This window comes from Siphateles boraxobius, unplaced genomic scaffold, assembly GCF_051911475.1.
Source record: "Siphateles boraxobius isolate OS27281-9 unplaced genomic scaffold, OSU_SipBor_1 6, whole genome shotgun sequence".
NCBI lineage: Eukaryota > Metazoa > Chordata > Actinopteri > Cypriniformes > Leuciscidae > Siphateles > Siphateles boraxobius.
The window spans coordinates 22985060-23047500 of NW_027509186.1; the positions used below are offsets into that span (position 1 = coordinate 22985060).

At 39.1% G+C, this 62441-nt stretch overlaps 5 protein-coding genes across 10 annotated transcripts; 3 read left to right on the forward strand and 2 right to left on the reverse strand.

The window, feature by feature from the left end:
- The first annotated feature begins 7246 nt into the window (after positions 1-7246).
- On the forward strand, positions 7247-19314 carry foxn1 (forkhead box N1). The gene is made up of 9 exons (XM_077207412.1): positions 7247-7495; positions 11588-11728; positions 12413-12736; positions 13038-13145; positions 14077-14195; positions 15056-15152; positions 15621-15828; positions 16839-17303; positions 17838-19314. Exons 2-9 carry the CDS (start codon positions 11606-11608, stop codon positions 18104-18106), a joined length of 1713 nt encoding a protein of 570 aa, XP_077063527.1. The 5' UTR covers positions 7247-7495; positions 11588-11605; the 3' UTR covers positions 18107-19314.
- Positions 19315-20314: 1000 nt separating this feature from the next.
- unc119a1 (unc-119 lipid binding chaperone a1) lies at positions 20315-29380 on the reverse strand. 2 transcript variants are annotated; one of them, XM_077208272.1, is made up of 5 exons: positions 29263-29380; positions 24333-24446; positions 24049-24148; positions 21314-21486; positions 20315-21197 (listed from the first exon to the last, which is right to left on the reverse strand). In XM_077208272.1, the coding sequence occupies exons 2-5, from the start codon at positions 24379-24381 to the stop codon at positions 21085-21087; spliced, it is 435 nt and encodes a 144-aa protein (XP_077064387.1). In that variant the 5' UTR covers positions 24382-24446; positions 29263-29380; the 3' UTR covers positions 20315-21084. The 2 variants fall into 2 exon arrangements, with proteins under 2 accessions (XP_077064387.1, XP_077064386.1); XM_077208271.1 differs by lacking the exon at positions 29263-29380 and adding an exon at positions 29089-29220.
- On the forward strand, positions 28813-37515 carry cryba1a (crystallin, beta A1a). Of its 3 annotated transcripts, XM_077208276.1 has the most exons (8): positions 28813-29588; positions 30242-30385; positions 30711-30887; positions 34918-34984; positions 35089-35207; positions 35796-35937; positions 36033-36175; positions 37078-37515. In XM_077208276.1, exons 4-8 carry the CDS (start codon positions 34946-34948, stop codon positions 37223-37225), a joined length of 591 nt encoding a protein of 196 aa, XP_077064391.1. In that variant the 5' UTR covers positions 28813-29588; positions 30242-30385; positions 30711-30887; positions 34918-34945; the 3' UTR covers positions 37226-37515. The 3 variants fall into 3 exon arrangements, with proteins under 3 accessions (XP_077064391.1, XP_077064390.1, XP_077064388.1); XM_077208275.1 differs by lacking the exons at positions 28813-29588; positions 30242-30385; positions 30711-30887 and adding an exon at positions 33701-34313; XM_077208273.1 differs by lacking the exons at positions 28813-29588; positions 30242-30385; positions 30711-30887 and adding an exon at positions 33703-34304.
- Positions 30765-34375, reverse strand: crybb1l3 (crystallin, beta B1, like 3). Of its 2 annotated transcripts, none has more exons than XM_077208270.1 (6): positions 33931-34375; positions 32218-32291; positions 31983-32101; positions 31291-31423; positions 31042-31184; positions 30765-30930 (listed from the first exon to the last, which is right to left on the reverse strand). In XM_077208270.1, exons 2-6 carry the CDS (start codon positions 32281-32283, stop codon positions 30765-30767), a joined length of 627 nt encoding a protein of 208 aa, XP_077064385.1. In that variant the 5' UTR covers positions 32284-32291; positions 33931-34375. The 2 variants fall into 2 exon arrangements, with proteins under 2 accessions (XP_077064385.1, XP_077064384.1); XM_077208269.1 differs by lacking the exon at positions 33931-34375 and adding an exon at positions 32686-32765.
- Positions 37516-38204: 689 nt separating the features above from the next.
- On the forward strand, positions 38205-40832 carry dhrs13a.3 (dehydrogenase/reductase (SDR family) member 13a, duplicate 3). Of its 2 annotated transcripts, none has more exons than XM_077208277.1 (5): positions 38205-38512; positions 38634-38752; positions 38838-38961; positions 39039-39365; positions 39457-40832. In XM_077208277.1, the coding sequence occupies exons 1-5, from the start codon at positions 38386-38388 to the stop codon at positions 39714-39716; spliced, it is 957 nt and encodes a 318-aa protein (XP_077064392.1). In that variant the 5' UTR covers positions 38205-38385; the 3' UTR covers positions 39717-40832. The 2 variants fall into 2 exon arrangements, with proteins under 2 accessions (XP_077064392.1, XP_077064393.1); XM_077208278.1 differs by having other exon boundaries at positions 38379-38512; positions 38614-38752.
- The last annotated feature ends 21609 nt before the right edge of the window (positions 40833-62441 follow it).

Below are 62441 nucleotides of genomic sequence, written 5' to 3' on the forward strand. Positions count from 1 at the left end.
ATTTCAGAAAAGAAATATACATTTAATATTATTTAAAGTTTAAGAATCTGTCTATCTATCTATCTATCTATCTATCTATCTATCTATCTATCTATCTATCTATCTATCTATCTATCTATCTATCTATCTATCTATCTATCTATCTATCTATCTATCTATCTATCTATCTATCTATCTATCTATCTATCTATCTATCTATCTATCTAACTAACCAACCTGCCTCACATGCTGTACCAGGTTTATATTGTAACATTTGATTTTGACGCTACACCCTAAATTAAACATACAAAACTAGTTTAGGTACATTAAACAAATTTTGAAAATTTTATCAAAATAAGTCCTAATCCACCATTAACATACAAATGCTTTGGTGAATATGCCTTCTGAATCAAAACATAAAAAAACCCTTGACCTGCCAGTAATAATAAATAAATCATTTTTAATATCTCAATATTTATTTAACATACAATCTGCCTTTCTGTCAAATTGTGTAATCAATAGTGTGTCTCCCCCTGGTTTAGCCCTTTGCTCCACCCATGCTGTCAGTTTGTCACACAGTGGGAAAATAGCTCTGTAAGTTTGCCAGAGGCATTCTCATTTTAGTCGCTGTCTTTCAACCTTTTACCTTTATAAATACAAGCATTGTTTTTAACCAAAGATGTGTTTTTGACTTGAGAGATTTTTGTGTGATTTCCTCATGCATGTGCAAGAATTGGCAAATTTGGATGTGAAAGCCCAAAACAGTATAGAATAAAGTAATGAACACCATATATTTCCAGCACTGTAAATCTTTAGGGTTGTGCATTTTATTTACAATCTATTGTTGAACCCACTCCATTTATGAGTGTAGCGGGTTTGTTTGTGTATGCCACTTATCTTTGTACCCTTTGACAGAAAATATTATTAAATATGGCCCTAAAGGCATTCTAGGTGACTGTGGTCATTCCTGTTAGACACCTTCTTGCACTTTTTCCCATCTCACTTTCTGGTGACTTCAGTTTGGAACATACATATAGAAATGTATAGAAAGGTACTTCCAGAGCAGAAGTACCTCCAGCTCTCAATAGGGATGAGCCTGAACGTGTGTTATGCTGCCAGCACTGACGGCACAACTGCACTCACCAGCACACATACCCCGAGGGCCCGAATGATGAGTGAGAACTACATTATGAATCAAATGTGTCTTCACATATCTAAATATATATAGCTATATACGTAGCACCAGGACAGGCTGTAATTATTAAGTATATAATGTCTAATACGTTGGAGCTTGGTTTAATGTCATGCTTATAGCACCATCTGCTCCAGGTTGTTTGGATTTACCTGACTCAAAATTGTGGATTTCTTCTGAATGGCCTACATGTTAACAGAAATCTTGTAATTATTGTCAAAGACATCAATATAATAATAATAATAATAAAAAATCAATAAGTTAGTAAATAATTTAATAAAATTATAATATGTTACATGTTAACATCCATTAGTTAACGTTGGTTAATGCAACTAACAATGGTCAATATATATGTTATAGTATTTATTAATCTGTTAACGTTAGTTAAAGCTGCAGTAGGGAGTTTTGAGAAAATGTTGACTTAGCCTGAAAATTTGAACAAGCACAACTTACAGGTCCAACCCCCTTGCTCTCTGCTGCGCTACAGCCCTCCCTCCACAGCTCCTCCCCCACAGCGGAGCCTGCCGTGAACGCGCAGGCTAGTAAGCAGGACCACCGATGACGGCGGATTATAAACAGTTATGGAACATTCACTAATAGGGACGAAACATCAACAATATGCTTTACATTGACTATGGCCTGCCCATACTTTGACTACAAACTTGGTCCTAAAATCATTAGGTATTTTGCAATACATGTAACTTTATAGCGTTGCACTCTCTCTATAAGTTATAAATAGCTAGTAAGATAACGTTAAAGGATTAGTTCTCTTTAAAAAAAACTTTTGCTGATAATTTACTCACCCCCATGTCATCCAAGATGTCCATGTCTTTCTTTCTTCAGTCGAAAAGAAATTAAGGTTTTTGATGAAAACATTCCAGGCTTTTTCTCCATATAATGGACTTCATTAGGACACAAACGTTTCAAGGACCAAATGACAGTTTCAGTTCTGCTTCAAATGGCTTTAAACGATACCAGACGATGAATAAGGGTCTTATCTAGCGAAACGATCGGTCATTTCAAAAATAAATAAAAAACTTTAAGTTTTATAAGCACAAATGCTCGCCTTGCTCTGTTCTGTGATGCACGTTCGTGATCCTGTTCGAACTCGTTCATCAAAATGAACAAATCTTTTTTCGAGTCATTTCGTTCATTGAATGAACGAAATGACTCCGAAAAAGACTCGTTCAAAATGAACAAATCTTTTTTCGAGTCATTACGTTCGTTGAATGAACGAAATGACTCGAAAAAAGATTCGTTCATTTGGATGAACGAGTTCGAACAGGAGAGTCACGAACGATGGTACGCGCTCGTGCTGTGCAAGAGAGGGGTGATCAGCACGTACACGAGCATGATTGACACTGCTAAGACATTCCTCCTGGCTCTAATTGGTTGTTTCTGACCGGGAGCGGTGTATTTCTGCAAATGGCAATAGGACCACAGGGAGGAGCCAGAGGAGCTTGATTTTTTCACAGATTATCCGTCTCATATTCTACTGTCTGGACATAATAACAGTTTTAACAAATATTTGTTTACAAAAGGTACCTACTGGAGCTTTAATACAACTTCCTTTTTAGTTCATGTTAGCTCAGTTTCATTAGCATAAATATTATTTACAGATGCAGCTTTTTATTTTAATAATAGGCTATTAGAAAATGTTGAAATTAACATCAACTTAGGCCCTGTTTACACCTGGTATTAAAGGTGCATTGTGTAATATTTAGGAGGATCTGTTGACGGAAATGCAATATCATGCACATTGAAATGTGCCGACATGTTTCTACAGTAGCCCTAAACGGACAAACGTGTTTCATCTTGTTCTTCATGCAAAGAAGCTAGCTAAAGTCGGCGAATAAAACACTGACACAATGATGAACAAGTAACGTCTCTCGATTACATATGTAACCCTCGTTCCCTGAAGGAGGGAACGGAGAAGTAGTCTGACGTACTATACTGATTAGGATCACACTTAGGGAGCCTGTCATCTTTGAGTGTTGATAAAACGAGCCAGTGCACATTGGCGTGCGTCATTTGCATCTCGCGATACGCCCCGCAGCGCGGGTATAAATACGGAAGCGGATGCACGCACCATTTGTTTTTCACTGAGGAGCCGAGTGGAGCCCGGAGTCAGCGGTGGTCCAGCAATAGTGGCGACGGGACTACGTCTCCGTTCCCTCCTTCAGGGAGCGAGGGTTACATAAGTAACCGAGACGTTTGCTTTTAGTCCGGTCACGTTCAACGTAGTCGGATGTCCCATACTAATTGGGATCCCAATTAAAACGGCACTTAGTGCTGCTACCTGCCAGTGCCTAGCAAAAGCCTCCTTTGGGCCAGCCCAAAGCGTTTCTGCATTAGCATCTTGAACGGAAGCTTGTAAAGGGCCCGATTCAAGTCTCGCAGGTCCAAGATTGGACGTAACCCACCGCCTTTCTTGGGTACAATGAAGTACGGGCTCTATCGCATCCTTTGCCAGTAGGACTGCGATCTCCACGTGCAAGACAGCACCGAAGTGTAACGAACACTGCTGAACTTGGGCGGGCGCCGGCCAAACTGAATCGTATAGCTGAGTCTGATGGTGCGGAAGAGCCAGCTGGACCGGTTGGGAAGTACTTTTACAGGCTTCCACGAACTGGGCCAGGGGGACCAGAGACATCACAGACGTACCCGGTGTAGGGTATGGACCAATCAGACACATACTAATTATTCATTATATACAAAGGTTTATGAAACTCCTCACACAGCCCAAATGAACAAACACAAGGGCAGAAACAGTGTCATGTTACAGGGCATGACAAGGAGATTTTATGACCTCCGAGGAATGTGGCCACATACTCAAGAGAGAGACTATGAAACAGAAACCCTCTTTAAAACAGACTTTGCTGCATTAATCATAGACTAACTGATCTATAAATGAACATGCATAAAACTGTGAAAGAAACAGTGTAAATGGTTTACTGTCTCGTGTACTATTAGGTATATATTATGGTATGTATCCTGGTATACAACAAACTAACGATCAATGTAACCTCACCTGTATAATGCCTCCTACCTAACTAATCCTCATTTAATGACTCACACTTTGATGTACATCACCTTCTTCTAGAATGCAGTGTGGATGTGTTATAGCTATTTTAGCATTAATGAAGGTATAATCTTCCTAGGGACAAAGATCCATAAATCAACTAAGAGCCACTTTCCCTCTCAGACATGTCCCCTTTCTGATTGGTCGAGTTCAACCCTTAGGGGAGGATCTTCTCCAGGCCTTATTAGAGACAGTCCACATGTGACCTCCCTCTCTTAGTTTTTCATCCAGCCGCAACACTGTTCTGGTGAGACTGGGGAGCCCCCTCCCCCTCCACGGGGGCCCCAGGGCCCAGCAGGCCTCAATCCAACCAGATATGGGCTCAGGCAGGAGAGAGATGACTCTCTCACAAAGAACCAAGGACAATCTCAAGAGTTTTGGAACAAAGACTCCAACCAACCACGACTCCAATCACCCATCCTTCCGACTTCCTCACTTCTCCTGGGTGCTCGGCGTGGCCTCAACAGAGTCCCAGGCCTTCACCAAACCAGTCATGCGTTCCTGGAGAAACAGAACGCTCAACCAACTTCCACTTGACACTGCCGGAACCATCAACGACTTCAATTTTCAACAACTTCAAGAATTGTTCCCATTACAAATGCAAGTATTCAATTCAATGAAATGTGAAAATGAAATTCTGATGGTTCTTCTCATAGACCCTCTTCCGGTTTCCAATTTCATCCTATCACTAACCTATTTATGTATTCATGTGTGTATGTTGTTTAGTTTATTTATATTCATATAAATATCTATATTTAGTTAATAGAACTTGTACATAATATGTATTTGGTTCTGTTTTGTTTGCAAAACAAGTCACTTTACGATCACGGTTTTTGCTACTGGCTCAAAGTACTGTACAGGCGAAGAAATAATTATTCTTCGGTGGCCATGGAAGATACCCTTTTCTTAGAATAAATTAATAATCAAAAGAGTTCGTTGGAAGAACTGATTAATTGATGGTAATATTAATTCAGCCACATCAAGTTAATCCAATTAACTGACCCGAATATTTATAATTAATAATAACAAGATATTATTGATTATTAATATTTCCAGAAAGCTGAGTTCCAAATCTCGCACGGCGATGTGCATTGGCTTGTTTTATCAATACTCGAAGATTACAGGCTCCCTAAGCGTGATTCCAAACAGTACAGTACGTCCGACTATGTCGAACGTGACCAAACTGAAAGGGAACAATATTATTCACAATAACATATAGATTTACTGAATAATTAAGTTAACCTAATTTCTTAATTTATCTTTGTAAAGAAACCTCATTGCTTAACTGGCTTCTCTCTGCTGTCTCAGACGACATATTTTACTACCGGCCATGCACCGTAACTTCTGTTGGTTGCAATTTACAACCTTACTACTAGATGTCGCTAAAAATTACACAGTGCACCTTTAAGATGCGTTTTGGTCAATCGGATCACAAGTAGACGAGGCAGACACATACCTATTTACACCTGGTGTTTTAATCCGTCTCTATTGTCCACTTTCGGCCACTTCTGTCCTGATGTCTTTGAGTAGTATTTTAGAAGTATTAGTACTAGAAGTATTTTTCATTGTTAATAGTTAACAAATGATAACAAATGGAACCTTATTAAAAAGTGTTACCATACAAGCAAACAAAACTAAAACAAATGAAAACAAAACAAACAAAACTTTAAAGCAAATAAAACTAAATACAAACAAACAAACAAAACACGTTGTGATTACTGTGTATTCTTTTTTGTTGTTGTATAGGTGGACTATAGGCACTGTTAACCTAATGAACCTAACTTATCTGGACTGATCCAACAACCTGGAAACCACATTCTCTCAGTAAAGTGATAACTGCGCAGTTTACACAACATCATAAGTTCTCTTATAATATAGCCAAGTTTCTTCTGTGTCTATGGGATGCGTTACGTCAATAGCAAATTTAACCCACATGATCAATGATGTCGACGGAGATAACGTGAGCATCATTTTTGACATAACATTTTTGCCTTGATGACATATCTAAAAGATAGCTCAAAATACCAAGTCATAAGACGTAAAAAGAAATACACACAGTTGTAAGCCGTAAAATCTATGTGAACATCTATCACTTTCGGCTGATTTCAGTTTGGAACATACATAATAGGGAAAACGTTTAGAAAGGTTTTTCCTATCATCAGCATTTTCTTGCCCACTACAATACAATCAATTTTCAGCACACTACAAGAGGAAAGGGTATTATTTTTGTGTGTTTTCTTTGCATGAGTTGAGATGCCAAACCAGAGAGCAGGAAAAGACTCCGTCAGATATGTCTCCGTCAAATGTGCTTTGTTGTGCCATGTCCTGGGTGCCAAACTATTCACCATGATCAGTTACACCATCGCAGGGCTTAAGGCATGTTATTTCAAGCATTTCTTTGCAGAACACACAAAAACAAGACTAATCAAAGAGGGATTACTTGAAACATAATATAGTAATGTATTATTTAAACAAATACTACTGAAACATGCCATTTTCTGCATATTTAGTGCAATGTTCCATCCATCCATCCATCCATCCATCCATCCATCCATCCATCCATCCATCTATCTATCTATCTATCTATCTATCTATCTATCTATCTATCTATCTATCTAAGAAAAACATTCTATATTTCATGAATTTCTTTAAAATAAATCATTACAATCTATAGATCAAATCACATAGCATAAATAAATAGACACGAATAAAGAAACACTGCACTTGATCAAATTTTATAGTAAAACTACATGCGATAAACACAAGGACAGTTTCTACAGTCTGTCATTTTGCCGCATTCCCTCTATAGTTTTGATTGCCTTATGAACAAACCTCAAGCAGCAGTGTAGCATAAGCACTTAACTGATCGATTCCCTTTTACTATCACTATTTTTGCTTCTCTCCACCCTTCTTGTCATCTCCCATTCACATTAGAATATGATTTTAATACAGCAGCTCAGGAGGGCCATGGTTCTGCCTCCCAGGTTCACTAGGAGGGTAGGGGAAAAATTCACCTGCATTGACATTCTTTTTCCCTCCCTCCCTCGCTCTTTCTCTCTCACTCTCTACAGATATCTGTCTCAGTTGTTTTTCTTGTCAGCAGTCAGTCAGTCAGTCAGTCAGTCACTATAAAAGCAACTCAGAGAGATTTCTGAGGAGATCTACAGCCGGTTTGCAGGTATCTGTGTGGACTCTGACTGTCTTAGATTTACAACCTGGGCCTTGAAGCACCACACACAGCGGTAAGTGTTTTTTTTTTTTTTTTACGTTTTTTTTACTTAATATGCACTCCAAAGTCATCTCTGCAAGCTATCATTTTTCTGCTCTGGTACATACTAGGATCAACATTGTGATAAGGTTTCATTGACAGCAAAATAACATGCTGGAAGAGATAGATCTGAGCTAAGAAGACCAAAATTAAAGGCGTACACATTTGTACACATCTGTGGGATCTTACTTTTCATTTACACAGATACTATTGTACAACTGTATCCCTTTTGGCACCAATAAATAAGGCATCAAGAAATTTCCCTCAGGCTCCTTGTTAGGCTTGTCTCCACCTGGATGAAATCTCCGCTGAAATTCATAAGAGAAGAAGAGAGGGATACAGGAGAGAGAGAGAACGAGGAAGAGGGCAGGACAAGGCAGGTGCAGCAGGGTCGTTTCCCTCTGGGTGCTGAAGTTCGGCTAAGCGCCCATTCTCTCCGGGTTATGATTATGGATGGGTCTGATATAACATTTAAAATATGTTCTCATTATGATCCCAGCTGCCAGTGACCCAAGTGTGTGTAGCAGTGCAAACACGTGTGCACATGAGTGTATTGGAAAACCTGTTGCAGCAGGTCTGTCCCCCTGTGGGTGTGTGGCTTCCATAGGTTGGCTGGGGGCCAAATGGACTGAGCCTTTTACAAATTCCCAGTTAAAATCTCAGAGCTGAGATTTATTTTACAAGGCGCAAGCTATTAGATGCGATTCATTATTTAATAAGTTTACAAATGTATGATCACAGATATGGTTTCCAGCTGTGATCTAGCAACCTTGTCATACATTCCTTGAGTATTAATTGATTTTTTTTTAAATCCTCATCAAAATAATGCTGATGGTTTTATTTCTGTCTAATTTATTTGAACTCATTTGGACAGTCGTTATTCACTGATCAGATATGAATGCTATGTGGAAAAAGATACTGACACATTTTAGTTATATAATTAATGATAATCGTGTATTTATTGTCATATTTAATGTTCATATTTATATTTAATATACATTTTATACAAACATTTTTAAATATTCAATGTTTTATTTATATTTATTAGGGTATGCTGTTAATAACTTAACAAGTATTTCTGTCAGGTGCAGGGTTTAGTATATGCTTTCTAATTTCATCACATCAATCACATTTTATCAATGTTTACAATACACACTATTAAACCGATTTTCAGAAACCTTCATTAAGATTTGCAAACGCACGTTCAAAGTTCCTGGCTCCAATGTTTTCATCTCTAGGATTTCCATTAATGCTGGACAGTGATCTTAAAACTCTAGTGTGCATTATACATGACAATCCTGTCATTATTTACTCACCCTCATGTCATTCAAAACCTTTATGATTTTCTTTCCCCTGGGGAACATAAAAGTTAGTCAGAATGTTGACACTGCTTATTACCACATAATGAAAATACATGGTGACCAGGGGCTGTCAAATTTCAAAATACCCAATCTTGCCCTTTAAAATCTCTGCTTTTTTGTGGCTTTTTCTTCATATTATGTGGCTTCAAAGACTTAGAATGAGTGCACTAGAACTACTTTGGACTTGTACTAATTTTATGGACCTTTGAAAAATAATAATAATAATAATAATAATATTTCTGACAGCTCGTGGTCACCATTTACTTTCATTGATAAGAAAATAGCAGCATCAATGTGCCTTTAGAGAGGATTCTGCCATTTGACCACATTTAAGGAAGTAAAATCCTGTTTTTTTAAACGCTCATATGTGTTTCACTGAAGTGGAGTGAAAGTGCTATTGTAGACATACGGGAAGAAATCCTACCAATTACTTGATGGATGACAGTGTAAAGGAAGATGCACAGTCCATTTGAAATGCCACTCAAGTGTGGTGAGAGTGCACGGGTGAGGCTGTATAGACATGCAAGAGACTAGATCAAAGTGAGATAAATGTGATCATTTTGAGAGAGGAAGGAGTCTTGAAATTAAGTACTTTTACATTTATACCTGTTTTTTTTTTCATTTTTATTCTTACTCACTCCAGATTATCTTTTCAGTCACACACACACACACACACACACACACACACACACACACACACACACACACACACACACACACACACACACACACACACACACACACACACACACACACACACACACACACACACACAATCTTCTTTTTTATCTTGTATTAGAGGATTATATAGCATGGCTTACTTACCTCAGTCAGCATTCTGAACTTTGCTCGATGCTAATGGAAAATGGAACATGTTCATCATGTGAATTTTCTAGAGCTTCTCAATATATCATATAAAAATAAATTGTGCATTAACTTAAATAGCACGCAACCTGATCAACTATTATTAAATATAACCTTAAAGAACACACTTTTTTTTAAACACTTGCTTTAAGCATTATTTGGTTGAGCCAAAAGTAGTAGTAAAGCTCTTTATGCAGAACGACCTGGGTCCATGCAGGAATAAATTAATTTGCCCTTTTTAAATAAATCAAGTAAAATTGTAGCTCTATCCAAGTGGATGTATTAACAGGAGCAGGATCTCATTTGGTTCCATTTTATTTAGTGATTTCACTGACTTGATTAAACTGACCCTCAAAGCAGTGACATTTAATCTTGAATCTAATCATGCAGTAACTACTTCCTATTGGCTAAACACTCCTAAATAAGACTCACATGACAAACATTTTAAAACCATCAGTTTTATTTTTTATAAATCACATTTTTGCTGTTTAAGATTTGTATGTATCCATTTTTCACACTATATTCAGAATATACATTTATGCATTAAGAAATTGTATTTCTTTTTAATCTTTGTTCAGAACATACTGTATAATTTGTAATATAATTGCTTTAAATTAAAACTTTTTTTAACTTACCTGTATCTTATCTTAAGCATTCTGCTAAGAAAAAATTGTCCACTACAATGTTCAAAACAGTCAGTTTAGCAATGCACAACATGTGCTGCACAGCAACACAACAATATCAATTACCCATATGAGGCTGGACTGCAGATGACCAATCAGAATCAAGTATTCCAAAGAGCTGATTAAAAGTTTTGAAATACAAAATGTAGTTATATGATTGTTTACAGTAAAACGGACTTAAAAAAACATATACTTTTAAAATTATATGTAGCATAAAATCCGGTTATCATGCCTCATTTGCTTAATCGTTTATACACATATGCACCCAATAACCTTTTTGTGTATGCTCAGCTGTTTTCTCTCAAGAGTGGAAATGGCTTGTATCTCGACCGAAACAGGTCAAAGGATCAGTTTAAAAGTCACAGTGATGAACCATAAAGGCCAGCTCAACTTCCTCTCCAGTACTGAATTACACTCTATGTTTCAGATGGAGCAAAACTCCCCCATCTCCATTTCATGTCACTAACACACTTCTGCTTCTCCTTCATGGTTTGTTGGTGATTTTAATGAGGTTTTGGTTCAAACAGCACTGTCTGCTGACAGTAAATGAGAGTAGCCTGAATTTCCAGGAATACCAGATATTTATGTGGCCTTATGTTTTACCTGTTTATGATCAGATAGCAGCCAAGGCAATGATACAGCATTTTGGAACTTTTTCACTTCAACAGGGAACATGGTCCATCAATGTTATGGAAAATGCTTACTAGACAGTTGGAAAGGGATTTTCAATACTGGCAGTTATACAGTTACGACCCGTAAGACTTTAGGTTTCCCAAAAAGGCCAAATAGCTAGAGAGACGGATTGTTTGGAGACATGAACAATACTTTTATGGCATAATGTCTGAGGACAAAAAAGACTTGAGGTTGATTTTTATTGTAGCCTATGTATGTACATGCTTGAAAACAAGTCTTTGTGTGCCCCCGATTTAGCAAGGGTCGAGTTGACAAGCATGATAGCATTATATGCCACATAATTCTTTAAAACCACGGCCCCTGACTCTTTAGTGTAAATGTTTGAGGGTACATTGTGCCGTGTTTTACATGCTTTTATTCTTACAGTAGCTTAAGGGATCACATTTGCATATTACATCTATTTGATTTATCATTCTATCTACAAATAAGGCTGAAAACCTGATGAACTGTTGTGTTCTTTTAAAGAGGCAAGTTGAAGGGACGATGTCCTCTGAGTCCCAGGGCCTGTCTTTAAGCAGCAGCAGCAGCTCACCAATTCCTTCTCCTTGTGAACTACAATCCTTTGACCCTCTTGGGTCGCAAAGCTTTCAGATGCCAGAGTCACAGGTATTAATCATTTTATTTATTAATTTTAAAATATTTGTTTTTAATCAATTTAGAAACACAGACAGACACAGACAGACAGACAGATAGACAGATAGATAGATAGATAGATAGATAGATAGATAGATAGATAGATAGATAGATAGATAGATAGATAGATAGATAGATAGATAGATAGATAGATAGATAGATAGATGATGGATGGATGATTTATACACTGTTCTGTAGTTGCCGCTTCTTAGAAACCGCTACCTGCCATCTGCTCTCATTACGACAGTGTCATAATTATTACTTTTTGATGAGGACATGAACCTCCGCACAAAACACTATTCAAGGACACAAGACCCTGGGGCAGAAATAGAAGAATTTCATCCTGCCTTTTTACCAAATCCTTCTGATTAAATATTAATTGATTATGCCCCCTAGGGAAGGCTATATGTCACATTAAATTCATTTATGGGCTCTTTAGCAGATCAAAGATCTTTACGTGCTACTGCATTTCCACTTGGAAAACTGCTTTATGTTAAAGAGTGCATTGATTAAAAAAGGAAACTGCAGCATTGCTTTACATGGAATAGCCTTGTTGCATGTATTAGGCAATTTTAGGTTCTAATCTAGGAATTTCATATTGGTGAGCTAATACGCATGTTTTATAGTGTTTTTTAATTATTTTGTTGTTCAATCTAGTGTCACCAGAGCAATGTTGGAGAGGGGTTTGCACCGTACTCCCAAAGAGAAAGGGTTCCTTACAGGCAGAAGAGTGCTATTGCCGAGCGCCTTCGTAGACACAGTATAGACGGAAGCCCGGTTGAACAAGAGTCTGGCCTGACGGAAAACTATCACTACCATCCTTACAGACGTCAATGCAGTGAAGGGGCCATCGGTGAGGTTCAAACCTTCAGTTGTCTCAGAAGACCTGGACTGGCTGGGAAACTCACCACGGCCGATGGATTGGAGGAACAATCCTCCTGGAGTCCATTAAGCACTAATGTGGAGACGACTAGCATCATGGTGAGACTTAGTGATCGTTTAAACAGAAATTTTAAGATTTCTTAAAAATGCCCATTTTTAAAGGAATTTGCACAATATTTAGTTCTCCTGGATTTCGTTTAAAAGGGCCTTCAATGTTATATATATAACCTTGAAGGCTCTTTTAAATTCTTGCCAGCATATTTAGGCCAGGGGCAAAGACATGGAAAGAAGAAGACCTGCCAGGCAGATGTGCAAGCAGATGTCCTTATTACACTTTCTAAAGAAGCATTAACATATGATATGTTAGAACTAAGTAAATCATGGTCTGCTCTTGGGACAGGGAACTCAACACCCCTACAGTGAGCCTCAGATGAGCTCTGAAGATCCTCCCGACTACACATCAGTTAACCATCAGACGTACAGTGCCATCAGTTCTCTACAACATCAGGTACTCCTGAAAGAATGTGTGATATACTGATTATATACACTACCGTTCAAAAGTTTGTTAATTTATTTTTTTATTTTTTTATTAAGTCTCATATGCTCACCAAGTTTGCATTTCTCATTTCAGGGTTATTTGTAATAGAAATCCATTGTGACATTATACAAGTATTTTGATCAATTTAATGCATCCTTAGTGAATAAAAAGATAAAATCTTACTGACCCCAAACTTTGAATGGTAGTGTATATGTAAGTTGATATGACTACTGTAGGTAAACTTTGGCATGTGTAAGAAGGTAGAAATGATCAAATGATAACAGGTATTTGGACACATGTTCAGTCAAAACATTGGCGGAAAGTTCTACTACATCCTCAGACTGACAAATAACAACGATTCACTATTGTTGAACATGGGTGTAGTATGTAATGGAAGCTTAAAAATTAAACAAGCAAAAATAATTAGTGCTGTCAAATCGATTAATCGCAAATAACAAACGTTTGTGTGTATACAGTCTATATATATATATATATATATATATATATTCAGACACACACACACACACACACACACACACACACACACACACACTAACACACACACACACACACACACACACACACACACACACACACACACACACACACACACACACACACACACACACACACACACACACACACACACACACACACACACACACACACACACACACACACAAACTAACATATATATGTATATATATATATATTATATTTACAAACTTCTGTTACATGCAATTAATCACGATTAATCGATTTGACAGCACTAAAAATAATATACTAGTTCTTTTAATTGCCAATAATTACAAAAATAGGCATTTATCCCTCTACAGTATATTGTCTTCAACACTTTTTTAAAATTAAAGAGAGTTATTTTGTGTGTATGCACTGTCTCTAGTTTTACTCTTCAAGAGGAATAGACACGGTTTCTCACTACTATAGCCAAAGCCTCTCATCACAAACATCTCAAGACAATTCTGCCCAGACACTCTACCCTAAACCCGTCTACTCTTACAGGTATGTATTTGCACCTACCTGTATTATCTAAGACATATATTCAAAAACAGATAATTTCAGAAACGTCATCTGTTCGTTCTTAATATTCTCAGGGCCTAATATATTATACAACAAGTACCATGTTTAAATTTTTGTCACTTGCTTGAGCTACCAGAATAGGCCGATATAAATCTATAAAGTGATGAATGGAATAACACATTTTTATATATTGTATTAAACGTGAATACGTCTATGAAAAATAATGTCACTGTATTGTGTATTGGCGCCAAGTGATTCATTCAGAAATGTACAACATAACTGCCATTCTATATAAAATGTTAATGTTTTAAATGTTCAACGCAACATCACACTTACAATCATGCCATTGATCTAAATATCAGCTGAGTGTAAATATGTGCAGCTTCATGTAAAAAAAAAATCATGAAAACCAATTTCCAGCATTTCAAAATTCAACAATTTTGAGTTTTAATATATTAAATGATACTAATTAACTGTAATAAATGACGAACGACAGATATTTTTTAACAAATATTTGTTAATCAAAATGTCTTATAAAACTGATTTCATCAATACAGATGTAGTTACAAATAAAAAAGTATAACTAAACTGCTGACAACTGCTAAACCACAATCAGTCATCTGTTATGAAAAGATTCAATTATTTACTATACCACATATTAATAAAATGTATGTGAATGCAGTGCACTGTCACTTTGGCAAGTGCCAGCCAAGCGCATATGTAAAAGCTTAAAAAACATGGTCACAACTAACAATACTTTCAAACAAATCAAAATAAACCAATGAATCACAACAGTCTTTTTAGTTTGATGATTTTTCGTTGTTAAATATATTTCTTTGCAGTATTCTCATCTTCCTGGCTCTGAGGAATAGCAAAACGGGCAGTCTACCAGTAAGTGAGATCTACAGCTTCATGACGGATCATTTCCCCTACTTCAAGGTAAAATACAATTCTCAGAACAATTTCTACATCTAATATACATTGATCTACAGTGAACAGTTATAGAGGAGGCCTGTTAATGAGGAATGTAACAAATACAGAATGTAAACAGATTTGTTCCTCACAATTCCTGGAAAGTGCCTGTTATGACATGATCTCTATATGCCTGATCATTTAATTCACCCTCCTCTTGGCGCTGGGATGGTAAAGGGATTTACAATGTGACATTATTTTGGCATTTGACATTATCATTAGGTAAACATGCGATTCGTACCGATCCAGTGTTGACTTCACTGAGGGAAGGGTTGTAAAAAAGAGATTTCTTTCTTTATTTAGAGAACTCACAAGTACAATCTCTGTTTTAGATTCATTGTTTTTAAGTGCACACCCTAGAATACCCTTAGCCACTGCCTAGCAAAAGTTTAGCGACCACTTCATAACCTTAGGTTTTTATTTGTGATTCCTCAGACAGCACCTGATGGCTGGAAGAATTCTGTCCGACACAACCTCTCTTTAAACAAATGCTTTGAGAAAGTAGAGAACAAGAATGGTAACTCCTCTCGAAAGGGCTGCCTGTGGGCCCTGAACCCAGTGAAGATAGAGAAGATGCAGGAGGAACTTCACAAGTGGAGACGTAAAGATCCGCTGACTGTACGGAGGAGCATGGCCCGACCAGGTGCGCAGAGGGTTCAACCCACTATTTGTTTGCCTAATCCTACCCCTCCCCCTAATCCTAACTATACCCCCATACCTAATCCTAAACCTATCCATACTGGCGATTATACGGCAGGTAATCCGGCAGGGGTCAGAATTTGGCACAACTCCGGTCCTACCTATGCGCGAACTACGCAAGGGCCCCCAAACCACCACAGATTATTTAACATGCATACAGTATATAAATGTGCATTCAAATTTAGCAAAGTCGTGTAGAAATGTATTTTTCCGAATACTTAATGATTTTTATTTATTTAATAACTGTTTTGGACTCGGACACCATGCAGTGCGGCAGAAGTGTAGGACCGGCACTGAAGGTCCCGTTGGTCTGGAAGTTAAAAGTGCAAAAAATGTCCCAGATTACCCAAATTCACATATAAAATATGATTATTGTGAATGTATTTTATGCTTATGCTAACCTGCAGTGTTCAAAATTCAAAAATGATAAAACAAATAAACATTGTATTTATAAACATTTCTGTTTTTAAGAGAGAATAATTAAAGGCATTTTATTTGAGCCGTTATATATTTATTGAAAAATTGCATGTATTTATTTAATGTTTCAATAAAATTATATCCAGTTTGGGGTACGTTTTTTTTTTTTTGAAAGAAGTCTCTTATGCTCACCAAAGCTGCATTTATTTGATCAAAAATAGAATAAAAACAGTAATATTGTGAAATATTATTTCAATTTTAAAATAACGGTTTTGTATGTAAATATATTTTAAAATGGAATTTATTACTGTGACGGCAAAATTAATTTTCAGCATCATTACTCCAGTCTTCAGTGTCACATGATCCTTCACAAATTATCCCAATACGGTTATTTTGTGCTCAAGAAACATTTATTTATTATTAACATATATATTAAAATGTGTGTGTATATATATATATATATATATATATATATATATATATATATATATATATATATATATATATTTACAGTTTCCATTATGCTCATTGTTTTAGAGGAGCTGGAACGTCTGCTCGGGCAGAGACCTGAAAAATTGAAGACTCTTGGAGCTCAATTCAGTTTACCAAGCAGCCAGACACATTCTCAGTCCTTAAGAGTTGCCATGCATCCTGCCTACGGACACCAACCTATCCATGAGACTAGTGTCCTGCACCAGAAGTCTCTCTACAGCCCTTTACCCTCTCAAACTGTCGTCCCGCCTCCCCCCTACTTACCTCCAGACACTTTAGCTTTCCCATACTACTCTCCAGTCACCCATCAGCCCAGTGCTGGGAACCCCTGCAGTCCCAGGACAGGCAGCTTGGATTCCCCCTTACCAGCACACACTCCACCAAGCTACAGCACCGCCCTGCAGGCTGGTCACAGCACTACAGCTAGCATGCAGGAACTTCTGCTGGATGGAGAAATCAGTAATGATGTTGATGCATTGAATCCCAGCCTCACAGATCTACAATTACATGGTAAGATTGAGTTTGAAAAAATTAGTCATGCTTTTACGGTGGTTGAGCACTTTTAGCTGCGTTCACGCTGTCAGTGCAGTGATTATTTGTGTAGGCTATCTCGCAACTGTTCAGATCAGATTTTTGTGTCCCGTACACAAAAATACGTACATTTCATATACATTCAATTATATTACATTAGGGACATCTCCACAATTATTATTATATATAAAAAAAACAAAGTATCCAAATCTATGCTTGATAAGTGTGAGTTTTCCACTACAGTTTTTCCACTAAGGCTGCAGGCAGGTGAGTTATTTTCAGGGTTGGAGCTAGACCAAAGACTATAAATATAGAGCGGCACTCCAGGACCAACGTTGCCTATCCCTGATTCAGTGCATCATCCGGGTATTTAAAGTGCACTTTTTCTTTTTGGAATTTTCATTGTGAACACACTACTCGCACTATACTTAAAAACCATAGAATAGTGCATACGTGCGTAAATTGGGATGCACCCCTGTCTATTGATCTATTGTTCTCTGTCTTTGTTTAAAGGGAATCTTTGGGAGGAGCTAAGGAATGACAGCCTCGCTCTGGATTCACTGGTAGTTATGGACACAACCACTTTCCTACCCCAGCTCAGTCCCACTGAAGTACGGGATAGTGTTGGGGTCTGTGAGGGTCTAGCTGAGACTGAAGGTGGGATGCAAGGCAGCGTTTCTGGGTTGTATCTCAGTGGGCTCTGCACAACCGCTTTCACCAGTACAGACAACATGTCAGGTCTCCTTTCTTCTTCAGGAAACACTCCCATTCCTCTTCTATGAGAAAGTAACCTCTGTAGCATCCCATCTCTGCATTTTCCAAAGTAGAAAAGGTTATATTTTTGAATGTCTAAAATGTCTGACTTCTAAAAATGACATTAGCTTTAATGTTTTTAATGCATAAATTCCAATCCCAATATCCAAGGCTCCCATTGTCCACAACAATATTCAAAGACCCCATGATTTTTTGAGTCATTTACTGCATGAGGGTTAAGGATACATTTTGAAAAAAAATATTTTGTACACACAATTTCTACCTGATAAAATATACTTGTCATAACTAGTGAATATGAAAATCTAAAAAATTATATTTATAAAATGTATAAAACTGCCCATGCAATTTTTTATTACTTCACATGACCACTAAGTTCTGTAAGCATTTAATGCTCAAAATCACTTTAATGTGGCCTAAATTGAACAATGTCTAATTTTTGTTTTGTTGAAGTTTGCTGAAATTCAACAATATATTAATATTGTTTGCTTTTGTACAAGTGTTGTTTTCTTCTTCAAATCTATAAAAGTGTTTCAGTTGGTAAGATTTTAATTAAACGTTCTGGTATTGATTGTTGTTTGCATCTGCCCTGGCAACCACTGGGGGGTGTAGTTGCCTCTTTTTTTGTACTGTCTTTCCACAGTAATACACATTAAAGGCACTGTAGTAAGTTAAAACAGATCTCCTGAATCGCAGGAGATTGCAGGTCTCTGCAAGTATTTTTTTGTTTGAAAAAAAAAAATTCTTCAAATGGTTCATAATTTTTGAAGTCCATCAGGTGGTATGATCTATAATCTACCAGAACTGAACCTCACAACATATAAGGCAGTTGAGTTGTAATACGCCAATATCTTATATTATTCTTATTAACTATTTGCACTACCATTCAAAAGTTTGGGGTCAGTAAGATTTTCTTTTTAAAGAAATCAATATTTTTTTATTCAACAAGGACACATTAAATTGACCAAAAGTGACAGTAAAGACAGTTCCAAAAACTTTCATTTAAAAACAAAAACAAACTTTTTTTGGAACTTCCAATTCATCAAAGAATCTGGAAAAAAAGTATCAAAAGTATGAAAGAACCATCATTAACAGTGTTAAGGGTAACGCATTACAAGTAACGTGAGTTATGTATCAGATTACTTTTGTCAAGTAACTAGTAAAGTAATGCATTACTTTTAAATTTACAATAAAGTATCCGAGTTACTTTTTCAAAAAAGTTGTGCAAGTTACTTTGTTTTCCCAATTATTGTCTGACAGTTCTGTCCCCATGTTGAGAGAAATCAGGAGTAAGAGGCAGAGGCGTTGTGTAGGCTGTGATAACATCATGCTTACTGTAGTTATAGACTAAATGTGCGCATGCATTTACTCATCTCACTTACACAAAAACCGATTGAGTGTTCCTAAAAATTAACACAAACAATGCAAACTCAGATTATTACGCAAACCAGTAATAATAAATTATGTTAAATTACACAATACACTAATCTCACTTAATTAACCAATGCCTTTGCCGCTGACTTTCGATGATCCAGTTCAACTATACGAATAAGCAAAAATGACTTCAGATAAACATCACATTTATGTTTCATTTTTGGGTATTTATTGCTGAAGTAAGAGTGCTGAACATCTCCTGTACTATTTTTCTGCAATCCAGAATGGCAGCACAGCTGAAAGGTTTGTTTGAGCTGTTCTCTCTGCTGTACAGGTGTGAAAGGGCCTTTACATCTGCCAGAATAAACCTTTTTTTGCTATGAAACAAGCATATGCAAAAGTAACGTAACATTACTTTCCATAAAAGTAACTAAATTACTTTTTAGGGAGTAAAGTAATATTGTAATGCATTACTTTTAAATGTAACTTTCCACAACACTGCTCATTAATAATAAGAAATCTTTCCTGAGCATCAATCAGCAGAATGATTTCCGAAGGATCATGTGACACTGAAAACTATAATGCTGAAAATTCAGCTTTGCCATCACAGGAATTACTATATAAAATATATTAAAATAGAAAAGTTATTTTAAACTTTTTAAATTTTTTTTAAAAACAATTACTGTTTTTACTGTATTTTTGATCAAATAAACGCAGCCTTGAGATTTTCAATAACACTGATTCCAAAATTTTGATCAGTAGTGTACGATTTAAGCATTGTTTTATCTATTACAACACTATGCAGGATTCATATGAATAAAAGCAATAAATTGAATCAAACATGATTTCAAGCACTGGAATTTTTATTTTTCTCTTTTTTTGTTAAATTCCATGAAACAATTACACATAATGGTATAACTATACTATATTATATAACTATTTCTGACAAAAGATGCTATTAAAAATATGTTTGACAATGTATATCAATATAAATAAGAGCATATTAATATAAATAACACAGATTTACATCATCATTGACCAAATTATAAATATTCAAAAAGGAAAATGAGAAAAGTTGAGGAAAATCAGGGCCTTTCAGAGAATCTAAAAGGCAGTGGGTGCAATGTCAGGGCAAAAAACACATTTCCTTGCACAGCTCCTGAAAATATTCCTTCCTTTAAAGGTTCAAACACACTGCACCTCACTCTACATGAGCCTCTTTTTTATGCATTAGAAGCCTTGAGTGATGTCACTCACTGTATGAACATTTAGTCACAAACCATTTGGCTTTGGGCTTTGAAAAATACATAAAAAACAGAGCATGCAATTAATGCACATGTGCACAGGCACACTCATGTACTCAATGAGATACACAATCATCACACACTTTAAAAGATTTGAAGGAGAAAAAAGTAGTACAGGCCCATTCTTAGAGTAACATTCTCTCTCTGTCTCACACACGCACAAATACGCACACATACAAATCCTGAGATTTTTTTTAACCAATGCACCATTACATACAAGATTAGATGCCTAGATGTCACTTTCAGTAGATGTTCCTATGCCAGTCCACTGCAACTGGATGCAGATTTCGGCAAATGGTGACAATAACTACCTACGGTCCACCGTTATAGGAATAATCTGCCTTATTGTGCATTACTAGCTTGTTGTCCACAAAGTAAAAGCTGTCGGATTGTGTCTCATATGGGTGAAGGATCATTTCACGCACTGTAGAGGGATGCAAGAAACACAATGTCACTTGTATTATGTCCTGCCACAAGATCACAAACCAATCAATAGTTATTAAGTCACATTCTGAATTCATAAAAAAGTTCATGACTTACTTATGTCTTCAGAGAGAGGTGGGAATTCATAGATGTGTTCGCAGGTATTCTTACTGCTCGGGATGCAGAAGCCAAACTCAAAGTCAAAGCTCTTCAGCAGTTGCCCACGGAAATAGTGCCGCTCAATCATACGAAAGTTGTTGATTGGAACATCGCCTACAGTGAACTCAACCCTGTGGAGGCAGGAAAGGACACATTTAAGGTTATGTAGTATGTAACAATGAAATTCCTACCATGTTCTGGATGGAGATAAAACGCATAGCGTACACAAGAAAAAGATTCAATGGGGTTCTATATACAGTAGGGTTCTAGGCTTAATTTTAAAGAACACTTTATGCCAAAAAGGTTCCATATAAGATTAAATATCTAAAATGATTGCATAATACTTTCATGTTTAAAGCGGCACTATGCAGGATTTCTGTTTTTGTCAAACAGCGATCCCTAGAGTCGCTGCAGAGTACTTGTATTTAACGTTACTATCGTAAACACCACTCACGCAGAGCGTATCTCCACTCACGGCCTCTGCACTTCATAATAATAAAGTAGCCTACCGCGTTAGGCTTACCTGAGCCTAAATGACAGATGACACCAATAAAGTGTATCATGTACGTCACATTATTTCGCAGGGCTCTCAAGTTTTGAAAACAGGCAAGAGTGACATCCAGCCGACAGATACATTTTTGTCATTGGTTGTCGCGTTAAATGCGTGACACTTGAGAGCCCTGATTTCGTAACAATGTCCGTTATGATGTTGTTAGACATGATTATTGCAATTTATCATAATAGTTTGCAAATTGCGCTCATTTACACTATTTACAACATGTAGGCTTATTTATGTCCTGATAATTATGTGAGATATTGACAACTGTTCTCATGATAATCGCAGGAATCAACTTTAACAGTGAAAGACTGAGCGAGTGGGACTCTTGTCCGGTTCCTCGTGCTGTCAGATTCTCGTTACCTTTTTCTAGACTCTTCCGACCGCGCTTTCTTCGTTTTTGTTCGCAATTTTGAAAACGCAAGGTCCGATGTTTACTCGTGTCTGACTCCTCGCTCAGTCAGTCTGCCATTTCCTCTTTCTCTGTTCCTCCGACAATGCTTTTCTAGCTTTCTGCTTCTTATATGCCAGCTTTGCCATGGGACGATAGTTGTTCTTATAGCTAGCCGTATCCTGGATTGGGGCGTGTACACGTGCAGTACCGTAAAGCAATTCGTTACCTCGCGAGACCTGATATCACACGATACTTCCTAACACTGAGGCGGCCCGCCGGCCCAAAGTTGCAAGGGTGGTTTTGCGGCTCACAGGCACCAGGGGGGTGCGAGACGACCACCATTCAACACGAAATCAGTAATATAAACATTACAATGACTCCAAAGCTGTTCGGTTAAGGTAAAAAAGTTACTTAGTTCTGCTTTAAAAGGTTTGTTCCCTTTTTTCAGTATACTTTCAAGCTGTTTAATTCATAAAATTTAATCAAAAGAAAAAATTATTTCAATCAAAATGTAGCCCTTGCTACATGATTTACATGTTTCCCCGAAGACAAAATAAGTACAATTTACTTTGATCGTCCAATTTAAGAAGTTTACACCCAACGGCCTTTAATGCATATTCTGTAAGGGGTATGCAAACTTATGAGCAGAACTGTCAATTATTTATCTGACAAATCTTCCTTTTTGTCTTATCTTTAATTATTCTGATGCTTAGGACTAGTGGTATAGTCTTTGACTGTTGTAACCCTCGTTCCCTGCTAGAGGGAACAGAGACGTTATGTCGATTGACATTAGGGGTCCCAGCTGGTAGCCCCAATCAACTCTGAGTTTTAGAAAAACAGCTAATGAAATTAGCGAGTGGAAAACTGTAATGCTGAAAATTCAGCTTTGCCATCACAGGAATTACTATATATGAAAGCCGAATAGTCCTTCATGCCTGTTGGGATGGAATGGACCGAACTTAGCACGGAGACGGTCATTAACTGCTGTTTCTCTATGTTCTTAATGGAAAAGAGTGCTTTCGGCTCATTTTCCTTTTTTTTTTTTTTTTTTTACAGCCACGACCAGTGGTTAATGCTGGGGGAACGTGCCAAGTCCAGGTGGAGAGGGATGCTGCGGAGGCCACATCCTACCCATAGGGAGGCATATGTGGAAATACCCATGTGATCTTTCCACACTTTACCAGTTTGTACTACCCAACACGCGGGAAGAAACCGGCTCCACCCGGAGATTATCGAATCTCGTGAAGGTATCGCCCAGCCCGCAGCCCTGAAGATGTCTGCTAGAGAGTGAGACCGTAAACTATCCAGCAAGAGAGATCTCTTTTCAATGCTCTTTTATCGGTGATTAGAAGAGTGATCGCTGTCTGTAACCAATCTGAAGAGCGGATACATGCTGCCATCATATATAACCGTATATATACGGAGGAGTGGCTAAGAATTTCACTTGCCAATTTTTCTAAAACTCTGAGGTACAAAGGGAACTATCCTACTTTCTTCCCTGTGACTTTCGGGTCATTTGTTCAAGTATTCATCTGTCTAACATGGACTTTTTTCACTTGGAAGGAAGTTTTAAGTTGTTGAAACGGCATGTTTTCATAGTACAATTAACCAATTTATCTCAAACTTTTATTCATTGTGATATGACTCCTTTAAAGATTAAGTCAACAGACTCAAGTGTGATTTCAGGCTAATTTTAGCTGGCTATTTAAGATCAAGTGTAATCCTGTCACTGATTGCACTTACGTGGCGCCAACCTGGCGTAGTCGGAGGAAGGCGGGGGTGAACTGGTAACGCACAAAGCGTCCGGCGTTCTGGTCAAAGTCTGTTCTGTCCTCCCCACTCTCTGTGAATTAGAAAGGGGTCGGCATTATCAAATGAGCCTTTGAAGGGCTCTTGTGCAGCGAACTGCATCTAAATGGAAATCAGGGCTTTATGGCGGAAAAAAAAAATCAAGACAACGCTCTGCATTTAAATGTGCAGCCTGTGGAGTGAGGAAGTGAATTTGAGAGGTCTGGTCCTTGTCTTACCTGTTGTAGGGGGTTTGGTGATCTCAAAAAGAACTGTGCCAGTCTCCATGTCTCGGATTTTAAACCTGGTGAAGTCAATCTTGTGTATGTTCTGCTCAGGGCCGCAAAGGTAATCTATGGAAACAAAACCCAACCGCAGCGGTTCAAGATGTGCCTCATTTATGACTCTCATTACATCAACATTTGTAAGATAATGAAATAGGAATGGAACATTAACATGGATGTGATTCTGTCCAGACTTGTCACTCACACAACATTTCAAAATATAAAGCTAACCACATTTTAACACTGGGTATGTGTGCGTGACATAGGTCACATGCATCTAGTGAGCTATCAAAGATATGCCTCAGGGCTGAGCAACGCTGAGAGACGTAACCTTGGTTGATAGACTGCAGGGACAAAAAGAGCTATTTCTGTTCTCTCTGATGTTGTATGGAAATGACACTGATGATGACCATACACATACTCGATTCATTACCTGCCTGCAGAGACTGATACTGTTTAGAAATACTGTCAGAACAATGGGAAGTATACCATCAGACAAACATTATTAAACACATTGGGCTTTCTTTTTCAACATTTTCTATTGGTTTTTAACTTAAGATTGCCATAACAGTGTGTTTGCTCATTTTGTGTAAGATGAATGACAGATGGTATGATATTTTGTCATGTTTTATAATATTATTTTCCATGTAATATTGTAATAATTTGCTTTAGTATGTATGTATGTATATATATATATATATATATATATATATATATATATATATATATATATATGTGTGTGTGAATCAATGCGTTTAATTTTAACAGGCACCATCCCCTTTGGTGTCCTTGGGCCCCAGTTTGAAAATATAATGCAATGGCATTTGTAATTTGTAAGTGTGACTTAAAAGGTGCAGTGTGTAATTTTTAGAGGCATCTAGTGGTGAGGTTGCGAATTGCAACCAGCAGAAGTTACGGTGGCCCATCGTCTGAGACAGCAGAGAGTAGCCAGTTAAGCAATGATGTTTCTTTACAAAGACAAATTAGGTTTACTTGATTATTCAGTAAAACGATATGGTATTGCAGAATATTATTGTTATTTGTTCATCACTGTGTCAGTGTTTTATTCGCTGACTTTAGCTAGCTTCTTTGCATGAAGAACAACATAGTTATGAAACGCGTTTGTCCATTTAGGGCTACTGTATAAACATGTCGGCGCATTTCAATGTAAGGGAACCCGTGGTGTATGTAGCTAGAAATGGCTCATTCTAAAGTAATTCAAACATAACGGTTAATTAAGTAAGGTCTACACCACTGAAAACATAGTTATGTATGTGATTTCTGTCAACAGATCCTCCTAAATATTACACAATGCACCTTTAACTGTCCAAATATTTTTTGGTGTTCACTATATGGGAATTTATTTGTGTCCTGGAATTGGTAAAAAGTTCGGGCCAACCACTCTTACCATGCCATTTAACATTTTCTTTTTCCTCATGCCGAAAGGAGGCATATGAGGTGCGAGGAGGAGCTGTGTCAGCCCTCTTCTACCTGGGATGGATTATACCTAAGAAGCTTACATTGTTCCCCATCACATGGAGCAGATTGGTAGATACTAAGGGGATTTAGGACAACTCTAAATTTTGAGAGGTCCCTCTCTGCTAGGATGACATTGAGATGAGTGTATTACTTCCTTCCTGGGAGACGCTGAACCATAACAGTATCCCATAAAATTCACATTTAAACATTGATCAGCGAACATAAGCAGAAGCTCAACCGAACCTGTTTGACGTGCGAGAATGAACTTCATTGGTTCTTGAGGAAGCTCAAATGTGCTGCGTAACACATGAGAGTGAACCACAGCTGATGTGTAAGTTCATTATATGTTGTTTATATGTGAATAATAGCCCTAAATTCAATCTGTTAATCATATAAAGCGATCATGTCTCTTCAGAAAATTTGGACTCAACCACTCAATTCATTAGGATTAGTTTTACGATCTCTTTATGAATTTTTGAAGTGTCAAAGTGGTAGTTGCGTAGCTGTGAATGGAGAAACAGAAATCTTTCAAATTCAATCAAAAAGATCATCATTAGTGTTCCGAAGATTTACGTTTTCAAACATGTCCCGCGGATATTGACACCTTCTCTGAGCACAAGAGCCAATTCAGAGTAGAAAACTGAAACTTGAACAGACAAGAAACGGTTACCTTGCATACTTTCCTGCGTTTTAATGCACTTGCCAATATCACAAAACATGCTTGATAGATCAACACTTTTATAGCTCTCAGTGAACTTGTTCATGGAAATGTTTTTGTTTTGTTTTAATCTGTTTACTTCACCTCATGAATTGCCACACAGTGGGACCAATCTACGTGAGGTAACACTACTGTGTGTGAGTGTGATTGCAAAAATAAAAATAGTCAAGAAAATTGAGAGGTGAAGGGAAAATACAAATGAACTAATGACATTGCATAGCCTAGTATATTTTTAGAAGTGTAAATCTCAGTAATTTCAATTTTAATTTAGGCATCATAAGTGTAATCAATTATTATATTATAATTATTATATAATTATTTAATTTATTGAGATTGTAACATTTTAATAGTAAAATATAATATAATATGCTGTTATCTAGTTTTCATAACCCTAATGTCTTGTTAGAGGAATCATAAGTGCAATCAATTATTATTAGCTTTTTATATAAAGTTATATAGCACCTGGTGTGCATCTGCTTTCCTATTTGTGAACTGTAAAAAAAGTGAAAATGTGCAATTAAGGAGTTATTTCTCTCTGATCCTTTAAGATGGACTTTTCTTGTGAAACCTAATGTAGCCAGATCGATCGTTCATATTAAGCGATAGCCTATTTGTGTGAATATCTGACAAAATGTCAAATGTGCAATTCTTTAAAAAATCTTATCAGAGCTGTGTGGCAGGGAAGTGTCAATGTAGCTTTCCAAACCACCATGGTGCCGCACTTCATTGCTTCTAATGCTGTCACCTAGCAACATATCTTTTGATACCAATCCAGAATAACCACCACCTGTTATTGTAAGGTAAACAAAAGGAACTGCTCTGTATAACAAACACAGATTATGAAAGAAACAGCATCCATTTACAAGACCACACAGGTTCATTTAGATTTATGAGGCATAATGTGCGTATCTAAACACAATAATTCATTCCAAACACTCTAAGTAAAGCGCCAAATTGAGCAGTTAATCAAAAGATTATAGGAGGATGTCATGTAACCATTTGCTAAAAAGCCAATCCACTTCCCTAATGAAATTGAAACACTTATTAACATAACTTATATTTATACTATGTATGACTTCATCCATTAACATACTCTGTGTTCTTGTTTATAACAGTAACATGAGATAAAGAGGACAAAAATGCAATTTGTAAATAATAATGAATCCGAAGAAAGCATGCTGTCCACCTTCCTCAGAATAGCAGCCTGTATCCTTAAACAAGAGCAGCTTCTATTTTTAAAGCACTAATCCAAGTGATTAGCCAGACGCCAGATTTTCTTCCATTTAGAAGAAGAGTGGCATCTGAAAGTGATATCAGCACTTCTCTCAGGCATTTCTTCTGTGCAATTGTAAATATATTTATTCAAAGAAATTTTTTAATTCACAGCTCAGAGGATCAGAATACATTGTTGATTTTTTAACCACATTCCACTCGCATTTCAGAGCTAATGACTCACAACAAGAAATGGTGGCAAACATGAGACAGTGTAGCTATTATGTCCAAGTGAAATATTCTTTATGGACTGTGAGAAGTGTAGCAGTAATGCAAAAGTCTATCAGTCAGTTTTGGCGGTGCCAGCTCCGTAAAACTGTTGTATCAGTAGAAATACATGCATTTATCTGTGTGATGCACAATGTTACACACATAAGCCTATACAGTAATTAAAGTATAAAAGCCAAAGCCTTTTTTAAGTAAACCTTCTCTTGCTGTATGATTAAGGAGGTTCAGCAAGTATATAACTTGCCTAATCTTACAAGGAAATGTAAACATTTATTAGCAGTGACCCAGTGAGTGAATAATGTATCAAAATCATCCTCTAATCCTAAAATATTTTATTCAGATTCCAGAAAGATCCTTCCTATAGCCTATATATTTAATGACTTTTCACAGACTTTTTAGAGGTGACAAATGCAAACCTTTAAAACTGGCCTTAAGTTAACTATAGCCATAGCCTACATGCTAAACAAACAACTATGATTACATATTTCGTTTATTACGTTAAAATGAAACTTAACGTTACTCAGTTTCAGTTTAAAAAAAAAAATCATATATTTCTCGATGCTCAACCCGTTCATCAGTAAACTTACTACGTCGTCATTGTAGGCTAAGCAGTACATTGAAATCCATAGTGTTTATTTACCAAGGAAGAGCCGATTGAACCTTGTATAGACAGGCTATGACAGATTGGTAGCCTATCACTGGGTTCGTTCAACCAAAAAAAGAGGACCGTGCAAAGACGTAGCCTACTCGCTAAATGAAAACGTTACATCGACGTCACATTTTAAACGATGACGCTCTATTCTAAATTAAGTTTCGTACTAGAATGTCACGGCGCGAGACTGGAAAAAAAGGAAGAAAAAAAAGGGAAAAAGAACTGCATGACTAAACGTGCCATTTCGCACTGGTAAAATATGTGCAACAGTGTGAGCTAGCAGAGCAGCTCGGCAACCGTGCGATTGTTCTCGGAAGCTTCCTGTTTGAGAGTGGTATTGATATTAACGTTACTGAACTTACTGTCTGTGATCTTCTGCAGCCCGAGTACATCATCCGGCGTTATTTCTGTGTTTTTTAACAAGTCCTCTTCAGTCGTATTTAGGACACCCGCCTCGCAGCCTTGCTTCACTTTCATGTCTAAATGCGATAAGATGCTGCTGTTGTTCGTGCACGAGTTGTGGTCTTTGCACCAACCTTTCTGGCAAGGGCCGTTGGTTTACCTCACCTCTGCTGTATTATGCGTCCTGGTTATTTAACGCAGACTCTTTACTGATACAGGAATAGCGCATTCACCTCCCCCAGCCAGTCTGTCTTCTAAGGATGTTGTGTTGCCGTATTTTAGCTACTCATTTCCTAAGGCGAGGGACTCTCGCTCTGTAATCTGCATGTTTGTCTGCAGCTGAAGGTATTAGAGCAACCAGTTCATGTAATCGAGCAAACCCCGAGAGGGATGAGCAGTTAACTAAGTGCGGAAGGAAGTGGGCAGACGGTTCACTCACTCAAGCCGCTTCTTTTTAAAAGTAAATGTCTGCTGTCTCATTTTGATCAGACTTGTTATTACGCACCGCATGGACAAAACTTGCATTTATTCCTCTTTTCTTGGAGGAAAACGGAAAATGATTAAGCATTTATCATAAGCATTGCACTTTTTAGCAATAAGTATAGCCTATAACTATATATTATGGGCCTATACACACACACACACACACACACACACACACACACACACACACACACACACACACACACACACACACACACACACACACACACACACACACACACACACACACACACACACACACACAAACAGTGTGTGTGTGTGTATAGGGCCTATATATACATAATAAATTAGGAAAAATTATACACATAATTGGAAGTGAATAGGTGCTATCTGAACCATGGCAAAAACTCTGCAAAAGATGTGCTACCAGTAGAATATAGAATACCTAATGTGTGTATCGTTTTCCCTAATGTATTATTATGCATTGTGAATTACATAAATAAAAAATAAAAATATTAAATTAAGGACATTGTACAATTATTGTGCTTTAAAATCTTTTATTTTTGTTTATTAATTTTCTAGGAAATTTGTTTTTAGATGCCAGCATCCCTGAGATATAGTGATAAAGACCTAGTGTACTATAGGATCTCCTCTTTTTTGTAAATAAAGGGGGTCTGAAATCTATCCTGGAAAGAGAAGAGGCATATTCTGTTCTCTTCTCCCATCCGGTTTGCCACGTTGAGGACTCCGTCCGTCACAATAGCAGCTGAGCATCTAGATTTTAGAAGATGTGGTGTGATGAAGCAGGAGAAGGTGAGTGCTGGAGTGCTGAATTGCACCTCCCTCTGGTTCAGTGAATATTCCTGCCAGGGTTTAGCAGCTAAATGAGAAATTGATTCAGATTAGCTTTACTGTGGATGTTCATATGGTAGATATTCTTATATAAAGCAATAAAGGCAAAGAGATAGAGAGTTTAGGTAAAGCAAAGAAATATTGATGCAAAACTATCAAACAAAACTTTTTTAAGGGGTTAGATGTAGAATGCATTTGCCATACTTAATAGTGGTCTATAGTCTATAAATAGTCTATTTCAAGCAGCTCTTTTAATTATAAAGGATTTTTTTTTTACGTTCCACAGAGTTTTCCCTGCGGGGCCTTGTTGTATCCACCTGTCCATGCCACGCGTCATTCCTTATGCCATCTCGAAGCAGCCTCTGTGATGTGTCTGCATGTCCCTCACTCTGCGCACAGACTGGATCTGGGGGTGATTGGCACCCCATTCGTTCCAGTGTTTATAGGATCCAAATTCAAACAGGTACTGATATCCACGGTAGCCAGGGTACTGGTATCCAACCCACCTACAGTAGGAACGAGCATAGCATAATGGTAATTCATGAGACAACATCAGATGCCTATAGATAATCTTCATCTTTTGTAATGGTAAATATAAGAAATGGTAAATCACTTACGTTCCACCATTTACTTGAATGCTGGCGACTCTGTCCTGGAAGCCATAACACCACAAACTTGGGATGTCCTCATCAGACACCTCCATCTTACGACCCTCAAAGTTCATGCGCTCATACACACAGATCTTATGGTCCTGGGGGTCCTACATGGAGAAAGAAACAGTTGAGACAGTTTCTATGGTCCTCCTATTATTAATTGGTTATGTTTTGTGATAAAATGGGAAATGGACTGCTATAACGTTTACCCACCATCTTGACGGGCCGGACAGACATGAGGCGATCACATCGATAGCTGTTAGACCAAGTGTCCCATCGAGGGTATTCACCCCTCTCCAGCATGAACATCTCACCAGTCATATCCTGTTGCTCAAAACCTACCCATCTGCAAGACAGTGGAGGGCAAACACACTGTAAATGGACTTTTTACATGTACATTATGTAAGAAATATTTTAAAATCCAAAAAAAAAGTAAAAAAAATTCCGTTTTATGCTATTGTCAAGAGTCAACAGATATGAAACATTTGAAAAGGATTACGGAAATAAATTGTACATTTTTAAATAATTTGGAAGATTCGCATCATGGAAAATAGGGATAAAAGATGAAAGAACATTTTTGAAAGAAGCCTCTTATGCTCACCAAGGCTGCTTTTATTTGATCAAAAATACAGTAAAAATAGTAATATTGTGAAATATTATTTAAATTTTTAAATAACTATTTTTCAGCCTTAAGTGTCATTTGATCCTCAGAAATCATTCAAATATGCTGATTTTGGAGCTCTAGAAACATTTCCTATTATTATTAATGTTGAAAAAAAATTGTGCTGCTTAATATTTTTGTAGAAACTTGAAAGTGACTTGTAATGCATCCTTGCTCAATTATAATTACTGACCCATATGCGACAAATCATATTATGCATATGATTTGTGAGATGAGTACTTACGGCCCACACTCCACTCTGATGGAGCCCACACGGTTTAGCCCCTTGTCACAAACGTTACGGCACTCTCCACTCAGCTCCATTATGTTCCCTTGGAAATTCTCGTACTCAAACAGATATATCTGATCAGAGAGATCACACAGTAAAGGCAAATAATTCAGCGAGTGCTTCTTGTACAAAACACGTGTAATGGCAAGTGAGAATCTGATAAGAGCATGATGGGAAAGGTTTGACATACTCTGTGAGAGCTCTTTCCCGTGGCATAGCGACTCCCCATACTTCCTTGTACAGCAGTGTGCGACATGGCTGAAGCTGCAAACGACAGAACAGAGAGAAGTTGAGCTTAAATGAAAGACTGAATCAAGACTAATTCTGGAATGTTACACTCAATTCTTCTTTGCCATTTATCAGAACACATTTGTAGAGAAATCATTAGCAACTTTTGAAAATCAGTCATGTGACATTTTCAAATGGTCTTTTTTAAAAAGCAACAAGCTCGGCAGTTCTATCTATCTATCTATCTATCTATCTATCTATCTATCTATCTATCTATCTATCTATCTATCTATCTATCTATCTATCTATCTATCTATCTATCTATCTATCTATCTATCTATCTATCTATCTATCTATCTATCTCAATCATAACAAACTTATTTAAAGGGTGGTCACTCTGAAATGATTGAAATGACCAATCAGATCTCACCTAAACTTTTGCAGTCAGAGGAATGGAATGTAAAAGGAGCGCTGGCAGAGGAAAAGATGTACAAGGGCTTCAGGCTTTGGGTGGGTTCTATATACATATATATATATATGGCAGCAGTACTTCTAAAGCAAAATGAGACCAGGCTATTGGATAAAAGTGATGGCCGTTTGGAGGGGTTTGGAGTGGAGGCTTATCTATGTGACCCTGCTGACTCTGCTCATTGCTTTGTTCCAGGCTACGGCTGGTTGTCTGATGTCTACCTCCATCAGCAAAAAGCGTGGCACTCCACAGCTCCTATCTCTTCACACTCTTTCACACTCTTTCACACTCTTACACACACACACACACACACACACACACACACACACACACACACACACACACACACACACACACACACACACACACACACACACACACACACACACACACACACACACACACACACACACACACACACACACACACACACACACACACTCTATAGCATGGCTAGCAATGTGCTGACCTCAGTAGACTGGCCACAGACCTCTCCATTGAGAGAAAGAGGACTTGTTGCCGTTGTGTGAAGCTTCAGCAGTTTTCTGTGTGGTTACGGTTATATATTTATGTTGTCAAGGATTTTGGAGCGTATAAGTTTGAAGTGAAAGTTCCAACAAATGTGCATTTAGGTACTCTACATTTCCTTACTATTGAATATTAAACAAAACATAAATAGAGCTGCATTTAATTATTCTCACAATCATTCACATATAACCATCAACAAATCAAAAATACTTCTCTTTGTAGAGCTATACTGAAACTCACCCAAAAATCTGCAAAATTATGAATCAATCTTCTTATTTACTTGAATGCCATAATTCACATACTTCATTTGTCTTAGTCACGCACCTCCTAGATAGACTGGGCCCCAGCCATGCAGCCTGCTTTGCATAAAGTCAAAGGAGTGGGCAGGACATGGATGTTGAATGGATGTGCTTGTAAGGGCCTGTTGCGTGTGTATGCATGTGAGGGAGAGCGTCTGTATGTGGGCGAGTATGTAAAGGCAGGTGGAAGTGAGTTGTTGAAACATTCTGTAGCTGCCACCGCACTGAGAGGAGCGCAGAAGGGTCTCAATACAGCTTAAAAATTGACTTTTAATGATAGGTAATTGTTAAAAACCATTGTTTTTAATATTTAAGGATAAGGATAAGTTTAAAGTTTGTACCAAGCATTTTTGGCTTGAAAGAAACCTTGAATGCATACCTCAGTGAATCTTTGTGTTGTCTTTGCTGGAATGATCTCAAGTCGAAACAGCTTGCTTGTGTTTCTGCAAGCATGTGTGCTTTGCCGTACACTCCGGTCATATGTAAAAGCATGCATGGAATCATTTGCCTGGCATCCACTGCGGTGGCAGATGCCAGAAGGCACGATGCCTCCCTGGCTACGGCAGATGGCATTGTGAGCTGGGTAAAGCCAAAGGCTCAGTCCAAAACAATGAGGCCTGAGGCAAAGTGCTGACTCCTGCCTGCCCAGCGGCCAATCTTCCCTTTCTGTCATGCTACATATAAATAGAGCCCATAGTCGGAGGTCTGGAGACCGTTGTGTGGAACTCCTGAGTGCTTGCAGCTATTTATTTGGTAGGTCAGGTAAGCCCTTCATGTTTGTCCTTTCAGCCTCTGCGGTCATCTTTTAGTGTGCTTTTCTGATCTGCAGAACTCTATTAGAGGGGCGCACATATGCACAATTGAAAAACCAAAACAAACATAGCAAGCATATGTGGGTGTCTTTGTCAAAATATACATGCTTTTTTTTGGTCAATATGGGCATTTCAGAAAATTTATATAAATATATAAATAAAATTAGTGACTAAATTAACATATTTTTAAAATGTAATTACAATGAAAAAAAAAAGTCATTATAAGCTTTTCATAACATAAAACCTTCTAGACAATCTTGATATTAAGGATAAATCTGATATTTTAGGAGTGGCTGATATACTGTAATCTATGCCGTTTTTAAATTTGTACATACCTCGATGTTTTGGCTATAAATCAGTATATTTCAGTAAGCTGTGGTTTTATCCTGTTATGTTCGGATGATACCTTCTAAAACAGCAGCAAGGTCTAACTTGTTGGCTGCCATATCTTTCGTTTTTTTTTATTATTTATTCCTAGGCTACTTGTAGAGTGAACATAAAATATATAGAACCCATGCATGTTTGTTTTTTTAACACATATCTGTATTGTTCAGGTCTATCAGCATTGAGATATCTTCAAGGATGGCTCTGACTAATCCCATGCCAATGGGGCCATGGAAGGCAAGTAAACACTTAATGTCTATGAAATAATGCCAGTAAAATTACAAAATAATGATATAGAATTATCTGAATCACATCTCTTTTGTCTTTGTGAATATGTGTAGCTCACAGTCTATGACCAAGAGAACTTCCAAGGCAAGCGCGTGGAGTTCACCTCAGCCTGTCAAAACATAATGGAATGTAGCATGGACACGGTCCGCTCTCTGAAAGTGGAGTGTGGCGTGTAAGTCATGCATTCACAGACACATACGATCTAAATGAGACCATACCAGACTTCAATTGTTGTTGTATCATGAAGTACTACAGTTTAACCTCTAAGAGAAAAGTATTTGCACTTTAAAAAATATATATTTTAAATAATATTAATAATATTGTGTCAATATTTTATGTATTTGAAAAATATGTAATATTATTTGTGTGTAAAATATAAAGTAATATTAATATAATCTATCATTTTTACACTACCATTCAAAAGTATTAAAAAAATGTTGGGTTTTCATGTTTCATGGGGATTTTCTATAGACATAATGATTTTTGTACTGTACAAACTGTATATTCTATCCCCTTACACTAACCTTACCTCTAAACCTACCCATCATACAAAACTTTCTGCATATTAACATTTTCAAAAAACATTTATAAAACTGTTTATAAACTGTTTTCCTCATGGAACCTCCAAAAATATGTCCCCATTACGACAAGGATTTTGGATATTGCATCTTGGTGGGGACATTTTGTCCCCGTAACGGAGGGTTTACCAGGACACATACACTACACATATTATTTATGCAGCATGTGTATATTTGAACAGCTGGGTGGGCTACGAACACTCCAGCTTCTGTGGGCAGCAGTTCATCTTGGAGAGAGGCGACTACCCTCGCTGGGAGTCTTGGAGCGGCAGCAATGCCTACCACATCGAGAGGCTAATGTCCTTCCGGCCAATCTGCTCTGCTGTGAGTCTTAAACCATATCAACTAATCAGTGGCGAAATGGTTTAACCATCTCTCCAAATAAAACACAATCTCTTCCGCTGATATGATCTACGCAGAACCACAAGGAGTCAAAGATTACCGTCTTTGAGCGGGAGAACTTTATCGGACACCAGTGGGAGATAACTGACGACTACCCCTCTCTCAAGGCCATGGGCTGGCCCTCCAATGAGATCGGATCAATGCAGGTGCAAAGTGGGGCGTGAGTACCATACTTTTCTCTTTCTCTCTCTATATGGCATTAGCATCTGGTGCTGTAAGCAATGTTCCCTTTAAGCTGCACACATGCATGGCCACGCACCTCTGATGAAAAAACTAAATGCCACTCTGAAGGAAGAGTCAAAAAAAGTTATTTGAAAGCTTATATTATATGATATTATATTTAATTATATTACATTTAATTATATTATAAAAATAGTTCAAAGAATGTCACAGTTAACAGGACTGTAAAAAGAAATTCTCAGATAACATTAAAATGTGCTTCATATTTTCTAAATGAACGGCTTGTTTTCAGAAATATGGTTTATTTTTTACTTGGTTACATCAGGGGTCAAATAAAATACGAATAACAGTTTAAAGTCACAGTGAAATTGAAAAATTATTATATTTTATGGAATATTGCAGTATTTATTATAAATGATTTATCCAAGCAAAAATCATTATTTTTTAATAAATTCACGTTCCCTCATAATCTTTAATCAAAATAACTTCCCTTCCCTCTTGCATCGACATCTCCTCTCTTCTCTGATGACATGTTTACTGGCGCGAGGGCGGGACAACCTGTCACTCACATGAGATCCACCAATAGCAAACCACAGTTATGTTATGATAGGGAAAAATAGCCTTTCGCAACTTCCGTGTCATGCAGACTTTAAAGTTACAGCATGATGTAAGCACTTTTGAGTGTACACTGTACAGGTCTGGTATAAGGGATGTTTTTTCTCAGGTGGCCGAATCGTTCGTCCTATAGAAAGAGGTTTTGCTCAGCAAGAAAAAAACAATTAGAGGGCACATTGGCTGTAACCTTGCAATATTTGGGATACTTGGAATTTCAAACTAGAGATCTCAATTTGCATTTGGTATGTGTTTCCTCACTGCATGCAGTTGGGTTTGTTACCAGTACCCGGGCTACCGTGGTTACCAGTACATCATGGAGTGTGACCATCATGGCGGCGAGTACAAACACTACAGGGAATGGGGCTCCCACGCTCAGACCTTCCAGGTGCAGTCCCTCCGCCGGGTTCAGCAGTGAGGGCAACTCGCCCAGCACCCTTCCCTGCCTCCTCCTCCTCTTCCTCACTTCCACCCCTTCATTCCGATACCAGCAAGCCCAGCACAGGCTGAACGTCTGGTGCATTCGGCAAATGTTTACAATGTTTCTTCTTCCTGCATGCCATCGATTGGAAAGAAAAGAGTCAGAGGAAGAATTTATGCAGACTGATTCTGTGAGCGGCACAGTGGTGTGATTTAAGCTTTGCTTCTCATCACTGTCATGATGCAGTCTGTGCAAAAGAGATTAATAAAGGGTACACACATGAAAAACAACCATTGTGAGAGTGTGTTTGATGCAGTGTAGTTTGAAACTAACTTTGTAAAATGGCCACAATTTTAACCATCATTAGCACCAAAACATCCTATTGTTAAAAAGAGTTGATTTCCAGTGGCTTGTGAGTAGAAGGACAAAATAGGGTGCAAAGCTGAAAACGAATAAATAAAAGTAAGGAATTAATTTAAACTACATGTTGGATTCAACATGGCTTCTACTGAATCATCATGATCACAAAAAAATCTTAAATGTTTGACAAAACAACTATATTTTGCGTATCAAACATACACGCAGCAGCAAGTTGCTTCAAATTAGTTAAAATTGGAAAAGTATCGAAAAATTTCGGTTTGTTTAAAAAAAAAAAAAAATCTGCAACACATCAGAGCCTGTGTTATAGCATTCACATTTCACAAGTGTTGAGGTATGGTCTGAGGAAACGTGTTTTAGGGGTAGTATGTGATAATGTAATGGGTAATGGCATAACATTAATAATAAAGAATAAATAAAATGAAATATTTAATTTTTGTTAAGAATATTATAATATATAACATTAAAACATCTTATCATTTCACAGTGGAAATGCTGTGGTTCTAAAACAGGCTTATTTTTTAAGTATAAATTGTCATGCTCTTCTTTTGGTCTTGGGGTGATTCTCTTCAGAAAGTGCGACTTTTTTTCTTTAGATGACGTAGAGAAATGGCGCCATCCAGCGCTTATCAGAAGTTAAACCCGGAAACTGTCCGCTACAAAATCTTGGGGAAAAAAACACGATAACATTCTGGAGTGAGCAACGGAGCAAAACATATGTACTCTCCTAAACTTTGAAAATTTGTAACATTCCTCAATTGACACCCTTAAAGGACATAATGTCTATTCTGTTGTCAGTTCTGGCCGGTGTGCTGGCTGTATATATACTGCTTTATTACAGCGTGTTTAAAGGAGCTAGATTTAAGAGCAGCGTCACGTTAAAGGGGAAAACAGCGATTGTAACAGGTTGGTAACATTTAAACGCTTTAATACGATGCATGATATATTTGCATATTTATATCTACTGTAGCTTGCTGTACATCAGAGAACATTTAACGTTGTCTCAGGGTAATCTGTATGCATGCAGGAAGCAATACAGGCATTGGAAAACCCACAGCCTTGGATCTGGCCAAGAGAGGGGCCCGAGTTATCCTCGCCTGCCGAAACAAACAGAAAGCTGAAGCTGCAGTTTATGACATAAGAAAGGTGAACCCTTCCATTAACCTCAATTCCTCCCAGTTCTTATTACACTGAGATGAGTCTAAAAGAAATATCTATGTGTATCGTCCAGGAGAGTGGGAACTCTGAGGTACTGTTCATGCAACTGGACCTGGCCAGTTTAAAGTCAGTGCGTGATTTTGCTGAGACTTTTCTGAAGAGTGAGCCCAGGCTCGACTTGCTCATTAACAATGCAGGTAGCTAAGTGAAGAGACAATCTGGTGTATGGACATATGAAAGAACATGATTTCAGTGTGTGAGGTTTTCTCTCTAGGTGTTATCGCATCAGGCAGAACTGATGATGGCTTTGGCATGGCGTTCGGCGTCAACCACCTGGGCCACTTTTTGCTGACGCTGTTGCTGTTGGATCGTCTGAAGCAGGCGGAGCACAGCCGCGTTGTCAACGTGTCGGCCCTGCTGCATCGGCTGGGTTCTGTGGACTTCAACCTCCTCAACACCCACAAGGACCTGGTCACAGGTCACTCTTCCTGGTACGCATTCAGAGCCTACTGCCACAGCAAACTCTGCAATGTGCTCTTTACCCGTGAGCTCGCAAACCGCTTGGAAGGGACGAGTGTCACCTGCTATTGCCTGCATCCAGGTTATTGGTCCTTCGTTTTTTTGTGTGCCGTTATGTCACAAGTATTAGGCTATTATTCCTCCATATTTTCTTCATTGTCTCTTCTTAATAGGTGTTATAGCTACTGAGATTGGTCGGAATATGAGTTCGGTGCAGAAGCTGGTTTACCCGATCATGTCCAAGCTGTTTTTCCTGGACCCTGAGGGAGGTGCGCAGACCACGCTATACTGTGCTTTGCAGGAGGGACTCGAGCCTCTGAGTGGACGCTACTTCTCTTCCTGCGCTCTGCAGAATGTTAGCGCTGATGGACGGGACGATGCCCTGGCCAGGAAGCTTTGGGAAGTGAGCGAGAGGCTGTGTGGCCTGTCGTAAGTGAGCTCACGCAGGTTTGTGGAACAATAGAACTCCACCCACAAAAACCCAACAGCGTTATGAGTATCAGCTGCTGAGGTTCATTTAATTCACAGGTGCACACGTAGCTGAGGTGGCTGGTTTTTGCATTTAGTATATATTGTTTTAAAATATGTTGTTGCTTTAAAATAAATGAATACAACATATTTAAATTAAGGGTTCAATGATATTTAATTTCTGCTTGATACCATAACCTGATAATTTTTTTCTTATGGACCTATAAATTGATGGAAATTGTCTTAAATAACCCCCCCAAACTAAAACCTAAACTGATTTAGGCATCACAACATTATAATGTACAGAATGAAAAACGGATATTCGTTTTGAGATTTGTAAAGATATCTAACATTATTATTATAAGATTGACTTAAAGTGTTAGATGATAGCAAAATTGATCTAAATCTAAAAATAGAAGAAATTAGCATAAAATGAATTCGAATTAAATTATGATTTAAAAAAATGTACAAATTGGCTAACACTTTATTTTAAGGTGACGTAGTTACACTTTACTACATGTACTACTTACTATAGTAATAACAGTAAATTAACTAACCCTAAACCTAGCTGTGACTCTATAGTAAGTACATGTAGTTAGTTAATATTACTCAGTACTTATTTGAGTTAGCTTAATGTAACTACGTCACCCTAAAATAAAGTGTAACCAAAAATGGGCCAACAACTAATGTACCAATGTATTGTGCATCCTTACTTCAAATAAAGCAACAATATATGCATAGCTTGGGGAACAGTAACCAAAGTAACATTTAATGCCCCTATATGTAATGCTTATTCTTTTTTTGAAAATATTAAGAGCTGAATTAGAGTTCTGATTTTTATTCACTCAATGGATTTTGTATTCATGTTCTATCAATCTCTCTCTCTCTCTCTGTTTCTGTTTAAGAACATCTATATTTTCTTGACTCTTTCATTGTGCCGTTTTCATAAACATGCATGAATGTGTTATTGCTTTTTTTATGATCAGTTATTTTGACCCAATTGGGAACATTGCATCCACTGATTAATTAAAAAAAAAAAAAATCCAAATCAAATGAAGTAAAAAAGTAAAAAAATGAAAAATCTGTTCAAGAACAATTTCTTTCATTCATTTAAAGGCTATTTACCTTGTCAGACAGGATATTGTACCTATATATTGATGGGATGTTGTACCTTTTTGGTTCACTGGGGGGCAGTAGCGTGTCACATTTGGCAACCTTTAACTCAGGGCAACACACAACCTTAAGAGTCTACAGAGACCTCTGTCAAGATGACAATCATTAGAATAAAGTAGGTTAGATTACACTGAGAATTGCAGAAGTAATTTCATGTCATATTAGAGTTTGCTTTTCCACTGAATGAAAGTGGGCGTCTGGGGCTACAACCATTCAGTGTGATGGGATAACCAAAAAGAAGACTTGTTATAGACCCTTACCCATATCCATGCATCTTCGACAGAACCCCCGTTGCTAATAGATCCTTCACCTCACAATGGGATAGTCACGTTTTGACACTTTTTTTGACCTCATCATGCTGATATTTTTACATTTCATTCTCTGACTTATTGCATACTATCCAGGTGGAAGAGTCTGGTCAGTTATACCCATAGACTGTAAAAAAACACTTGTGCCATATTTATAAAATCCATTCTGTGCTCATGTCACCGATCGTATCTCATATCTTGGCCACCTCTCCTCTGTGTGTTTGGTCTCAGGCACGGTAAGTCTGTAACTACACCGTCCCTTTCGATTCGTTTTGTAGAAGCAAAACACATTGATGAGTGACGGCAGGTGTTTACTTTGGACGCACTCCCAAGCTCTTTGGCACAGTACTTAACGACTGGATTAGTGCATCAATTAGCAATCACTGCATGGGAGGAGCCTGATTGATCGAGACTGCTGCTGCTGCTGCTAAGGCTGGGCGTGGGGCATGCTGGGGCATGTGAGTGTGGGAAGCAGCTGTGTGTGTGTGTGAGAGATTGTGTAGTGTCCAGCTGCTTGAGAATTAGTTCACAGGATTAATTTCACTGCATGATGGCAGAATAAAACCATACGGCCCTTGTTGACCTTGTAAGGATATCACATGCATACCTGGAACGGTCACATGATTGATTTGCTAAAGCTAATGTGTCTTTAAAATAAATAAATAAATAATACAAGTTGGAGACCACTATAGTATATTAATATTTTTTCTTGTTTATATTGTATTAAAAAATGTAAAAAAAAAATACTGTAAATATTAATTACTGCTTTTGGTGCAAAATGATACAATGCAGTTTTAATTTTATTTTGTATGTTCGCCCTTAAAACCCCCAAATGAAATCAAAGGAGTTTTGTGGCTTTTAGTCCATGTCCATTAGATTTGTGGTTGTGTAATGCTAATCAATACTCATAAATGTTAGCCAAATTATCTTTTAGCAGATATGTTCATCATTACAATTTTCAGGAATACAGATCATAATTAGTGATGACTAACTACACTGACTCTGTCCAATCAGATGCTCTCTATGAATGTCCCTTCCCTGTTACCATTTGCAATTACAATTGCATCTAAGATGACTGAAGTATGTATATCCTGTTGGCTATTAAAAAAAACCTTTTTGCATTATCCACTCACATTTTCTTTTTTAATAAGGAACATGTCAATAAGTTTCATTGTGTTTTTAAGTTATATTTGGATTAACATAATTGGCTCAGTGCGGACAGTGACTGGTTTTCACTGCGGAAGGTAGCAGGTGGTCGGGGGAGCAGCACACTTCCATCTCAGCCTGAGAGGAGTTAGAATGGCACAGTGATGCTGGGTCTCACTTTAGACTAACACGTGAGGTGTGAGATGGGAAGGGGGGTTTGACTGTGAGACTGGGTGACAACATTTTGGAGAATCGTTCAAATAAAGGCTGCTTGTGTCACGAGCAAAGCCTTCCTGTTTATCCTTCTCGCCCTCCCCGTGCAGAAATGCCATCTGAAAGCGGTAAATAGAAGCATCCTTTGGGTCATGTTATTTCCACAGGTGCAATTAACACCCCCATCTGCTAATCTGTGATTAACGATGTTTACAAATATGCTGCACATGCCGGAGAGTGTCAGAATGGCAGCTCACACCTTCTTCTTACTCTTTCCTATCTTGTCTGTCTTCTTCCATACTATTGTGTTCCTGGATTAATAATTAGGGTTTGGGTAGGAGCTGGCAGAAGGAAACCAGACCCTTAAAGCTGTAGCATCTGAACAGGGCAAATTTAGGATTTAAATTTAGTCTATGTGTGATGAGATATATATATATATATATATATATATATATATATATATATATATATATATATATATATATAAATAAAACAAAGTTATGTTTGTAAAAACTGTCAATACCCCCCCCCCCCCCCACACTAATTTAGGATTTTTTTTGTTATTTGTTTTGCCCCTTTTTTGCTGTGATTTTGCATCAGCACTAGTTGCATGAAGTTCACCAGTTTGTGTAAAACCTGCTGATCACGTTCTCCTGTGTGATTTTGCGTTAAATTAAAAATATCCAAGTTTTATAATATAAATTAAATTTAAATATAAAATCCCAGGTTTTCCAGTGATCCGATTTGGATTTTATTTATAAATACCTTGAATTTATTATTAATTAAATTTTTGCTGCATTCTTGCTGTGTTGTCAATCCTCATTTATTTGAGTGCTCGCAAGAGATCACAGAGAACATTTCTCTTGTTTTCAACAATTAATGCAAACCACTTATTGTAGACTCCATTCAAATTTTAAATTCCTTTTTTTACTACGGTATCTTTTTTTTTGTTTAATCTTAAAATATACATATAAATGTAAAACATTCCAAGAACGTTCGCCATTAAAAATGACTATAATCATGTTTGTTAAAACTTGTTCATAAGTTTTGCATCTTCATTGTGAAAATTATTGTAAAAATTGTTAAAATCTCCAATAAATAGAGTAGTAAAAAAATACTAATCATTATAATGTTTGCAATCTGAATTATTCAGTTGTGATTTCTACATTGATTTAAGATCTATATCAACCCTTTACATGTCAAAGATTGCACAGAAAGCGCATTTAAGCATTAAGTACAGAACCTAAGACTTACACCTAACTTGACCGAAACCTGAATACTATTCTTTTGTTGTCTTATATGCACTGGCATTTTCTTCAAGAAATGGGAAATGTTGTTTTGAATATATACTCACCTTTAAGGTTCTGTACCTGTCATATAGTGTTGAAAACTTTCCCAGTGATGTGCTGGTTTAAATGAGCCCGTTGCTCTTTGACTGTGCCTGGAGACAGGAGTGCATTAAAAAATAGACAAGCAAGTTATTGCTGGTTTTGTAAAAGCTTCATAAACATACATTAATTTACACCATTTAGGTAAATGAGCTAATTTCCTTGTTTTAGCAATTTGCTGTAATCTAATGAAGAAATGTAGCTTGCTGTGCACAGCTCTGAAAGCATGCTGCTGGGTAAGCCAGCTTTATAAACGCTATCAATTAGGCTGATGCTACAATGCTCCACAATTGTTTTACTAATTGCCAATTAGCTACCTTGAAATAAAGCACCATTATTTTATTTTAGAGATTTATTGAGCAATCACTCATTTTCAAACAAGTACAGGATATTTGCAAAAACATTAACGCTGTCCCAAAGGAAGGAAGGTGATATCTTGTGGTGTTTTCAACACAGAGGAAAGAAAACTGCATGCAGCATCAATCCATTTCTGTTTGTATGGAGGAAGAGAAAGGACAAGGATCACTGTTAATCACAATTTACTTGGTTGAAACACACATGACGTGCAGTATTTACTCTCATTTTTAATCTGTCGTACTCCTGAGAATACATAATGAATTGTCAAACAGCAGGCTGGTTAATAATTAGTCAGGCCGTCTTTGGTTAAACAAAGAGAAGGAGATACTCTAGATCTTTAATAGCAGGGTTCAGTCAAGTTGTGACAGTCATTCATTAAGACATGTCTTATAAAAAGCACAGCTGGCGCAACAGTCATGCTCTGTGTTTTTGGAAGTGTGTTTTACAGTGGAGAGGTGAGACTCTGAATGGATAACAGCTTTTCTGGGGCTGTTTTTGTTGTGATTCATCACATGAACGTTACATTTTTCTTGTCAAACGGCCAGTCAAATACGAATCGCCCCGGTTACTCAAAGACAATGAAAGAATTCCAATTATGCACAAACAACTTCGGTTGGAGAGCTCAGCGAAAACGTTAACGTTTCTGTGAAGGTATAAACAAGAAGCTCTTATTGACAGTTCAAGGCTTCCTCTTTGTCTGAAATCCACTGAAAATTGAAAGAATAATTCAGAGGAAGCATGATTATTGATTGGATACTAATTTCACTCCTGAAAAAATAAACAGGCCCGACTGGATCAAACATACCCATCAGATGCACTATTAGCACCTCATTCACTGCGTGAAAGAGTAAGCAATGTTTAGGACTTACTAGTGATTTGGAGGCAAAATGCCACCCAAAATGAAAATTGTCATGTTTATTTGACAATACCTGTATGACTCTCTCTTCTTAGGAACAGAAAAGCAAATAAAAAATGTCCCGGTGTTTTTGTCCTTACAGTGAAAGTCAATGGGGTTCAATGTTTGGGACCCCATTGACTTTCCTTAAAGGGACATTGTGTAGGAATTTCTCCCATCTTGCGGTGAAATTGTATTTTGCATTCAAACGAATTGTGCTCTCCAGTGCCTCGCATTTTCAAATGCGTGTTGCATCTACGGTAGCTGTTATGTACCAAAAAGCTATGATAAACAATTCAAGAACAATTATATGCTCTATTAAAATATATTCTTATCAAATTTCTAGGTTACAAAAAGTAAACTTACAAACCTTGTTTTTAGTGCCTTCACTTTATTCAATAGCTGCTATTCATCAAAGAGCCTGTTTAACTTTTAACTATAAATGTTCTACTGTTTATATAATAAAGTACACAACCAAGCAATGAAAAAAAAAGCATGTCATTATATTGACTTAGCCTACCTGTCGAGGAGAAAGCAGGACTTCAGCGTCTCTTTTGAAATCTTTCTCCTGCATTAGCTCTTTCCATCTGGAAAAAGCTATCCCGACATTGACTCTTGTAATCTCCGGTCACGTTTCCTTTTACGTTCAATTTTGGACTTTTTTGGCGACAAGGATTTCTTATCCTGTGGCTCGGCATATGTATGCCATTAAAAATAACAGTGCAATGCAGCCTTTTAAACTTGCCGGGGCAGTGACAAGCGCCTCTCACTGCTCTGCTCCTCCGTTTCTGCTGCTTTCAGTTACGTGACTCTGGCTCTGAACGAAAACGCATTGTGGAAACGTGTTGGCATAGTACTTTTTGACCCTCTCTGCTATTATAGTTTTTCAAGATGGCGGAATGACATGGAAGCCTCCTTGGACCTACCTGTCACAATTATATAAAGATATTAAATTCTTTGTTTACGAGGATAAGTCAGATAATTGACAGAGGTATTTGTACACCATTGAGGACATATTTATGAATAAAAATATTGATTTTAGATAATAAAATACCTAAGAAACTACACATAGTCCCTTTAAATTGACTTTTCAAAATGTCCTGTTTTGTGTTCCACAGAAGTCATACAGGTTTGGAATGACATGAGGATGTAAAAAGCAAGTGTTTTAAAAGGACATCTACTACAGAATATATATATATATATATATATATATATATATATATATATATATATGTATACACTGTCAAAAAATATTGTTGGTTTAACTTAAAAAGTAAGTTACCTGGTTGTCTTAAATTGAGTTAATACAACAAAGGAGATTGGTTTAATTAATAGAAACTCAAAATATTATGTTATCTTAACCACATTAATTATCTAAGTTGATTTGATAAAGTCACAGTAAAGACATTTTAATGTTACAAAAGATCTCTATTTCAATTAAATCTGTTCATTTGAACTTTCCATTCATTAAAGAATTCTGAGCACCAAATCAACATATTAGAATTATTTCTGAAGGATCATGTGCCAGTTGCAAAACTTGGAAACCGTGACAACCAAGGAAACATTAAAAGGAAAAAAGGAAACAATGAGAAACAAACTAAAAGTCCATGAAACACGAAACTGAAACTAGAAGTCTTAAACCTTTGTGCTCTTGTATCACGTCTTTTGCTGCGTCTCGGGCATGACATGGCATTCTAAAAACGCGGCGCACTAGTTAAAAGAAGTTCAACTTTTTTTCAACTAGACCTTGTGCTTTTTTCCTTTCCACTGACCTGTGGTTTTTAACAGCAAAAAATGCGTTCTGTGTGAACCGGACCTTAGTATGCATATGCAGTTTTCATAGGGCCTAGATTTATGTTTCCCTATATTTGAATGCTCTGCTAGCACGCAAGATTTAAATGGCCGAATATTATGACGGCTCGTTCACAAGTGGGACTAGTGCTTTGACTGCGGTGCCTTTGAGCCATTTACTCAGGGGGACTAAATCTGTTAATTAATGAGCATGGTGAACTAACTCCTCTTGGCTCTGGCGACAGAGGAAACATGCCAAAGCAACAAACACAAACAGATGTGCGAGGCAATGGGATGGAAAACAAAATCCATATCTTCTCGCAACGATGTGCAGCACGTTGCGTTGCGCGTACTTCTCTACGTCTTATTTGTAACTTTCTGTTATTGATGTCTAATTGCTGCATCAGCTGTGGTCTCAGTCTCTGGGTCAGTGTGTCTTGGCAGGCCCACATAGCCACAAAGGCTTTTTATTTACGGGTTGAAATGGGAACCGGGAGGACTACTTTTGATCGCTAGCAATTTATCTAATAAGGTGGAAAATCCTTAACCACATGAGGCCGAGAGTTTGGGGCATGTGGTGCAGGGGGGTGGCGTATAGCTGTGCTGCTTGGGGAGCTTGTGATCCATGTTCTGAATCAAGAGTACAGCTCAGGTAGGGTTTTAATTATGGTTCCCTACTTCCCCAGACTCTTCAGACACACATGCATCACAGTTGGGACACTCTCGGTCTCCAAAGCAAAACCTGATGCCATTGAACCAGAGAGGTGCTCTAGTGCAGACAACTGAGATCTTGTCGTTTTTTGTATCCAAAGCTCAGTGGCGATCAGGTGGGGTGTGTAGATTGGATTCATGCATCTCATTGATCTCCACTCGTTGATGCACATGCACTGCTTTTGCACTCTTTATGGTTTTTGTAAGAGGGATCGATCGACTGCAAGAGCAGCAATGTAAACACGGATACTAATGCAGCGTCTGGATGACAGACAACTTCCTACTTGAATATAACCAGTGGAACTGGGCAGATAAATCAACTCTGAGATTTTGTGAATTGTGCCATTGGATGCAATTTTCAAGATGACGGAGACTACCATGCTCAGGCCATAGAAACAATAAAAAAAAATGGTTATATATGTTTTATAACACAAGTTAATGTTAATTTGCACATTCAAGTTGTAAAAATTAATAAATGTATTATGAAAGAACATGAATAAACAACGAGCAATAGTATAACCATACAATAATTTTAATTAGTTTTTCATTTAAAAATTGCTTAAAATATTTAATGTTTACAAATTGAACTGTATTGCAAAGTGTTGCCAAAATTGTTTAAAAGTTTTATTGTTATTATTTATTGTTTAAAGAAAACAATAACATTTCATCGGCGTAGCCTACTCACAAAGTTCAATATAATTATAATAAATGTTACTTTTGTAATTTATAACAATGAACAGTAGTATTATAATTAGTATTATAAAATATTTCTAATCTAGATTAATTTAAAAAAAAAACAACTAAAAAATATTTTTACTATTGTTAACAAATTGACCATAACTGCAATCTTTTATCAACACGATTTGCCGAAGTAGTCGTTCAGTTTATAATAATTAATATCATTTAATTCATACATTGAAATTGGCAAGATTTTTTTTTTAAATTTTATTATTTTTATTATTTTATTTTGCTGCTTATAGCAAATGCAAGCATTCCACTGTCACAGGTTTTATATTGGTGTCATCATTGGCATTATAGCTTTGGTATTTGACTATGGTGTATGATTGACAGGAATGCTTTGAGGTTGACAGTTCAACTTGAACCACCTCTGATTTGGTTTGGAGCGCAGGATTATTTAGACATCACTTCAAACAGTGGACAACAGTGTTCAACAAGTGTGGCCCGCTGCCCTCTTGGCAAGCTTCTGTGCAGCAGGCAGCAGATGGGACAGAGTCATCAATATCGGCCGCTGGCCATTGATCGGCTCTATTGATCAGGATGGGCAGTGGGGCCAGGGGAAGGAAGGGCCTGCTGGATCTCATCGGAGCAATTGTTTAGGGTCACTGACAAATTCAATTGCCTATCAGGGAGTGATCATGGAAACAAACGGCTGCTGTCGATTCAAAGGCTGTACCCCGTGGTAGCTGTCACTCAGCATTACTCCCGGTTTGGGAGAGCGTGAGGGGTTGTTTGCGCACATACTAATGTCAGTTAGGTTACTGGGGCACTGGAGGGCAATCTCTTGCCCCTGACTGCCCAATGTGTCCTGTTTGTTGCCAACAAACTCAACTTCTCTACGCTATACTGCTGTCGTGTTCATAGTCTCTAAATTAAAGCTGTATTGCCATGAACAGCTTCCTAAAACCACAAACCTGCCCTTTTGTGACATTTGCTGAGTGTGTTCAAGTTGGCTATTGACAGATAATGTCATTCATAGATTTCCCACAGTGACAAACAATTTAGCTTTCTACAGTTCTTTGATGTTTGGACTTTCTTGTCAGTTTGTTGTCTTAGATCTTTTTTTTCTTCTATGCTAGCACATTTTCTTTTTGTGATTTATTGTATTTTTATTTATGTAAACAACAACAACTGGATAATAGTGAGTAAACTGAGAAATTACCTACTGTAAATATTTCTTACTGGCGATTAAAGTGCACATTTTGCATTTTTTTATGATTAAATTTTTATTTATAAAAAAAAGATTCCACAGTAACAGGCAATGCTTATTACTAGCATATTTATGTCTTTTTTTATTGTGGTAACATTTTTTTAAATAGAAAAGTTAAATATATATTTCAATAAAAAAAAAAAAAAATGCAAAATACTAATTACAAGCAGCAGGCATTTTGTCACACACAGCATCAAAAGCAAGATGAACTTTGTCTCTCAGAAAAACTTGTCACTGAACACAGCCTGGTCTCATTGTTAATACGTAGGTATTAATACGTATGTTTGGATTGATGCTGAAACGTATAATATGGACGTATCTGCAACATTTAAACGTAACATAATTACCTTTTTTCAGCTACAAAACGTTAACTATTTACGTAATTTCATATCATAAAGATATCTGTATAATTTCCCTTTTACCATTTTATAGATAAATGTAAGATCCCTTAACCCTACTCCTAAACCTAAACATACCCATTTTATACAGAATCTAAAAAGGATAAAACGAAATGTACAGAGATGTGTAGGGGAATGGCAGTTGTATTAACAATATAGCATTAAAATATATTTTGAGCCACTAATCCTACTCCTAACATACCCCTAAACCTACCCATAAGCATTCCTTAAAACTACATATAAAACGTAAGTAAATGTACGTGTGGTAGAACTACACTTTACGTAAAAAATACACACGTATTCTCATGAGATCACATTGCAAAACAAGACGACGTGTAGTAATATTTTTCACATTTGTGTCACTACATGTACTTTCTGAAGGAATAATTCTTTATAAACGTGGGATAGTACATTTTTCATGGAGGTAAAGTTGTTTCTTCAGTATCTGGTTTGTAGACCCTCTCATATAGCTTTCATTGTATTGTAATTCCTTACATCTGCCAACTGGTTTTATTTACATGCTAAAGCCATTTTTCATCTCATTTTGCTTTTGGTGAGTGTTCATATGGACCTCTGCATATATTACAACATAAAATCCCATTCTCTCTCATATTAAGGAGTGAAACACCTCAAAAGCTGAAAGCAGTTCATTCTGTGCTCTGTTAGCCCTTTAACCGGAGCGGAGAATCTGCATGGTCATGTGACCTGCTGTTTAGGCTGACTGCTTCTTCTGTTCGGGGTGTCAGACGAAACTCCTAACTAGCTTGCAGGCCCTCAATCGAAAGAGTGGCTCGGGGCTCTTCGTTAACTAATTACGGAAAACAGGAGTGCCCTCCCTCATCCCCCTTCTCCACAGCTTTTTTTTTTTTGAAGGGGGGTGTTTTTGATAAGGTTTGCACTCTTGTCAACAAGCTCGTATTTAATTAGTGTTGATTGTTGTTAGCATGTTCAATAGTTATTAATTAGAGCTGGGAGGGGCCTGCCACTTGATTGCATGCCCGGAGCAGTGACATCTTGTGCTTTTTCACACTCAGGCATGACATGGTGTAGAAATGAGGGACCAAAAAAAAAAAGAGAAAAGAGAAAGATGAGAGCACAGATTGGTTATTTCTAAGAATGTGGAAACGGATAAATTTTACCTCGGGTATTTTAACCGGGAGCATTTGTGGTCAGATTAGTAATTGGGTCAACGATAGATAGAAAACATCCTAAAGGAGATTTGTTGTAATAATAATACTAAGTATAGTAAAATTGATTGTTAATGAATTTAGCATAATGAATACGTTTGCATAGAACTAAATGGCAACACATTTTGTTTTTTAAACACAAATTATTTCTGAACCTTATTCCAAACTTATTCCAAAGAGTTCTGTCCAGGTTGTTATGTAGCTAATCAAGATATTGGCACTCTGGTACTGGAAGTCTATGCAGGTTTCTTCCTTTTTCCGCACAGTGCATTAGATCCCTGTTCCGCTTGCAACAAGATGCATTGAAAGCTGCTGCTTAAATGCAGAAATGTTGCATAAACTTGGAGACGTTCGGATGAGGTCTAGTAGAAAATGATTTCTATATGTATGCATATTTCACTATATACGCGACAGAGATGGGCTAAAATATATCATTTTCTGTCTTTGTGCACCAGGAATTGTCTTGAGGTTCATTCTAAACTTCTGCTGTGGGGTGCATTTCCCGCTGTTCAGCTGAGCATATACCCTCATTCGAAGTCGGCGCGAGCAGCTCTGCCTATTAAAATGTAAATTCCCTCTCGGTGCAGCAGGCCCAGACTGTGGAACTCAGCGGGTGAAGAGGGGGTGTGTGTGTGTGAAGAGACAAAGTGTGTGTGTGTGTGTGTGTGTGTGTGTGGTGAGCCTATTTTCCAGCTTGGTCTGCTCTCTGGATTGGCAAAATGTGACAGTACAAAAATAGATGTTCGTTTTTGGTTCATAAATGCATAAATAAAGTTCACATACTTTTTCATTAAAGTTAAATTAAATTAACTACCGGGCATAGCGTCGCTGTATATATGAAAAATAAAAAGATTGCAAACCCATCGATTAAATTAAGCCGCTGCATTGAAAACCTCAATTAATGTGAATCAAAATAAGACAAAATTATGTATTATAAATACATATATATGCTATCTCATGTATATTAGATTTTGTTCCCCCTTCAATGTTGTACATCAAGTGAAAAGGTTTTGAATGTCTTTTCACATAATAAGTAGACTAACTTTGGGAGAGAATACTTTAACATTGCAATTTACATTTATTGCCCTGGTTTCCTTTTTTATTTGAGCATTTCATAGACATAGAATTAAATGACATTATAAAATAAGGTCTTAGAGTCACGATATCTCTATTTTCTTATTTATAAGTCCTATAGAAAATGTTATGCATAGAAATGGAGATCATTTTAACTAAATAGCTCAGTTAGCTATTTTTTAAAAAAAGGGACTTTTTGAAATTTATAATCTATCTTAGGCACTTTTGAAGGTTGACCATTAACTAATAATGCAAATATGACCTAAAGCGTGTTGCAAAGATCACTGTGTCAGTTCTATTCACTACGATTCGTTTCTTGTACATTGCACTAGGTGGAGCTGTGATCTTTTGGTAGAAGGCCACTGAGACGTGTGTGCGTGTAAAAGAGAGAGGGAGAAAGAGTGGACAGGAGGGCTGGAATAGCTCTTTTTTTCCCTTTTTTTATATACCTGGTAGGCGCTGTGCAATTGCAGAAGCATACTTCCGTGACCCATTGGGTAATTAGAAATAATAGAGCGTACTGTGAAAGACCCAACATTCAGAATTAATCGATTACTCTTGTAGTATTAATGTATGACTGTGATTTGTGGTGTGTCCATACCGAGAGTCGCTGAAATGCATTGGAGACCCCAATGCAAAAGTATTCCCATTTCAAAAAAGAAAGTAATTTAAATAATTTGCAAACTAACTAGGGTTTAGTTAGTTATACAGTTGGAACAGCCTTCAAAAGTGTTTGAAACTGATATTGTTGATAGATTTTGAAATACTATACTTTATCATATAAGTGTGGTCAATATCTCATTTACTTGATTTCTTGAATGCATACTGTTGTTGTTTTCATAATGATGCATTTAATATCACTGGATGATCTCGGTGGTGCTGGAGTGATTGACTGTGTTTACATACATGTTGTGTTTGATTGGTAAATGGTGTTCTGTGTACACTCCAGTGAAAATAACACATACTTGATACACAAAAAGCAGCCAGTTCCTGTAAATCAGTATAATCCTGTCATGGTTGCCATTACAATTCACCCAAACCAACATTTCAGCGTCTTATATTTTCCTCTAGTCCTTGTTAAAGAGTGGCAGAAATAATGTAGAGGCTCATTTCAGATGCATTGCTGTCAATTGTCTCACAATAATTGGCATTGATTTAGCAGTTAGAATCTGATTTAGTCGAGGCTCTTGTCCGTAATGTTCCTTGGGCTTTAGGTGCCAGAGCCTTTTTTTAGACTTTGGTGGCAATTAATCCGAGAAGATCTACTTAACGGGGAGATTGTGGCGGCCAGTTGCATCTTAATATCGCAGTGTGAACATGAAACGACTGTGTCAATGATTTAGAAGGTGGTATAGTGCCACATTTTCACCACATCAGGGCATCTTTTGTTAGCGAAAAGGAAAGAAAAGATGCTAACATATCTCAGAAAGATATAACAATGTTCTCAGCATGTTAATTAACGGAGCAATGCTCGGTACCACCCAATTGGAGACACTCTAGAGGTACTTTGAAAAGCCATTTCAGGAAGACTAAAGAGAACAAAAATTGTTCGCCCATTTTCTTTAAAAAAAAGTGGAGGCCAATGGCGAGCACATCATAATTTGAAAGACTCAAAATATCTTTCATGTAATTAGAGGTCATTTTAAGGAATAGCACTGCAGCCTATTTTGAAGAAACCATTCAGTCTCAATAGTTGAATTCACCCAAAAGTGAAAAAGTAAGGCTGAATGATGTTTTTATCCAGGCCTTTTGAACCCAGAGTTCAAACATTATTGTTTGTGGCTCTTGCTGAATAGTAGGTGCCAAATACTGTTGTTATTGCTGATTGAAAAAGCACAAGCGCCCTCATAAAAGCACTGAAGTACCCTGAAAAAAAAAAAAAAATGATATAAAATACTCCCCTGTCTGTCTTGTCAAAATATTGCAACATGTTTGCCATTCGACTTTCAACACAATGACTTAATGTACAGAAAAGGCAAAAGATTTTATTGGCACAAGCACGTGATTTATTGAGGTAACGGAGATTTCCTATCCATATCCGGTCAGCCTTGAGTTCTTACAGGGCTCTGTGGATGTTTTCAGGGATACTGTTATTGTCCGTTTGTAACGGGCCGCGTTCATGAGGTCGTTTAGAATGGGTTATTGATTCGTTCTTTCCTGCCTACTATGTGGTGGTCATGATAACTAATTATGTCGGACCTCTGAAGGTGTATGCATGCAAGTATAGGTATGTAATTACTCTGTTTAATTACAGATCTTTTGAAGATCAGTGACTTGGATGTATGTGGTGAGTAAATGTTGTGATGGTTCACACACAATATTAAAGTGATTGCATTGACCTTTCGCACTCTGCTGTATGAACTGTGTCATTTGTTTTGTTGTCCTTATAGATCGGTTCAGGCCGGCGTTATCTAAAACCAACACTTCCTTCAGACTTAGAATGTGTATTTTTTTTTTAGGTATGTTTCTTAGTTAACATTTCAGCGTGTTTTTATTTTACTTGACAAGGAGGAAAACAAATGGCCAGACGGAAAATCCATTCTTTGGCTTAGCGGCGCACACAATGAGCCGAATTTGCCTCAACAACAATACAAGTAACAAAACCTCATTGTTTACCCAGGCCCATTCACTATTATTATCTTATTTTCTCTGTAAGCCATTACACTTGTTTGGCACCCTTTATTTTCAAGAGAGCGTTTAAAAGCAGTGTGAGGTGAATTGTTGAATGTGCCTCCTGATAATGACCTAAGATTTCACCAGACCTGTTTTTTCCGCTAAGCTTGAGGCCCTCGGCTTCTTGAAACGCAAAACGCACACGTGCGTTCACATATAAAACGATGAGACTCCGGCGGGGTCTGCGCAGCTAAACGCATTGTGATTTATTGTGCTTTAATTTGGATGCCGTCTATTGTTTGTGGCTTGAGGAGGGTTGCCTGCTGACAGTAATTTCTGTGGTTTGTGTGGATTCTGCCCAAGCTAATAGCTCTTTCTTTTACTCTGTGTTTGGCCCCAGTACGACAGAAGGAAGCAGGAAATAAACAGCGGTTCCTATTTACCCTGCCAATTTCACTTGACGGCGCGCTGCGTATTGAAATGAACTGGGCAGCCTTCTAATACTACGGAAAAGTATGGAGCCGGCAGTGGCGGAGATAGATTGTAGCAGGCAATTACGTTGGTCCGGCCTCTGATTAGAGAGCTGCCTGGTAGACACTCAGCCTCACGGCTACCTCTTATCATGATGAGGCCGGTATTGGTCCGGACATTGTTTGATTGCTTTCAGACACATTTTCTAAATCCAACGCACACAACGTTTCCTGTTTCTTCATGCACTGCTGTGCTCACAAACTGCTCAGATTGTTTAACTTTCACCCCATCACTTTTACAATTTGCCTCTCTCGTCTCCGGTCAGCATGTTTTTCTTTTCCAGATCTGTTGATCTGAATTAACTTGTGCTCTATGCTATCCACCTTTTTGTGGAAGTTTTCTGTGATTTAAAACCATAAACATGTTGTCTTTTTCTGGCTCATCAAGATTTCACATTGCTTTACATGCTGTTAACGGAGTTATTTGTTGTTTTTGTTGAATTTTGCATTAACGTCTATGTGTGTAGGGAGAGTTGTTTTGTAGCCAAAGTTTTGTAGCTTTATTTTTTTATAAAAAAAAAATTGGAAGTAAGAAGTCATGTCAGCTTCTAGAAGTGGTTGTTCAGTAAGCTTGAGTACAGGATAAAGACACCAAGTACATTTACATATATTTTAAATGTTCAGCAGCGGTCTAAAAACCATTTAATTAATTATTTACAAATATTTTATACAAAATTATTATGCTAGTTATTGTTGTTACTGTTATTATTATTATTATTATTATTATTATACAATTATTTAGATTTCATTTTAATTTAATTATTTTAATTCATTTATTTTAATTTGGCAGGGTAGGCAATTTGTTCCAGAACATTTTTGGTTCCCTTTCGAGAGGTCTCTCCTATTGTGTAAGTAGCTTACGCTATGGGAAAACTCCTTTTCTCGAGAATATTGAAGTCTTTATGTAAAACGCATTGCAGCTGCACAGCTGACAGCAATGAACGAAGGCAGCTCGGTCATTGGCTGTGCTGCGGCAACTTGCTCGAACCAATGACGGGGCGACTCTGAATGCGCGACCAATGAGCGCGCTTCGCGCCCGCGCGCGTCAGAGCCCGCCAAGATGGGCGTGGCCAAGAGCTATATATTGGGCGCCCCGTCATGAGAGTTCTTTAGATTTAATCTCCTTCAGCGAACACCTTCTTCGCTGGATCCTCCGGATTATTGAAGCTTCGCCGTCGAAAAGCATACCAGCGGGATTTGCTACGAGGACGTCGGCACCTTCAGCCGCCTTCTAACGCGATCCTACTGAGCCATCCGGCGTACTGCTCACGCAAGTATTTACATCTGTTCGCTCTGCGACACTTGTAAAAGAGCAAATTTTCCAAGGCGTTGTTTCAAATGCCTTCCTGCGCGTCGTGCAGAGACCTTCTCCCGGACGGGGATCGTCACATCATCTGCGCTCGCTGCCTGGGCCGGGACCACGCAGAAGCTGCTTTGACCAAGGGCGGATGCCCCGAATGTGACGACCTGGGTCTCTCCGCACTGCGGGCTCGCCTCGCCGCTTTCACCGTGAGCGAGCCCATCGCCGCCATCCCTCTGTTCGAGCCGCGCACTAAGAAAAAGCGCCGCTCACAGAGGCTTCCTGAACCTGAGCTCAGTGACGTCACGCCGAGTCAGTCTCCGCGTGCTTCACCGCCGCTCTTGCCTTCCCCACCGCCGGTTCAGTTCACCCAGCCGGACCCACACCCCTCTAGCAGAGCGGTGGGCCTTGTGACTTTCGGCGCGTCCGAGGATGACGGGGGAATGGATGACAGCTTGTCAATCGACGCTGCATCGGACGACTGGCCGGGCTCCACTCTCGACCCCGCCCCGTCGACGCTAGCTAGCGCGAGCGGGGGCTCCACCATGGATAGCGAGATTATCCGTGTTCTCTCTAAGGCCGTGGAAGACCTCGGGCTCGATTGGTCTTCTCCCGAAGAACCAACCCGGAGCCGACTGGATGAGTGGTTTCTGCAGGGGCGCCAGCAGGCCCCTCGGCAAAGGCCTTCTCCCTTCTTCCCGGAAGTTCACGACGAACTCACCAAGTCGTGGAAAGCCCCCCACTCTGCGCGCCTAAAGCCTTCTTTTTCTTCCTCGCTCTCCTCTGTGGACGGCGCGAAGGAAAGAGGCTACGAGGGAACACCGCCCCTCGAGGAGGCCGTGGCCAATCATCTCTGCCCGCCCTCCACCACCGGATGGAAAGCCAAAGCTTCCCACCCCTCGAAGCCCTGCCGCACTACTTCAGCTCTCGCCGGTCGCGCCTACGCCGCCGCCGGCCAAGCTGCATCAGCGCTTCACTCTATGGCGGTACTTCAAGTGTTCCAAGCCAAGCTTCTCCGCTCTATGGACGAGTCTGGCCCCGAACCCGAAGCCTTTAAGGACCTACGCAGCGCGACTGACATAGCCCTGCGAGCCACGAAGGCCACCGCCCAGTCTATCGGCCGTGCCATGGCTAATTTGACTGTTCTCGAGCGCCATCTGTGGTTGACTCTGACTGAGATGAAGGACGCGGATAAGGCGCCATTTCTCGACGCGCCTATCTCCACCAGCGGGCTGTTTGGACCGGCGGTTAAGGGTTTCGCCGAACGCTTCACTGAGGCCCAGAATGCTTCACAAGCTATGCGGCATTTCCTGCCCAAGCGCTCCAGCTCATCGCAGAGCAGACAGAGGCCGCCGCAGCCGCAGCGGGCTAGAACAGCCCCCACCGCCTCTCAGCCCGCGCCTCAGGCTGACGCTCGACGCCGCTCGCGCTCTCACAACCGCAAGCCGCCTTCTGAGCGACGGGGTCCTCGGCCCAAGATTGTGCTGAACCCCGAGCCTCGAAAGCCGTCCTAGCCACAAGAATGAAAAGAGAGAGTGCGTGTCTCGCAAAAGCCGGACCACTCTCTCTGCAAAAGCTCAAGCATTACCCAGTCCCCTTACAGGCGGCTGGATATGTTCATACAGCAGTCAATGGGCCAGTCACAGAGCTCGCTCACCTGCAAACAAACGCCGTTTTTACGGCGACGCACAGAAAACACAAAAAGAGTCTTTTTCTGTCTGTGTCACTAAGGGTTCACATGTCCACAAAGTGTGCATTCCCAGATACTGTCAAAACAGTGCCAAATTCATTCCCAGCTCAAGCTGCGCACCCCATGAATGTAGATCACGTGCCTACGGTCATGTACGCACCACTACACACAAGCACTGTTCACACAATTATAAATTCATCCCCAGTAAAAGCGGGAAACATTATAAAAGTGACGCGTGTGCCTACCACTGTTTATGCACCCCCACTTATAAACACTGTCCTTACAGTGTCAAACACAACCCCAGCCCAGGCTGCGAGTTTTACAGACACAGCGCGCGCTGCTGTAATCACACACGCGCCCATTCACTCAGCTGCTCAGCGCGCGCCCGCGCCTCTGAGAGCTATGAGCTCAGGCGATTCGCTGGCCGAGTCCCTGCGTCACAGCGGCCCGCCCCTAGCCTGTATTCAGCCCATATCTGTACACGCAGCGGCATGGGAAAATATTCCAGATATGCCGAAATGGGTATTGAATATAGTAAAGCACGGATACTCGCTCCAGTTCGCTCGCAGACCACCACGTTTTACGACTGTGGTCGAGACGAAAGTGAGAAAAGAGTGCTCACATGTTCTACGCACCGAGGTGCGCAAACTAATAGAAAAGGGCGCTGTGGAAACTGTTCCCCCCTCTCTGAGCGAGGCAGGTTTTTACAGCCGCTATTTTCTCGTCCCGAAAAAGGATGGCGGTCTCCGCCCCATCCTAGATCTCAGACACCTGAACAAAGCACTAATGATTCGCTCGTTCAGAATGTTAACAACCAAGCATATCCTCGCGCAAGTACGCCCAGGAGATTGGTTTCTCTCAGTGGATCTGAAAGATGCTTACTTTCACATTCCAATAGCGCCTCATCACAGGCCGTTTCTGAGATTCGCTTTCGAGGGACAGTCGTACCAGTACACAGTGCTTCCGTTCGGCCTGTCCCTGGCTCCCCGTACATTCACGAAATGTATGGATGCAGCACTTTCCCCCCTAAGGCGAAGGGGAGTGCGAATACTGAATTATCTCGACGATTGGCTGATTCTAGCACAATCAGAGAGTCAGTTAATAACACACAGATCTTGGATTATCAGCCATTTAGAATGCCTGGGTCTAAGAATCAATTTTGCAAAAAGCATACTATCTCCCAGCCAGAGGATTTCTTTCCTGGGAATAGTTCTAGACTCGATGCAAATGGCAGCGCGTCTCTCATCAGAGCGCGCGCTCACCATCCGGCGCCTTGCAACATCATTCAGGGCGGGCGCGCTCGCCCCCGTCAAGCGGTTTCAGAGGATGCTCGGTCTCATGGCCTCAGCATCGGCTGTACTCCAGCTAGGATTGTTGCATATGCGCCCTCTCCAACGCTGGCTCAAGAGCCGCGTCCCTACTCACGCGTGGCGTTCGGGCCACCTTTTAATCAGAGCGAACCACGGCTGTATAAAAGCCCTGACGCACTGGAAAGCCGCCGACTGGTACCAGTCAGGCGTGAGTCTGGGTGTGAACACAAGGAGAAAGATGATAACGACAGATGCCTCCAAAATAGGTTGGGGGGCCCTTTACGAGGGCAGGCCTGTCTCCGGCTTTTGGTCAAACCCGGAGAAGCGCCTACACATAAACTGTCTGGAAATGAAAGCGGTCGCTTTGGCTCTCAGAGCCCTGCTCCCACAGCTGAGAAACGAACACGTCTTGGTCCGAACGGACAACATGACGGTAGTATTGTACATAAATCGCCAGGGTGGACTCAGGTCGAGCTCCATGCATTCAATGGCCAGGAGACTCATTTTATGGTCCCAGCACAACTTGCGCTCGCTGAGAGCAGCGCATGTGCCAGGTGCCCTGAACCAGGGGGCGGACATGCTATCCAGAGACAAAATTCTCCCAGGAGAATGGGCTCTCAACCCGCTGACGATTCACTGGTTATGGAAAACCTTTGGCGAAGCGGAGATCGACCTCTTCGCCTCCAAGGAGAACGCGCACTGCCCTCTTTTCTTCACGAAAAGCATGGATGCGCTCGCCCAGAGCTGGCCGAGCCGTCCCTTATATGCCTTTCCCCCGATCGCGATGCTACCGCAGGTCATCAGTCGGGTCAGAGAGGAGAAAAACGCAGTGCTGCTGATAGCCCCACTCTGGAAGAACCAAACATGGTTTCCAGATCTGATGCAAATGCAATCTGCACCACGGCCGATTCCACTGAGGCCAGACCTCCTCAGTCAGGCCAACGGGATGATATTTCATCCCCGCCCCGATCTGTGGGCCCTTCATGCATGGCCCCTCAACGGGTTCCCAGGAACCTCACGAGCGGAGCACTAAAAACCATCGCTGAGGCGGGGGCGCCCTCCACGAGACGCTTATATGCCCAGAAATGGAAAGTGTTCAGTGTCTGGTGTAATGCCAAGGGCCTGAACCCTGAAACATGCGAGATTACGAACGTACTCGCTTTTCTACAAGGGCTTCTGGAGGCGGGCCGCGCCCCCTCCACGCTCAAAGTATATGTGGCGGCCATCACAGCATCACACGACCCTGTAATGGAACGTCCATTGGGAAGAAACGACCTAATTATTCGTTTCCTAAGGGGCGTTAGGAGGATGAACCCTTCACGCCCCCCCTCAGTGCCGATCTGGGACCTAGCTACTGTCCTAGACGCTCTTAAAGGGCCTCCGTTCGAACCACTCCGAACCGTGCACCTTGAACAGCTCTCGCTCAAGACTGCGCTCTTGCTGGCACTCGCCTCGGTCAAGAGAGTGGGCGACCTGCACGCGCTTTCGACAAGCGCTGCCTGCCTAGAATTCGGACCTAACGACTGCAGGGTCGTCCTTAGACCGAAACATGGGTATATTCCTAAAGTGCTCACCACTCCCTTCAGAGCACAGGTTATCTCCCTAACTGCGCTATCGTCCCCAGCAGACGAACACGACGCTAATCTACTCTGCCCCGTTAGGGCTCTCAGAGTGTATTTGGAGCGTTCTGCCCTATTCAGACAGACAGAACAACTGTTTGTATGCTTTGGCGGCCGTACGAAAGGTTCCGCCGTTTCAAAGCAGAGAATCTCTCACTGGATAGTTGAAGCTATAGCGCTGGCTTATGAAGCTAAGGGACTTCAATGCCCCTGGGGAGTCAAAGCACACTCCACCAGGAGTGTGGCTTCTTCCTGGGCATGGTCGAGCGGGATACTGATGGAGGATATTTGTGCGGCGGCAGGCTGGGCCTCACCGTCCACATTTATCAGGTTCTACAACCTACAGGTCCCGACACTGCATTCCAATGTACTATCAGCATGATGCTAGTTGAACTACGAGTTCGTATCTAGATTATGTATGTGCTTGTGTCACACTGAGCGCCTTCTAGCTGCTCTGTATTCTTTCCCACATATAAAGCTCGCCTCTGCCGGCTAGTTGGATGATAACTTTGCTTTTTTAGCTCAGGCACCTGCCTCTGGCTATCATAAGGCGAAGTTCAGCACGCACAGCGTTTTGCATGGTGTTCCCATAGCGTAAGCTACTTACGCAATAGGAGAGACCTCTCGAAAGGGAACGACTCGGTTACTAACGTAACCTCGGTTCCCTGAGAGGAGGGAACGAGTATTGCGTAAGCTGCCGTGCTTGTGCTTGGTTAGTTCGCTTCAGTCGTTTTAACCTAAAGAACTCTCATGACGGGGCGCCCAATATATAGCTCTTGGCCACGCCCATCTTGGCGGGCTCTGACGCGCGCGGGCGCGAAGCGCGCTCATTGGTCGCGCATTCAGAGTCGCCCCGTCATTGGTTCGAGCAAGTTGCCGCAGCACAGCCAATGACCGAGCTGCCTTCGTTCATTGCTGTCAGCTGTGCAGCTGCAATGCGTTTTACATAAAGACTTCAATATTCTCGAGAAAAGGAGTTTTCCCATAGCGTAAGCTACTTACGCAATACTCGTTCCCTCCTCTCAGGGAACCGAGGTTA

Excerpts from the sequence above, each read along its gene's own strand:
- cryba1a (XM_077208276.1), top strand. The coding sequence starts at position 34,946 with ATGGCTCTGACTAATCCCATGCCAATGGGGCCATGGAAG. Across the intron at positions 34,985-35,088 it reads TGCCAATGGGGCCATGGAAG|CTCACAGTCTATGACCAAGA; the intron begins GCAAGTAAACAC and ends GAATATGTGTAG. Across the intron at positions 35,938-36,032 it reads TCCGGCCAATCTGCTCTGCT|AACCACAAGGAGTCAAAGAT; the intron begins GTGAGTCTTAAA and ends TGATCTACGCAG.
- crybb1l3 (XM_077208270.1), bottom strand. The coding sequence starts at position 32,283 with ATGTCGCACACTGCTGTACAAGGAAGTATGGGGAGTCGCTATGCCACG. Across the intron at positions 31,185-31,290 it reads CTGTCCGGCCCGTCAAGATG|GACCCCCAGGACCATAAGAT; the intron begins GTGGGTAAACGT and ends TTCTCCATGTAG. Across the intron at positions 30,931-31,041 it reads ATTCAAGTAAATGGTGGAAC|GTGGGTTGGATACCAGTACC; the intron begins GTAAGTGATTTA and ends TTCCTACTGTAG.
- dhrs13a.3 (XM_077208277.1), top strand. The coding sequence starts at position 38,386 with ATGTCTATTCTGTTGTCAGTTCTGGCCGGTGTGCTGGCTGTATATATA. Across the intron at positions 38,753-38,837 it reads CAGTTTATGACATAAGAAAG|GAGAGTGGGAACTCTGAGGT; the intron begins GTGAACCCTTCC and ends TGTATCGTCCAG. Across the intron at positions 38,962-39,038 it reads CTTGCTCATTAACAATGCAG|GTGTTATCGCATCAGGCAGA; the intron begins GTAGCTAAGTGA and ends TTTTCTCTCTAG.
- unc119a1 (XM_077208271.1), bottom strand. The coding sequence starts at position 29,203 with ATGAAAGTGAAGCAAGGCTGCGAGGCGGGTGTCCTAAATACGACTGAA. Across the intron at positions 24,447-29,088 it reads GCTGCAGAAGATCACAGACA|ATTACCTTTGCGGCCCTGAG; the intron begins GTAAGTTCAGTA and ends TTGTTTCCATAG. Across the intron at positions 24,149-24,332 it reads CACCAAACCCCCTACAACAG|AGAGTGGGGAGGACAGAACA; the intron begins GTAAGACAAGGA and ends TCTAATTCACAG.
- foxn1 (XM_077207412.1), top strand. The coding sequence starts at position 11,606 with ATGTCCTCTGAGTCCCAGGGCCTGTCTTTAAGCAGCAGCAGCAGCTCA. Across the intron at positions 12,737-13,037 it reads TGGAGACGACTAGCATCATG|GGAACTCAACACCCCTACAG; the intron begins GTGAGACTTAGT and ends CTCTTGGGACAG. Across the intron at positions 17,304-17,837 it reads CACAGATCTACAATTACATG|GGAATCTTTGGGAGGAGCTA; the intron begins GTAAGATTGAGT and ends CTTTGTTTAAAG.